This window comes from Rhinatrema bivittatum, chromosome 4, assembly GCF_901001135.1.
Source record: "Rhinatrema bivittatum chromosome 4, aRhiBiv1.1, whole genome shotgun sequence".
Lineage (NCBI taxonomy): Eukaryota > Metazoa > Chordata > Amphibia > Gymnophiona > Rhinatrematidae > Rhinatrema > Rhinatrema bivittatum.
Window position 1 is genome coordinate 118,425,144 of NC_042618.1, and position 72,089 is coordinate 118,497,232.

The 72,089-nt window shown below is 43.2% G+C and overlaps 1 protein-coding gene across 1 annotated transcript; it reads left to right on the forward strand.

The window, feature by feature from the left end:
• Positions 1 to 1,334: 1,334 nt before the first annotated feature.
• SYNJ2BP (synaptojanin 2 binding protein) lies at positions 1,335 to 30,287 on the forward strand. The gene is made up of 4 exons (XM_029598761.1): positions 1,335 to 1,529; positions 17,439 to 17,575; positions 23,591 to 23,686; positions 27,007 to 30,287. Exons 1-4 carry the CDS (start codon positions 1,466 to 1,468, stop codon positions 27,151 to 27,153), a joined length of 444 nt encoding a protein of 147 aa, XP_029454621.1. The 5' UTR covers positions 1,335 to 1,465; the 3' UTR covers positions 27,154 to 30,287.
• The last annotated feature ends 41,802 nt before the right edge of the window (positions 30,288 to 72,089 follow it).

Sequence of the window (72,089 nt, forward strand, 5' to 3'; positions counted from 1 at the left end):
CACTGTCTGGATGAATGGTGCCCCAGCAATATCACTGAAGAGCATCATTCCATGGGATGGTGTAATTTTTCACTGACAGACCTGCAAAATGCCTGATCCTAGATCTCAGGCCATGGTCTGGGCCTAGGCCTGGTCTCCTAAGACAGGATCCTGGCTCAGGGTTCGATGCTGAGATCCAGTATCGGGACCAGGCCCGGGCCTCTGCAGTGGAACCTGACCTTGGCCAGGCCTGGTGTCAGGCCTGGACCTAGGCTTCAGCAATGGGCTCTCCCCTCAGGTCAGGCCCCAGCATTAAGACTAGGCCTAATCCCAAGCCCTGTCATAGAATGGGATTTGGTCTTGAAGCCAGGCCTAGATTTTGGCAATAGGATCTGCTCTAGAGCTGGGCCCCAGTAACAGGCCCAGGCACAGCCTCCATGATGGGATCTGGCCACGGTTGGCTTGGTATGGGACCCAGCCTCGAATCAGGGCTTAGGCTGGGCCCTGGAGATGGAACATAGCTAAGCCCTGGTCCTGCTGGCTGCCCCCTCCCCCCTTTTTTTTTTAAACTCACAAACACAGTAAAATTTTCTGGTATTTTTATCTGAGGCTAATTTTTGGTTTATCATTTGTACAAACGGAAAATAGTCTCATTCGTTGCATTTTATTCATTTGTTTAAAATGAACGCACATCCCTAACAAAAGGTAAACATTTTGGAAGGGGACAGAGTAAACTCATTTGCTAACAGCACTTTTTTGTTCATGAATTGGTGTCTGCAAATTTAAATGCCACTTTAGTAAATTAGTCTTAGAAATTGACTCTGAAGAAAATACAGATTGATAGCAGCTCTCAGAGCTGTTGCTGAACAAAATGGTTCCTCAGTCATAGGTTGCTTTCAGTGATCCCCCTTCATTTTGTGAACACAAAGGGATATGGTGCATTCCCCACCCTACCCCCAATTTAGTGCCCAGCGATCCCCTTTCTTGTCTATTCCTTGCAATGGTTGTACATCTCTGAGAGTGCATGAAGAAAACTACAGAACTATGCATTTTATACAAATATTCAATAACTTTAAGTGCAGGAGTATAAAATGATATTGAGGTTTGTTTGTTTTTTTGCGCCCAGTCCTCATCATGGTGTCAAATAGGCAGCTACTTTGCCATCTAAACCTTTTTCCCTCCTTGTCCTTTATCAGGTTTATCCCTAAATTAGAAAAAAAAATGTTATTCCCTACCAAGTCTTAGGTTCTGAGTCCCCCACCAACCAATAACAATATTTGAGGCGCAATGACAGCACCCCCCAAAAAAAAAACCCCCAACAACAAAAAGCCAGAAATAAAACTAAGCAGAAAGACTCCAAATCCCAGGATGCCTTGCTCGCTGCTCCCACCTCGTGGGTGCCGAGGCTGACGAAACTGAAAGTGCGGAGACTGCTTCACCTTGAGCTGCGCCGGACCGAAGGGCTGCGCCTCAGGAGCCGGACGCGATGAACGGCAGCGTGGACTACCTGGCCTTCGACGAGGAGATCCAGCTGAAGAGAGGCCCCTCAGGTACTCGGGAGCTCACACAAGGCAGGGCCAGCAGGCTGCTGCCTCTCTCTCTGGTCTTTTTCAGCTTGCCCTGGGTGCTCGCCAGCCTTGGAAACTGCAGGCTCGGGCCTTTTAGATGCAGCGGCCCAGGAATGTGTGCCGTGAGTCCCCTGAGCAGAACAATCTGGAGGCAGGTTTATTTTGGTAATCTGCGTCTTTCAAACATAAAAACATTCCAGGCATGAGCTCGGAACAGTTTTCTCCAGCGGAGGGGGACTTGCAATTGGTTAAAGGGGGCGGAGGTTAAGTACAGTGAGGATTCATACTTGCGATGTAAAATGATTTATCTCTTCGTGGTGAAATAGAATGCTTTTTCAGAGGATTGCCTTAGATCTTGTTGGATAAATTATATGCACGTACCTGGAAAGTTCCGAGTTGTAGTCACCCTGAAATTGGAACGAAGCGTCGCTTAGTGGTTAGGAAAAATGGGTTGAGAACTAAAAGCTAGGGTTCAGATCCTGCTTCTTCTACTGATATTGCTTGTAACCTTGAGCAAGACATTTTATTTCCCATTTCTCATTTTCTCAGATACCCATTTAAGGAATGATGCTGATAGCGCCTATCACATATAAATTTCATGTAGATGAGGCTATTAGTTATTACCCCCCTCCCTTCCCGCCCCAGATACAGAAAATCACTGGGTGCCCAACGCAAACTTTTTAACACTGCAAATTTAACTCCAGCCCCGGAGGTGGCGAAAAGTCAATCTCTGAGTCAAGGGTTCATGAGAAATTAAAAAATATGCTCCCCTGTGGTTGTGACACTTAAATTATTGTTTGCAATGTTAAAAATAAAATAAAAGTATATTGGCTTGATCTAAAAAAAAAAAAAAAATTCTTCTGGACGCACAATTTAGATGGCCATAGCAAGGGATGCTGGGCTATGGGTGCTGTCAGAAACCTCAGCAAAATCGGCCAGAAGAAGCAGGAAAAAACGGACTCTTGTATTGAGTGTCCATTGCAATTGTGAGTTTTTGATGTATTGGAGTGCTAGGGAAGCACAATTCTCTCCAGCATGTCCTTTATTTTTATGCAGCCTCTCATTTAAATACTGCATCAGGCACACAGAGGATGTGGCTGTGTGCTCGTTTAGGAAAACAGGCACTTACTGCTAGTGCCTATTTTCAATGCGCATCTTATTGCATGGACCCCTTAGACTGTAAGCAGAGATTTGTCATAGGTAAATACTTATCACCATTGTAAAGTGCTGTGTAATAAAAATAAGTAAGAGGGGGGGAGGAGGAGGAAAGCATGTTCACTTTCTCTTTTACCTTCCCCTCAGAGATATTTCCTCTTTCTGTTCTCCAGAGATGACCCTGATTCTCTTTCCCTCCTCTGAAGAAGCAGCCCAGGCTGATACAGCCATCACTGCAGTCACTTCACAAGGCCCCTAAGGGGCTGATTTAGCCAGTTCCAACCCTGTTTCTTCTGGCCTGTGCAGACCGTTGTCACTACTGCCTTCTGGTTCCATGGCTGATTTGATGTAGGCTCCTTCCAGCCTAGTATGGGTGGCTGTGGTGGTACCTGGGAGTCTCTGGAGAATATGAGATTTCAGTGAAATCCAAAGAGTTCCCAGGTATGTCTATGCAAGTTTTCTCACCCAGTTGTGGGATTCCCGATGCAGTAAGCTAATGCTGTGCCAATGTACTGGGAGTTAAAAAAAAACAAAACAAAAACAAAAAAAGTGTGCTGACTGGAAAATGTGCTTTCAGCACAGACCGAGCTCTCATTTTAAATGGGGGGGGGGGGGGGGGGTCCCTTGAGACATGTATTGCTGGGTGAGAGGGACTACTAACCATGCCCAGATAAGTCCATAAGAACGTTCAAAGTACAGTTTTCGGAGGTAAAAATATCATAACAATATACATTATATTATACATGCCCTGCAATGGTGTCAACCAGAAACCCTGCAGAAAAGACACTTGGAATCCATATGGCATTAGGCCTATTATAATCCAAAAACGACAAATGGAGAACAAGTACTACTTTTGAAAAATCCACTGTTTTATAGGAAAAGTGCAGAGTAAAGTAATAATCCACACAATAATTTCAGTGTATTGTTAAAGTAGATTTTACTTGGAAACAGCAACTCCACAAGTTTTTACACAGCGTATTACAAAGTTCTAGCAGGTCCCCCGACACAGATCCCGTGTTTCGCCGCGAGGCTGCGTCGGGAGGGACAGAACAAAAAAAACAAACAAAATCAAGAAATAGTGTGATGCAAAAGAACGATGGGTAACCTCTATCAAAATAAAGCTTGGTAATGCATCAATATACTTCCATTAATTGTATTACACAATGTCCAAAGAATACAAAATGAAGAGAGGCAACGCTTAAGCCTCTCTTCATTTTGCCAGTTGTTTTCACACCAATTCTTTAGCATCTACAGTACCGTATTATTTAGTGATTTATGTATTCTTTGGACATTGTGTAATACAATTAATGGAAGTATATTGATGCATTACCAAGCTTTATTTTGATAGAGGATACCCATCGTTATTTTGTACCACACTATTTGTTGATTTTGTTTGTCTTTTAGAATTGAAATGCTTTGTTCTGTCCCTCCCGACGCAGCCTCGCGGCGAAACATGAGATCAGTGTCGGGGGACCTGCTAGAACTTTGTAGTACACTGTGTAAAAACTTGTGGAGTTGCTGTTTCCAAGTAAAATCTATTTTAACAATATATTGAAATCATTGGGTGGACACTTACTTTACTCTGCACTTTTCCTATAACTGTGGATTAGGCCTATTATAACACATGTTTGGTATGGGCTTGCCTTTCAGAAAGCCATTACAATTTAGGAAACCTCCAATATCAAAATAGCATTAACTCCCAACACTCAAAGCAGCAACAATCCTACCCAGGGCTTTTTTTCAAGGGGTATGTGCCGGTACTGAGTACTGGCATCTTCCACCTGCTTAAATTGCCTTGTGGTCTCCCCAAAGAATACTTTCATCTGGTGCTGCCTGCATTCCCCCCCTCCCTGTGAACCTGCAGAGAAGGGACTAGGGCAAGAGAGACTGCTGCCTGGACTGGGAAATGGGGAGAGAAGAGGATTGATGTGGGCCCCTGAGGAAAGAAAGAGGGACTTCAGCCTGGGTGTGGGAACTGAGCCCCTAACATTGTCCATTTGTGTGTGTGGGGGGTGAGAGGGAAGGGCAGGTTGGAGCTGCTGAGCCCTCATTGTTGTGAATGAGGGTTGTTATGTTAGGGTCAAAAATGTCCAGAAAACAAAGGGAGAAAAAAAAAAGCCATTTCCTTTTGGTTTAGTGATTCAAAAATTGTCAACTTTGGGAATATGAATGTGCTACATCCCTGATATGTTTGCATTTTGCACAGAACAAGAAGAAATGAATTTCTGTTTCTCCAGTGTTAGGCTGTATGCAAATTTTGGCTTCTTGGGTTTTTGCAGTTCAATTTTTGTCTGCATATTTCTGCATATTACTTGGTGAGTGTCTATCTGTGTTTCTGTATCATCAAGGTGAGGAATTATTAGTTTGTAGTTTCTGTGTAGTTTTCTGTAAAAGTCTGGCTTATTCTTTTTTCCCAGTAGGGGGGTGTATTGGTGTTCAGTGATCGGATGTAATATTTGCAGTACTGTCATTTCATAAGCTCTGTAGCCAGTTGCAGAGCCAGGCCCCGGGTGGATGCACTTCCCATCCCATGCCCAAGGAGGGCCATGCATGTGAATACCTGCACCTTTTTTTTCCAGAATAAAAAACACTGACTCTGCCTATGACAAGGCAACACTACAAATATTATACCAGGCTCTAAACATCAACACCCCTCCTATTAGGAAAACAGAACAAATCAGGCTACTATAGATCACTAGAGAAACTTCACGCCAGCAGAATCCTTCACTGCGATCACACTTGCAGAACACAAATAGACCCTCACCAAATACAGAATAAAGAGACCGTAAAGAATAAACAGAAACTGTCAGACCGAACTAGAAACCACAACAAGCCAGATTTCATAGGGAATGTTTTTAGCTCTGTTTAATTCTGTTATGAAGGCTTATTAGTTAAGGGTAGTAAAAAGCCGCATCAGCAAGTTACCCCCATGCTTATTTGTTTTCCCAGACCTTAAAATTTGATGTCCTTGTTGGTTGCTGTCTGAATCTAATTCCTCTCTTCCCCCTGCTGTTGAAGCAGAGAGCAATGATGGAGTTGCATGAACAGTATGAAGGCTTATTTATTAAGGGTAGTAACCGCCATACCAGCAAGTTACTCCCATGCACTCTCTTCTTCATTTCCATCCTCTAGTCTTTAGGGATCCACAGTATTTTATCCCATGCCCCTTTGAAATCATTCACTGTTTTTTATCTTCTCCTCCTCCAGAAGGGCATTCCAGCATCCACCACCCTTCGTGAAGAAATATTTCCTACTGTTGGTTCTGCATTGTCCTTCCTGAAGTTGAATTTCATGACCCCTAGTTCTACTGAGGCCTCACCAAGGACCTGTACAAGGGGACTATCACCTCCTCTTCTTACTGGTTATTTCTCTCTCTGTGCAGCCCAGCATTCTTCTGGCTTTAGCTGTCACCTTCTCACATTGCTTCTCTGTCTTCAGATCACTAGATACTATCACCCCAAGGTTCTCCTTTTGCTCCATGCACAACAGCCTTTTACCCCCACCCCCCCCCCCAATCACATACAGCTCTTTTGCATTACCACATCCCAGATGCATGAATCTGAACTTCTTGGCATTGAATCTCAGCTGCCCTACCTTTGACCACTGTTCAAGCTTCCTTAAATCACGTCTCATTCTCTTTATTCCTTCCAGTGTGCCCACTGTGCTGCAGATCTTAGTATCATCCGCAAATAGACAAACTTTACCTTCTATCCTTTCTGCAATATTGCTTTCAAAGATATTGAACAGAACCGGTCCCAACACCGATCCTTGTGGCACTCCGCTTAACACTGTTCTGTCTTCAGAGTAGTTTCCATTTACCATTACACGCTGTCTTCTTTCCGTCAACCAGTTTGTAATCCACGCCACCACCTTGGAGCTCACTTCCAAGCTTCTCATTTTATTCACAAGGCTCCTATGTGGGACCGTATCAAAAAGCCTTGCTGAAATCCAAGTAGATCACATCGCGTTCTGTTCCTTGATCCAATTCTTTAGTCATCCAATCAAAAAAATCAATCCGATTTGTCTGACAGGACCTTCCCCTGGTGAATCCATGCTGCCTCGAGTCCAGCAATCCTCCTAACTGTAGATAGTTCACTATCCTTTTCTTTAGCAGAGTCTCCATTAATTTTCTCACCACCGAGGTGAGGCTAACTGGTCTGTAGTTTCCATCCTCCTTTCTGCTACCACTCTTGTGAAGCAGGACCACCACTGCTCTTCTCCAATCTCATGGCACCACTCCCATTTCCAGGGATCTATTAAACAGGTCATGCAGTGGACCCCGCCAGCACATCTGTGAGCTCCCTCAGAGTCCTGGGATGAATGTCATTTGGCCCTATGGCCTTGTTCGCTTTGTTTTCCTAGCTCTTCTCATACATTCTCTTCTGTAAATGCAGTTTCATCTACTTCCATCTATGGTCTTGTCAACCAGCATTGGTCCTTCTCCAGGGTCTTTACTGAACATTGAACTGAAGTATTTGTTTAATATTTCCGCCATTTCTTCATATGCTCTCCATTCAGGTCATTGGTTCCCAGATGGATGACAATATTGATATCAGAGTTCTTACTTTATAATTGCACTGACCACCTGGTTTGTATTTCTATTAGCTGAGCATCCTAGAATGCGTTTAACCATTGTGTTCCCATCAAATTGAGTTCCCAGATTGGTTCCTCTGATGACCGCATCTTCCAGAAGGAGCAGATTTCTTTTATGACATTTGACTATGTTGAAGGGTTTCTGCGTGCATTGGGTGACTACTTCCCTTTCAGATATCACCTCCTGTTCTGTTGTTGGGGCTTCTTCATTTTCCAAAGCAGAAAAAGCATTATGTAACGGTAAAAGTTGAGAGAGTGGGTGTCTCTTCATCATCACAGGCCTTATTGTGCCAGAGCTGACTAATCCAGTTATTCTTGGGATTCTGAATCTTGGATGTCTGACTTCTCTGTGGAAATGAGGGTGGGTATTCAGGAAGCTGTTCAGTTGGGAAGATTGGCTATAAGACACCCACATGTCTTGTTCTACCCGATCCTACCGTAAACCATTCCCTGTAGGATCGGGAAGAAAGTGGTGATGAAGACAAAAACAATAAGGAATTCAAAGAGGCATGGGATAAGCACTGTGGATCCCTAAAGGCTAGAAGGGGTAACTGGGGGTAACTTGCTGGTGTGACAGTTGCTGCCCTTAACAAATAACAGTATCAAGGCTTAATGCAACTCCATCATTGCTCTCTGCTTCAACGGCAGTGGGAAAAGGGGAATTGGATTCAGACAGCAACCAACGAGGACCCTGACTTTTTTACGGTTTGGGGGACAAATAAACATGGGGGTAACTTGCTGATGCGGCTTTTACTACCCTTAATCATTAAGCCTGATACTTTTGATGCGGCTCCATCATTGCTCTCTGCATCCGCGGCAGGGGTTGTGGAAAATTGGATTCAGACGGCATCAGAGGGCCCTGAATTTTACGATCTGGAAAACTGATAAGCATGAGGGTAACCTGCACAGTGCGACACATACTGGCACAAGCTTGCTGGGCAGACCGGGTGGATCATTTGGTCCTTTTCTGCTCCTGCAGTAGTTGCCTTTGGTTCTATAAATTACAACACAGTTATTTCAATACAGACTAGCCAGGAGCCTAAAAACACTAGCTAGATTAAATAGAGATTTCTAAACATGCAACAACAGAGGAAATAAAGGAGAAAAGAGAACAATGTCAGCAAGAAATCAGTCTATACTATGGCTAGCAAATTATCTTCTCTGTTCACAAGCTCAGTTGATTCTCCAGGGAGGTGGATGGGTATTCCATGACTAATTCATTCTGCTATCTAGAGAAAACACTGTCTTACGGTAAGCAAATTTGATTTTTCCGTCAATAGGCAGGCTGAATTAGCCATTACATGTGGGAAGTCAGAATCTGAGGGCTGCAATGTAGCATGGCTGAGCAAGCAAACCATCCTCACAGTAGAGAGTGGAATGCTGTGAGACCATATTTTGCAAAACTGCTTGTCCAAATTCTTTGAGAAGTTATCAAGACAGTAGTGGAACATAAAACTGTGAATGGAAAACCAAGTCACAGCTTTGCAGGTATCTTTTATAGGCACTTCTTAACAGTGAGCAATAGAAGTAACCACTTGATGAATCTAGACAGTCTGTGACCTGCAGTCCTGGTAAGGCATAGCATTGTTGAATGCACTCAGCCAGCCAGTTAAAGTTTGCTTGGTGACCGTTATTCTTAGTCTATTGGTCATAGGAGACAAACAGTTGGGGGGGGGTTTTATGATATGGTTGAGTTTGTTTCTTGTAGTATGTTTAGGCCCTTTCGCAGTCTAGAGAATGTAGGGCTTTTTTACCTTCGTGCGCATGTAGCCTAAGAAAGAAGGTAAGCAATATGATGTATTGATTGGTATGGAAAGCCGAGACTACCTTTGGGAGAAACGTCGGATGGGTACGGGGAACAACCCTGTTGTGGAAGTTGCATGTACGGAAGATAGTGGACGAGAGCTTGGAGTTCACTGTCTTTTCCTAGCTGAAGTCACTGCTACGTGGAATACCACCTTCCATGTCAAGTACTTTAAGAGAAGCTGACTCCAATGGCTCAAAGAGAGGTTTCATTGAGGTCCCAAGGAACAGTTGGCTTTTGTACTGGAGGCTTGACATGCCATGGTCCTTTCATGAAATGACATATCACTGGATGCGAAGAGATCAATTTCCTAGCTACTTGAGTATGGTAAGCTGCCATAGCACTGAGGTGCAGTTGCACCAAAGTGGTGGTGAGATCTGAGTGAGAAAGGGGAGCAAGAATTTCAGCAGGTGCTTAGGGTCACAAGAAAATGGATCCAAAGTGTTGGCACTGTTTGGAGTACCTGTTCCATCTGAAGGCATGGTTTCTTCTAGTTGAAGGTTTTCTAGATGAGACTAGTATGTCCACAGTCTCTGCAGCTAAGTAGAAATCAGTGATCACTGAGCACTCAACATCCAGAGGTTGGGATGGTACAATGTCCTCTCTTCATCAGTTAACAGTACAGGGACTGTTCTTAGGTAAATGGGAGGACTACTGGAAAGTTGTATGAGATATGCATACTTTGGCCATACTAGGGCTATAAACACAGTCCTGAAGACCCTTCTGCATTGTTTTGGCAATAAGTGGTTACAGTGGAAAAGCATACATGAGAATTTGTTCCCAGTTGAAGAGGAAAGTGTCTTGAGCTAGTCTGTGATTGCTTGGCAGAACTGAGCAAAATTTGATTTGTTTTTCTTCTGTTGTGATGTGGCGAGGTCTAACAACTGTAGACCCCCATAAGCTGAAGAGTTCTTCAGACACTGATTGCTATAGAGACTACATGTGGTTGAAATACTCTGATTGGATCTGCCAACATGTTGGAGATGCCCGGCAGATAGGTGACCTGTAGAACAATTCGATTTTCTTTCTGCCCAATTCTAGATCTTTTAAGGCTTCTTAGTAGAGAGGTCATGATTCTGTTCCTCCTTGCTTGTTGATGTAAAAGGGTGCAATTTGGTTGTCTGTTTGAATCAGGATGCTGTTGTCTTGAAGAAGATGCGCAAAGGTTGCTAGACCATATCTGATTGTTCTTAAGTCAAGAAGATAGATTTGCTAGCAGCTGTCTTGTGGAGTCCAGATGTTTTGTGTTCGAAGGGTTCTGGTTTGCTCCCCTGCTTTTAGTGGAGGCATCTGTTGTTAGAACCACACTTGATACGGGAGCGAGCGAAGAAGGGCTTTTTGAGAATTTGCAGGTACAGTCACCAACATAAGTCCTGTTTCATGGTTGTTGTGAGTGTCATTGGAGACAGTAGTGGTTGAGGGAGTTGATCCCACTGGGCTTGTAGGCTCCTCTGGAGGTAGCAGATCTAAAGACCTGTCAATGGAAAAAATAGATGGCTGCTGCCATGTGGCCAAGGATTACAAGGAGCCATCTGGCGTACAAGCGCAGAGAAGAGAAAGAACTGTAGGTGAGCGTTGTCATGATGTTGGCTCAGTCAGGATGTAGGAACACTCTTTTCTATATTGAGGCTATCCAAGCCCCGATGAATTTGAGTCTGAGTGGGCTCCATACTCTATTTCTGAAATTAATTAGAAAACCTAAGTAGTGTAGGAGAGCTATGGTCGCGTTTAGAGAGCGGAGTGATTTGTTTATTGAGTTTGCTCTGATAAGCCAGTTGTCCAGGTATGGGAAGACTTGTATTCCTTGGCAATGGAGATAAGCTGTCACTACTGCAAGGCATTTTATAAAGACCCTCGAAGCTGATGAAAGGCCAAATGAGAATACTCTGTACAAGTAGTGGGACATAGCCACTTGAAAGCAGAAATAGTGCTAGTGCAAAGGGTGGCTGGGTATGTGAGCGTATGCATCCATTAGATCCAAGGCACACATCCATTCGTCCGTCAGTAAATAAGACAGGATTGTGCTGAGGGATTTCATTTTGAATTTCTCTTGTTCAGGTATCTCAAGTCAAGAAAGGGCCACAGTTCCCTGTTTTCCTGGATGAGGAAGTATTGGGAATAGAAACCCAGAGCATTTTGGAACACTGGGATTGGTTCTATTGCTCATTGCTGGAGAAGCAATTGAACTTCCAGTCAATGCTGTGGTAGATCACATGGATCCTGATGTAGCGCCGAACAATGTGGAAGGGAAAGAGGCCAGGAGAAATGCAGTCTGTATCCAGACTGTACAATTTAGGGGACCCAGGGGTCCCTGGAGATCTGATGCCACTTTTCCATGAAATGTTGGATTCTTCCCCTTCCTGGGAGAGTCGGAAATGGATTATTCGGAGTGTTCAAAAACTAGGCCCTAGTTTGGATTTGGCCTGTTGTGCAAGTTTCCCTTTGTCGAGGTTTGGCTGGAAGCAGCTGGTGATGCTGGGCTGGAAGGGGCAGTAGACAATATTGTTGAAAAGACAGGTAAGGCCACTTGTGGAAATATGGTTGTTTGTATGGATAGAAGAGGTGCTGGGCTGTTCAGAAGCCATCAAGCTTAACTACACTACCACATGCTGATCCTTAATCTGAGCGACCATCTCATGGAGCTTCTCCACAAAAAGATTGTCCCCTAAGCAGGGGAGATCTGCCAGTTTTTTTTGTTTGTTGTTTTTTTTTTTTTTTGTGGATATCCTCACGGATGCCACTTGTCCTGAAGCCAAGCCATGCATCTAGCTCCAATAGAGGCAGATGGGGGACGTGAAATGGAATCAAAGGATTCATAAACTGATCGGAGTAGATGAAAGATGCCCTCTTCACCACGCCGGAGTAGTTGTAGATAGTAATCGCCTTGTTCCATGGCAGGCAGGAAAGGCTTCAACATTTGAATGCAGTCGTGTATGTACTGCACCATGTAGAATTGGTGCATGATATAAGCAGATAGCATTGCACTCTGAAAACATTTTTGCCAGTTATCTAGAAGTTTGTGGTTTTTTGCAGGAGGAGAATTTGAGTGAATCTGATTTCATCATAGTAGAGTCAACCACTACAGACTGGTGAGGTAGTTGGATGGCATCAAAGCATGCTGATTGTTGGTCTCTGAATTTGAGGTCCAACTTTCTTGCTATAGGAGTGACTGAAATGGGAGTTTCTCACATTTTTATTAGCAAAATATTGAGTGTTATGAAGTGGAAGGGCTGCTAGTTTGGCTGGAGTGTACAATATTTGAAGAACCCAAGGAGCTTGGGAGCAAGGGTCTTTGACATTGACGCCCAGCGCAGTACCCATCTTTTCCACAAAGTAAGAATAGGTAAGATCTTCTGGTGATGAAGTGTGGATGGGTGGATCTGGAAGAAGATTGGAGTGTATGCCAGTAGATTCATCATCCAAATGCGAATACTAAAGGTATTGGGTCGCTTACTCAGGACTCTAGTGATGAAGAAGGTGAACCAGGAGGGATTTCTGGTTGACTCGGATGAGGGGCAACCTGATTTAAGACCCTCTGAGCTGTTAAAATCTGATGCAGTGGATGATGATGAACTGTGAGCAAGGGTTCTGATGATGAGTTCACTCCATAGGTGATATCAGAGCTCTGGTCTATGGTATCGCCATAGCGATAGTAGAAAGGAGAGGCTGGAATGTTCCTTTCGTCTCTTTTTGGTCAGAGAATTAAAGAAACCCCTTACCAAATCTGCAGTTTGGTCGAGCAACCAAAGTGTCCTCTGACCTGGTATAGGCAATGGGACATCCTCTTCCGAGACCAAGATAGGCTCCTACATGAGGATGGGCAGCCTGTTAGATGTAAGCGGTACTATAGAGGTCCCTGGTTCTGCAGTCTGCAAGGTGAGTGCCCTGGTTACTGGCAGCGGCAGGTGTAATCTGACCCCGCTCTCTCACAGATCTAGGTTGGGCTGTATGGAGCTATTTTGGTAAAACAGCTTGATAAATCAAAGTCTGCAGTGGATGCATCAATGACTTTGTTGGGGTAGAATGTTATGACACTTTGAATGCTTTGATATGCTTCAGTGGGTCTTTAGAGACGTGTTTTGAGGAATCCAGTGCAAGTTGATAATATTTCGGTAGTTGCACTGGAGCTGCGTCATGGGTCCTTGCACCATGCTTCACAGTGGAGGCCATGGGCTTTCTTTGTGTTGAAGCATTGTGTGTCGATGAGCTGTATGTTGAGTGTATCAGGGTGCCAGGCAAGTCGATGCACCTGATGCTGTTGGTGCCAACAGAACCAATGATGGCTGCTTCGATGTGGCCATTTCCAATGCTCTGCACTTAGAATGTTTGTGCTTCTGTGATGCAGGTTGCGATGGCTCCAGTCTTTATTGCAGGGTGACTGATAGAACTCAATCCCGTGGCTTCAGCCTGAGTGGATGGGAGAGTCTGAGGAGCTCCTTCTCAACTCCTTTCCCGGCGAGGCAGATGAGGCTGCACTGCGAGATGAACACCTACTACGACTCCAGAGAGATTTACTCAGTTCCTCGATGTAAAGTGCCTTGGATCTCTGTGAGTGTGGGGACAAACGTCCGCAGGCATAGTGGTTCTTTTGGTCATGTTCTGATCAGAGGCACCAATAACACAATTCATGGCCGTTGGTGAGGGACATAATCTTCCCACAAATCCATCTTTTGAAACTGCTCACTGATGTTGTTTTCTTTTTCTGACTGAATATGGTGGGAGAAAAGGCCATGTTTCCTCGATATGCTATTTTGGTTTGGGAGGGAGCGGGGGTTGTAGCACTGAAAAGTCTGTTGTGGGGTTGCAGTAAAACTGAAGTAAAAATATTGAATTGAGAAAGAGAAGCATTTTTTCAGAAAAAATACGGTAGACACATCTGTGCTGTGTTTGGACAAAAATGACCAAGAAGACTAATGGTGCTTTCTTTTAGACAGCAGGATTAATTAGCCATGGAATACCCATCTTCCTTCCTGGAGATTTGACTACATAGCTAGATTAGCTGTGGTATGGACTGAGAAGACCCCACACATGTTTAGTAGGGCTCAAAGCTGTACTAGCTTGGAGTGAGAAGTCCATTCAGTGCTTCCTGGATGACTGCACCCCACATGTAATGGCTAATTCAGCCTACTTATCAATGGAAACATTTATTTCTTATAAGCCAGATATAAAATTAGTTCCAAGACAGCCAGCAGAAGAGTTCAGTGGAGATGATACACTTTGCTGTGAAATATTCTTTATTGTAAGCTAAGGGGAGGTAATATGTGGTAAGTGATAGTATGGGAGGTAGAATCTGGGCAAGCCCTGGAAGTGAGCACCGCATTCTACTGCAGAGAAAATGGCAGTCTTTAAAGGTAGCTTTTGTGATAAGTCAGTGCAGCCAGTGATTTTTTTTTCTTTTTTTTTTTTTCAAATACTAAAATGAAAGTGTATCACATTTCCTCATCACATGATAGTCAAGTGGCAAGAATTGTTTCTCCCATGAGAAGAAAAGTGCAAATCGCTCCCATAGAATGTCATGGGAGCTAAGCGGCTGGAATAAGTGGTCTTCTGGAGAGATGCCAGCTGGAATAAGTATATTTGGGGTTGAGGGAGGAAAAGACGTCCTGTAAATTTGTGAGTAGATAGCCTTTGTGGCTGGAATTGAGGGCATTAATGGATTGACTGTGGGGACTCTGCCTTTTTCGTACCTTAAGTATAATCTTTTTTGAGCAGTATCAAATATTTTTTGAGCACCATGGTGATCTGCAAAACCTCAAATTACCCCAAAACAGCAGGCATGAATCGAGTTCTTATTTTACTCCCTATCTACCTACCCAAAGTGTCTTGCACGAAACTTGCACTTAAAAGAAAATGTATTGATATACTGAGCTTCCTCATTCTTGTAGGAGTGCACTGATTTGTAGGTCGGAATCATATTAACAGTAATGTTAATCATTTGAAAAATCTAAGGATGTAGTAAATAGTATCTATTTATTTATTTATTTATTTATGAACTTTTATTTACCGACATTCGTGAAGCACATCATGCCGGTTTTCAGTGAAAAGAAAGGAGGAAAATTACAATAAAACAAAGGAGAGGAGGGGGAAAAAGGCGAGAGGAGGAAGGGGGAGAGGGGAGGGGGAGGAGACAGGGAGGAGATGGGAAAGGCAGTAAAGATTGAGAAAATATAACAAATAGAGAAACTATATACAGTTGACAAATATGTACAGTTACAATCAACTTATGTAGTACTAAGATGGTACTATAAAAGACCGGCAATATTTTATCAATTCAATGGTTGTTCTCTTAAATATAAAGTATTTAGGGGGTGGCAAGGAGGAATTAGGGGGTGGCATAGAGGGGTGTAGAAGGGCAGAGGAGGGATTGGACAAAGGGGGGGCAAAGGGGATAGGAGGACGAGAAAGGGTGGAACTGAATAAGGGAGGTAGTTTATGTTTGGTTCACATCGGAGTAGGCCTGTCGGCAGAGCCATGTCTTGACTCCTTTCTTGAATTTGTGTATGGATGGCTCTAGGCGGAGGAAGGTGGGGAGGGAGTTCCAGAGGATGGGACCGGCGATAGAGAAGGCCCTCTCTCTGGTAATCGATAAATGCGCAGATTTGAGGGATGGGGTGTGGAGAGTGCCTGTATGGGCGGTTCTTGTGGGGCGGTCAGTGGAACGGTAATGTGGCATTTCATCTAGCCAGGTGTGATTGTGCTTATGTAAGGAGTTATGAAGGATGGTGAGAGTCTTGTATTGTGAGCGGAAGGAGATGGGCAGCCAATGTAGGTCCTTTAGGATGGGGGTGATGTGGTCCCTTTTTCGAGTACTGGTTATGATCCTGGCCATGGAGTTTTGTAGGATCTGAAGGGGCTTGATGGTGGTGGCAGGAAGGCCTAGTAGAAGGGAGTTGCAGTAGTCTAGTTTCGTGAGCATAGTGGTCTGTATGACTGTGCGGAAATCGTGGGTGTGGAGGAGGGGGTTTGAGTTTTTTAAGGATGTTTAGTTTATAGAAACCTCCCTTTTAGGAGAGCTTTGATGTGGGGTTTAAAGTTTAGGTGTTGGTCTATAATGACACCTAAGTCTCTTACAGAATGGAGCTGAGAGTGGGCCGTAGTTGTATTCTGGAGAGTGTTCTGTAGTGTGGGGAGCGCGAAACGGTCAGGCTGATTAGAGATGACGAGTAGTTCAGTTTTTGATGTATTTAGAGCTAGGTGGAGCTTAGATAGCAAGGAGTTTATAGTGGCGAGGCAAGAATCCCAGCGTTGCAAGGGTTCGTTTATGAATTTTTGAATCGGGATGAGAATCTGCATGTCATCTGCATATAGGAAGAATTTCAGGCCTAGGTCGGAAAGAAGGTGGCATAGTGGTAGGAGGTAAATATTAAAGAGGGTGGAGGATAATGAGGATCCTTGGGGGACACCTTGAGTGATAGGGATGTGTGAGGATTCGTGTTTGTCAATTTTTACTAGGTATTCTCTGTGTGTGAATACCATGTTAGTGGTATTTAGAGATGAGTAAGGGTAAATGTGTCTGATACTGTTGTTTCATATTTGATGCACCCCACCTGAGAAATAGTTTAATTTGGAGTTTAAGCAATGAGGTCTGTTAATATATTTTAGGTTGCCTATGTTATAAATACCATTTCCATGTTTGATTGTCACTGGATAGAAGCTGGCCTTTTGCATTGGCTGGTAACAACTAAACCATTTGTGATCCCTGCTTACATGAAAACAAAACTGCAACAACTAAACTAAACTTTGGCACTTATTATTGCGCTTAACATTTTTCCTTCTAAATATAGAAAAATTATAAGTCAGCAGATAAGTTGCAGGTGATACCTTTTTAAATTGGACAGACTATATATACACTTGTGACTAGTGTTTGAAAGCTATGCTCTCTTAATTGAGCTAGTGCAAAAATGAACAGGATGTCTAAACATACAGTTTTTGTACCGAACAATGAAAGAAGTCTAGTTCTCAAATATATTACATCTGTACAGTAAAAACCGATCACCTGTAGCTTGTTTGATCTTTATTTCTAAGTATCTTAGTGGACTAACATAGTAACCATACTACATATTTCCAAAATGAAATTGAGCAAGGGCAAATTGTTCCCTGAAATGTATTCTGTAGATTAGACAGCACTTGGCTTGACGGAGAGAGGATGAGTAGAAGGGCATCTGATATTACTTACATTAGATGGAATGAAAATCTTTTCATGCTATGGCATCTAGAATACTTGTGGCAGAGCCTGGCATAGTATCATTGTGCTTGTGCCAGATTAGACATACCCTTTCCCAACTGCTTGAGTGTTACTCATGCTCTCTGTCTCAACTTCTGTCTTGCCAATCTCTCAGGTCTGGGTTTTAATATTGTTGGCGGGACGGATCAGCAATACATATGTAATGACAGCGGCATCTACGTCAGCAGGATAAAAGAAGATGGAGCAGCTGCTGTCGATGGACGACTACAGGAAGGAGACCAGATCTTAGCGGTAAAGTATCTGGTTGGGCTTCCTGAAGATTGTTTGTTTGTTTGTCTTCCCTATCATTCTTATGGCAAGGAATGTGTGTTAAGTCATTTAAGATCCTTTCCCTCCTGCAAAGAATTTGCTGTATCTGAAGGCTAAGCTGAACTGAAATGATGATTTTTGTGGCTTTTGGTACAGATGGGCACTAAAAGCAAAAACTTAATTGTATCTAAATATTATGACATCATGTTCTGAAACAAGATTTGTCTGGCCTGTAACCTTCATAGTACCTGGGCTTGGTTTACCTGTTGCCACTGGAAACCCTCAAAATGAACAAATAAATAATGGGGGGATCCATACTCTGTTCCTTGTGTCCAGAAGTGGCAAAACTCAAGTCTACCTGCTGATGGCTGCTAAAGGACCTGTTCTTCAGAAATTTGTCCAAACTTTTTTTTTTAAACCAGCTATGCTTCTAGCTTTGATCACTTCCTCCAACAATGAATTCTGCAGCTTAATTGTGCGTTGACCGAAAAAATACTTTCTTAAATTTCTTGCTTTTGCATTTATTTATTTTGTATTTTGTAAATATGTTTACACTTTTAATACAGGTTTGACAATTTTTTTTCTGGATCTAGGAACCAACCCATAAAGTTAGCTGACGAGTAGGGAGGAATCCCCCCCATCTGAGAAATGCCATAGCTCCTTTAGGGCCTGATTTATTAAGGCTGTATTTCCCTTTTGTGTCTATGGGGGAAATAAAGCCTAGTAAATCAAGCCCTTAATTGCAATCTGAGTCTCCTTCAGTTCCCCTTCTCAACCCCCCCAACATTCTTTTCTCTTTCTCTCTCTCTCTCTCTCTCTCTCTCTCTCTCTTAAACCTCCTCCTTTCATTACCAGCCATACCTTACTCTATAGCCAGCCAAACCTCCATCCCCAAGCTAGCCAGCCACATGTTCTTCACACAGTCTTTCCCTAGCCAGCAGGTAGTCAGTCACCTCACAGCTAGCTAGCCAGCCACTCCTCCCTACCTTAGTCACTTCCTAATCTGCCATCTCTCTGCTTTCCCTAGCCAGTCAGTCACCCAGCTCCTTCCCAGTTATTTCCCTCTTCCCAAACAGCTGTCTATTCTCCAACTAGCAGCATTCCTGGTCCTCACCTTCTGGCTGCCTCTGCTGCTGTGGGAACAGCTCTTTTCTTTGGTCTGCATTACACAGCTCTTAGTGAATTCGAGCCATGCAATGCCTGATCTCCTGGACTGGTCTTGCAGTCTCAACTCTTGTGAAATCATCTTGGGGAGTTCAGGCATTGGGTGGTTATTAGTGAGTTTGAGCCATGTGATGCCAACCAAAGGGAACATTTATTCTGGACACAGCTCTTCATGTATCAGGGCACAGATTCTGGATTCCATGGTAAGATTTCTGGACACGATGGTGACCTTGTGCCTGGGATTTGTTGAGACCTGCCTTAATACTCATCAAAATAACTTGTCATGGGAAAAGAAAAACAGACATTAAAATTAATGTCTGTATAACAAGGCAAAACCCCCCCACCATGCATAAGATTAATTCTAGGCCTTTAAAAGGATGATCCAAGTCACAAAGAAACAAATTTTAGGAAGAAAAAAAATATACACACCATACCCTATAGCATCAATACAAAATATCAGTCTAAACCCTTATTCCTGTATTACTAAAGAATTCAGGAAGCAAAGGATTCTGTCACCTCAACCTTCCAACCTGTCATACATAAACATTTTCAATTGCTGGGGATAAACACCAAACAGATTTGTTTCCCTGATGTTTCATTAGGAACTTCCAGGGAAATTTTACAAAAATTCTGCTCCCAACGAGGAATCCTCCTGGCACATAGCTAAGAAAAGCATCCTCTTAGTCTGGTTGGTCTTTGAAACATCAGGGAAAACCTGAATTTTATACCCCAGAAAAAGTACATCCCCTTTTATTTCTGAAGAAAGGTCTTCAAATCTCGCTCAGGTTTTAAGATAAAGGGGTAGCCTTACTCGGTTGTTGCTCCAAGGGTGTCTCCAAAATGTGGATTAATGCCAAGTTGTCTGTAGATGGAACATCATTCACTTGTTCTTCTTCACTAGCTTTTCATAAGGATCTAACAAACCTTGGAAGATGGTGGAATAGCTTCTGTTGGAATCTTTAAAGTATCATGAAGGCATTATTAGAGTTGAAAAGAAAGTTTGAGCTCTGGTTCCTGAGGGACTTGGGTTTCAACATGGATAACCTGCCTGTTGGACTAACCCCAGAACAACTTTTAAATGTGCTATCAGTCAGTTTCATGGAGTTCCCTTAGTCTTAATGCCACTTGAAAGAGTAAATAAACATTTAGCAAAAATATACAAGGTAAGAAAAAAAAACTAAAACAAAAAATGAAGAAAGCCTCTCATGTGGAAATCTGTCGAACACCTTCTAAAAATCCAAATACATTACATCTACCTGTTCACCTTTGTCCACATGTTTATTCACCCATTCAAAAAAAATCCATTGAACCTGAAGACTGGAGGGTGGCCAATGTAACCCCAATATTTAAAAAAGGCTCCAGGGGTGATCCGGGTAACTATAGACCAGTGAGCCTGACTTCAGTGCCGGGAAAAATAGTGGAAACTATTCTCAAGAACAAAATCGTAGAGCATATAGAAAGACATGGTTTAATGGATCACAGTCAACATGGATTTACCCAAGGGAAGTCTTGCCTAACAAATCTACTTCATTTTTTTGAAGGGGTTAATAAACATGTGGATAAAGGTGAACCAGTAGATGTAGTGTATTTGGATTTTGAGAAGGCGTTTGACAAAGTCCCTCATGAGAGGCTTCTATGAAAATAAAAAGTCATGGGATAGGAGGTGATGTCCTTTCGTGGATTACAAATTGGTTAAAAGACAAGCAAGAGGTGCTGGTGAGGGACCATCGAGTTTCCAACATCGATGCTCTTGGGTACATAGGTAATCTGAGGAGAATAGTCGATGGTGTCAGCTGTTATCGGTTTCTTTGGGCACGGATGTGCCATGCCAGTGCCACAAAGCACCCGGTGGCAACTTAATGCTGCAGAGCCTCTGCCTTCTAGCACTGCAGGCTTTGTCAGTACTGCCGGACCATAGATGCCTGGTGCGCGAACAAAAGTACGCGATCGCGTATTTTTTTTTTTTTTTTTATTAAACAATTTTTTATTGAACATACGAAATAGACAACCATACCGCTAGGGGGGGGGGTTACACTTCGCCACCCCCAGCAGCAAATCTTTACAATATATTGAAACGTTCAAGTAATATCTCCTTTTCTCCCCCCACACCCCCACACCCCCCCTCCACCCAATGATTAGGCGATGGACAATTAAAGGGGGTCCATGGACATCTTATACATTCCGCCATCCCCATGTCCACCCCGATATAAAGATCTACCCCACTGTGAGCTTACTTCGGGATTCAGATAGACTACTTATTGAGTCTTTATTTTAGGAAGAGAGATGTATTATTTCATAATTTGAAAGTCTTTGTTCCCAGATGTGACCAAAACTACCCAACATAAGAGGAAAAGGTTTTTGTTTGAGGCCTGAGATTTTACATTTGGGGTGTTTTATTTTGGTTGCTTTTTTCTGTGCAAATGTATAGTTAAACTTTGTTGAAGTTAAGTATGGATTTTATGACCCAGCTCACTTAATACATGGAGGACAAGGTGGCTCTCTGCCTTCAATGTCACCTTTGCCACGTCTGTCTTCTCTCTGGTATCTTAATCTTCCACTCTTGCGCAGTTGGAAGATGGAGTCCATAACTATGTTCAATGCTTTTTTTGTGATTTATTTGATATTTCTTTGATTTATTCCTCTTTTTCTAGTGGACTGAAGATATGTAATGATTTTAATATTCTGTTGAATTAATGTTTTTCTTTTTTTTTTTTTATTTCCATTGTATTTATTTCCAACAAATATTGGCATGATTGTGCAGTTTTGAAATTTATGCAAATAAAAAAAAATATATGAAGAAAGAATAAGGCTGTTTAAAAGCCAGGTAAAAAGATAGGTAGCCAAGGTATATATGATTACTCCTCTAAAAGCCTGCTTGGAAAGCCATGTTTGACCTTGAGGCTGAAGGTCAAAAGATCTTCCCATAAGTGGATCTCTTTAGGAAGAGAGTTCTAGAGTTTGCGCAGCACTGGAAAATGTATACTTAGAATACCTGAGAGGAACATATATCTTGATTAAAAATATAAGCAGTTAGTTAAATAAGATGGGCCCTTATTTTCAAATATTTAAAAGTCAGAATTAAAACTTTGAATTGTGCCCTAAAATGAATAGGAAGCTAATGCAGGTTTATTAAAATGGACCTAATGTGATCACAGGATGTGGTATTTGTGAGTAGATGGGCTGCAGCGTTTTGCACAAACTGAAGTTTTTTTACACTTTTGTGAGACAGGCCACAGTACAGAGAGTTGCAGTAATTGAGCTGAATGTCGTCAGCATAAATGATGTAATTTATGCCGAAGGACTTAAATCTCATTGAGCGGTTGAACATAGATATTAAAAAGCATTGGTGAGAGTATAGAGCCTTGGGGGACACTATAAGAGAGAGAAGCAAAGGCTTAGTAGAAGAATCATTAAGAATAGCCTGTTGTATCATGGGTGTCTTCCCAACGTCCTCTGCAGTAAAAGAAATTCATTAGTTTTTTCTGCTATAACCTTATTTTCCCTGAGCACCTGTTCTATTCTGTGGTCTTCTAATGGTCCAACTGGATCTCTCACAGACTTCTTGCTTTTGATGTACTTAGTTTTTATTATTAGCTTTTGCCTCTTTGGTAAGTTTCTCTTGGTTATTCCATCTTTTCCCGCCTTATGAATGTGTTGTGTTTTTTTTTTTAATTTTACATCTGTTCTGCCCATTCTTATGCTTTGTCCTATTTTTCTGATTAATATCCACTTTCCATATTTTAAAAGATGCCTCTTTCACTGTACCATTTAGCTTTGCTGGCAGTCATCTAGTCTTCTTTCGATTGGTTTTTAACTTGTGAAATACATTTTATTTGGGCATACCCTGATGAAACGGTTGCCCAGTCAATACTGGGGTAATTGAAACATATTATTATTGTTTCCACTGTTTAGTCTGTTGTTTATTTATTAAAATTATTTGTACTAAAAATATTAGAATGTACTAAGCTAAATACAAAGTTCAGACTCTGCCCAATATTTCCTGCCACCCTAAAAAATCTAGCTAAGTACTGCCAAAGATCTCTTTAAATAAATGGCATTCAAAATGCTTACAAAACGTTGCAATATCATCCAGGAAGTGTAAAGATTCCAGAGCAAAAGGCCAATACAAAATAATGCTCTTTGTCTATTCCCAGTTAAGTGCACTTCCCGAACTGATGGTAGAGCCAGTAACATTTTGCTTGAAAGAACATGGTGTTTTATAGAAATGCAGAAGTTCGCAGGCAGAGTTTTGTAGCTTTTCCCAGTGTATTTCATTATCCTGGTCAGCTGGATGGTAGAATATATCAACTGCTATACTCTGTCCCATCACTATTGGAATTTCTATCCATAGAGATTTCAGAGTGCAGTTTTATATATTTGCAGAACTTTTATCTATCTTGACGCTGTTATTCTTAACATATAGTGCTACCCTGCCACCAATTTGATCTGTTCTGCCAGTTTGATATATTTTGTGCCTGGTATTACAGTGTCCCATTGGTTTTCCAATCCAATCCCACTATTCCAATTAAAAAAAAAATTTCACAGTGAGATGCAAACAATAAAAGGCATGACAGATCTAGTGAGATGCTTGTTATATCTATAAATAACTTAGTCCCTCATCTGCCAGTGCTCTGTATTCACCCAAGCTGGCACAATGATGTGTACTGAGAGATACCATGCCACGTTTCTTGATTTGCTGATGGGAGGCTGGCCTGTTTAAACTCTGTTAAATGTAGGGAAGGCCATTGGAAATTGCCTGCTGTTAGAGAAGTATTTTTTCTTCTTTTCCTGTGAGTAGAAGGCTGCTGTTTTTGACTTTGTTCTTTTTACTAGGTAAATGACCAGGCACTGAAGAACCTCCTGCACAAGGAAGTAGTGAACTTGTTCAGGAATGCGGGAGAGGATGTCAAGTTAAAAGTTCAGCACAAAGTGAGTAGCTGCTGCTTCTGAAGAGCTTTGCTCACCTTTGCCATCAGCGGCTGTGGTTCTTGTAGTTTGGATAAAGCTTTTGGACTTGATTTCTTCTAGAGGCTCCGGAATCCATTTTTTTTCATTGATACGGTTTTGTGTTCAAAGGTTTAGGCACTTCCTTTTCAAATGTATGTTTCAATGAAAATCTAAGTGAAATCAAGCTAACATAACCTTTTGTGTGGTACATAGTTATAACATGACATCTTTCTGCAATTTTTAATGCAAAATCACTGATTTTGCTGATTTTTTTTAAACAGATTGAAAATAATAAAATCAATGAATATGGTATGGGCACTGTTCCAGCTGATTCATTACTACTTTTTTATAAAATGTGTTAGAAGGCCCAAAAAGTTGATTGATTCATTAGGTCTTCAGTTAGTCAAGTGAAGACAGTTCCACGGTTGAACAAATACTCTGACCCTTCCACCCTCTGCGGTTGTGACCGTTGTTCTGGATTGCTTTAAGCAATCAGAGGCTCCTTCTAAGCACCGCTCTGCGCATTAAAAAAAAGAAGATATTTCACTCTTTAGAAAGCAGGGGAAGGCTATGGGAAAAAAAGTTTCTAAACCTGTTTAGCTAGCACTTTCAGCTGTCTAAAATATTGTTAAATTGATGTTACATGAAACTGAAGGCAAGATGTGGAAGATCAAGAGAACTATTTGATAGAATTGCCTGAAAACTGGTCACATCTGCAAAACAGAATCCACAGATCACTGCATATGATTTGTTGAAAGGTTTAGCTGCCAGTGAAGTAATTGTCCACAAATCCACAGTACAGCGTAGCTTTCACAACAGTGATCAGCAAGGGAGAATTGTCAGAAGGAAATCTTTTCTATGATCTTATCACAGAAATCATCATCCAAAGTATGGAAAATGAAAACTTGATGAACTTTTTTTTTATTTTTTTTAAATAAAACGCTTTGGACTGATGGAATGAAAATTGAACTGTACGGCCACAACCACACAAAATACATTTGGAGAAAAAAAAAAAGGAGGAAGCATTTGAAGAAAAGAACTCCTTTCTAGCCATTAAGCATGGGGATTGTGTAGAAGCCAGTGCCTCAAGAAATATTGTGCAAGTGGAAGGAAGAATGGATTTAACTAAATATCAACATATTCTAGGACAGGGTAGGCAACTCTGGTCCTAGAGTGTTACAGATAGGTCTGGTATTCAGGATATCCCACTGAATATGCTTGAGATATTTGCTTACAGCAGAGGTGCTGTAGGCAGATCTTTTATGCATATTCATTGTGGACATTGTAAAAATTAGACCTGTTTGTAGCCCTCAAGGACATGAGTTTTCTACCCCATCCTAGAAACTGTCTCACTCAGGCCGATACAGTAAAGTTCGCGGGAGAGCGGGTGAGCGCCCGCTCTCCCGGTGCATGCACAGGCCAGTGTCCTGTGCGCATGATACAGTAAAACAAAATATTTAAATTAGGGCCCGCGGTAAAAAAAAAAAAAAAGGCACTAGGGACACTAGCGCGTCCCTAGCGCCTCTTTTTGGACAGGAACGGTGGCTGTCAGCGGGTTTGACAGCAGACGCTCAATTTTGCTGGCATCTGTTCTTGAGCCCGCTGACAGCCACGGGTTCGGAAACCGGACGCCAGCAAAATTGAGCGTCCGGTTTTCAAGCCGTGGGCAGATTTAAAAATTTTTATTTTTTATTTTTAACTTTTTTAAACTTTTGGGACCTCTGACTTAATATCGCCATGATATTAAGTCGGAGGGTGCACAGAAAAGCAGTTTTTACTGCTTTTCTGTGCACTTCCCTGGCGCTGGCAGAAATTAACACCTACCTCTGGGTAGGCACTAATTTCTGAAAGTTAAATGTGCGGCTCAGCTGCACATTTTACTTACTGTATCGCGCAGGAATACCTAATAGGGCCATCAACATGCATTTGCGTGTTGTGGGCGCTATTAGTTTCGGGGGGGGGGGGGGGTTGGACGCGCGTTTTTGACACGCTATTACCCCTTACTGGCCTGACAGTCAGTGAGGAAATTGAAGCTGAAAAGGGATTGGCTGTTTCAGCAAGTCAACGATCCAAAATGCACCTCAAAATCAACCATGAAGTACTTTCAAGAAAGAAAGATGAAGATTTTGGAATGGTCTTCACAATACCCAGACATGAATATTTTTGAAAATCTGTGGGGAGTGCACGCAAGGAAACCTTAAGATTACTTCTGAGCTAGAAGAGTTCTGCAGGGAAGAGTGGAAAATAAATTCCAAAAGCAAGAATAGAAAAACTCTTAGCTGGCTACAGGAAATGTTTTGGAAGCTCTTATTTCTGCCAAAGGAGGTGTTACACAGTAGTGACTGAGAGGGTACAAGCTTTTGCACATGCCATATTCACTGTCTTTATTGTTCTCAATCTGTTAAAATCAGCAAACTAACTTTGCATAAAATTGCAGCAAGATGTTGTGCTTAACTTTGTCATCAGAAAAGATTATCCCACCGTTGAGTAAATGTACTTAATGTACTTCTATTTTCGTACTAGGCTTTAGCAGCTACTGTATATGACTTTCAGTTTGCCTAATGCATAAACATCCGTCCTGCTGACGATGATTATGCATAAGCCAGAACTTTTGTTTTTGGTGTTTAACTTTGTACCATGTAGAGGTTTGTGAGCTTTGCTAATCTTAGAGATTAATTGAAACATACAATTTGTGTACAGAACTGTAACTTTGAGATTGTGGTCTCCTACAAGGGTCCTTTTATTATGGAATGCCCCAAGTCTCTTGTCCTGTTTGTTTGTCTAATTAGATTGTAAGTTCTAGTGAGCAGGGACTGTCTCTCTCTTTTTTTTTTTTGTGTGTGTTCAGTGCTGCATATGTCATGTAGTGCTATAGAAATGTTTAGTAGTAGAGTCTCTTTCTAGTCCTTTGTGGTTATTTAATCTACATAACAAAATAAGCACTTTATCAGAGTTGTTGTATTTGTGTGTATGGTGTCTAATAGTGCTATCGGATTGATGCTGTTTCATGTGCCAGATTTCTGTGGAGAGTTGTAAGTGTACTGTGTTGATTAAGTACTTTAGTAAAAGAGGGCAAGTGCCCTTTAAAGCCCTTCCCTTGTCATTTGAAGTGAAAGGGAGCTGTAGCCACACCGGGGAGATGCTGTAATGTGTATGTCCCATTGTAGGAGCAAGTATGATTTTGGTAAGTTGTAATAATGGTGAATCATTTTAATTGTTAAATCATACCTGTCCCCACTTCTTTGCATCCTCTGTGGCGGTGGTAGCTGAGAGTAAGCCTAAATATCTTTCTTTACTTGCAGGCCCAGGTGCAGCCGAACGGCCCATCGGGTCACAGAGGAGATGGAGAATCCGGAGGCCTCTCACTTAGCACAGTTCTGGTGCCAGTGCTGTTAGCTTGCACAGCAGCTGCCATATGGCTGGCCATGAAATACCGGCATCGACACTGAAAAGGTTCAGGAAAGAGAGAGATTATATGCAACCTAGAAAAAAAAAAATCAACAGTTCTACCCTGGACCGAAACTTTTAAGGACTTCCATAAATTATAAAGGTGCCGCTGCTGTTTGTTTGTATTTTTTTCCCTCAAGCTGAGGATGGGATCAAGAAAGGGAGTGACGATCCTGCATACATCGCAGTGTTAATCAGTGCTGGTCCAAGGCTTGTATGCATCCTGCCTTGGTTTTGATACCTTTTATTCTCCCGGAAGCTCTTGGATGCTTTGCTATGTTCAATCACCTGTAGTGTTAAAAGTTCAATTTCAAGTTGGAGGGTAGGTTTTAATTTTTGGAAGCCAGGGGCCTGGATCTCAAAACTGACCAGTGGTTGGTATGGGAAGCAAATGGGCAAATACAGTAAACCCATGTGCAGTGTTATTGACAAGTTTGCTGGTCTACCTTCAGTTGGAAGGATATATTGGATGGGTCTGTGTCTGAAGGTTTCGTGGGCACTTCCCACTTAGGGCAGCGGAGAAAGGAGGTTCCTAAAATGTTAAGGAAATGAGAAGGAAAAACTGCCTTCTCAGTATAGAGTTTTTATATTGGAAGATGTGTTTCACATAATTGTCATCTATGTTCTGAGGATGAATTCTGCACGAGAACGACCTATGGATTTGGCATGTAGCAGATGGTAAAGGTTTGAATAGAAATGATTGGGCAGAACGCTGCTATCTTGCTCTTCTTCAGTGCAGTGCTTGATATGTGCGTGGCCCGTGGTCGATGCTTGTATAGGACAGGTGTTTATTGCAGGAATGCTTTGATCATATAGAATTTCTGACCCACCATGGTCTGTTATCTTTATTCACAATGATCTTCCTACTCCCTGGGCCAGATGTTTTATAGCAGCGGTTCTCAACCCCGTTCTTGGGACTCACCCAGCCAGTTTGGATTTCAGGATATCCATAATGAATTTACATGAAAAAGATTTGCATGTGCTGCCTCCTTTTGTTTGCAGGTCTGTTTGGTGTAGACATTCTGAAAACTAGGCTGGCTGCGTGAGTCTAGAGGACTGTGTTGAGAACTATTGTTTTAAATGATGTATCGCTTTTTTGTTTATGGTGGGGGGAAAATGCATGGAAATCTGGTGCTATTTTCTCTTGTGTCCCTCCCATTTTCTGGTCAGCCTTATTTTTATGCTCTTAGCATCTGGGTTTCTGCCATACTCCATCCTTCTATTACCAACGTATACTTCCCTAATCCCAGTGGGAGATGGGAGAAACTGAAAGAGCACAGGAGCAGCCTTCTTACTTTAACATTAGTGCTGTCAAGGAGCTGCTCCCTGTTTCGGTCTCTGTTCCTGTTCTTGCAGTGCATTTAGTGGTCGCACAGAGGAGCGCAATATTAAATACAGCCTAATGACGGGCTCACGGCAGCAGGCAAAAACTTATTTTAAGATAATTCAGTTTGTTAGATTAAACCAAATCATTAACCTCCTCCTTGCTCTGGATTTAATTCCTTTATGATCAGTTATTTGATGAGCTCCATAGAGAACTGTCCTGGCTGCTCTTTCAGCTCATTGTTACTATTATTTTAATTCTTTTATAAATGGTATTTGATTAACTTCTTAGCAGAGTGCTGTATCCTTGTAGTCCTGGTTCTAGCTTGAGCCATGCATTAAGATGATAGAAAATTAAGTCATTTGACTTTCTTCTTTTCTTAAAACACCAAAGACTTTTTTTTTTTTTTTTTAATGTGAAGGTGATTTGTACAGCCAAGTTTTGTGATGGATTGTCTCATTGAGGAATTTAAAAAAGAAAAAAACTCAGAATATGCATACTTGTATTATCAAGTAAACCAGTGAAAACTTAAAAAAATACTTTTCTTTCTTTTTTTTGTTTAATTTAGTTGTTTAGTTTTTATGACTGTAGCTTTGATTGTTCTTTTTTTTTGGCCCAATAATAAGTGCTTATGTTAGTCATTCGCCTTTCCTAACCAATTACAGTCACTCTGATAAGGAAGCCAGAGTGTATAACCCTGCAACAGAGATGTTTTGTTCACCACCACAAAAGCAACCTCTTAAAACATACTTGCTGCTTGTGTATCGTTGACTAAGTGGGAGAGCCTGTCTTTATCTCTGATCTTCAAACCCTCCCATAGGAGATGGCTGGCCCTGGAATGTCATTTATTATTGTTACGTACCTCATTCCTGAAATTTTAACCTTTAAGAAAAGTAAGAAAAATTATCTCAGTTTAAGAAATTTCTAGAGCTGTCATAGTGTGCAGTTCTCTAATTTCAGAGGACCTGCACAGTGAGATCGTGAAGCAAAGATTTTAGGCCAGTCCTGTTTGGTGCAAGAAGTCAGGACTGGGGTATAGTGATGGTGGATACTGGCACATCTGTAGCATATTTGGCCTTGTGCCGTCAACCACTTGAGCCATACTGTTTCCCTGCCTAGGCATACTATGTTGAGTTGATAACATGAGTTATATTACTTTAAAAGTTAATGTATAGTGTTTGGTTTTAATGCAAGACCTTTATGCTGTGATATGCTTATAGAGGCAAAATGTTTGGCAGCCAGTCAGGGATTCTTTCTCCTATTTTATGATTAAGCAATAAACACGGACACTGGAAATTTGTGCAATGTTCCCTTTAAATCATACAGAGTTTTTTTTTTTTTTTTTTTGGTGGAACTTGGTCAATGCTACTGAAAATTATTTTACAAATCCCAGCCTCGAAACTGCTGCTTTGACTCTTAGGACACTGGAAACCTTTTTTTTTAAAGCTTCTAACAGTGGCAGAAAATCTCCATTCCTTAGTTAGACAAAATTTATGGAGCTTTTTTTGTGATTTTTCTGGTTCTCTCAGAGTTGGAATTTATGGAGGAACTCACAAAACCCCAGGAGAAGAAAGAAGGACATGAAATGTTTGTACAAAATATTTAACCTGATTCACTAAAATTGTGCAGGTGAAATCATGCATTTCAGTTCAGCTTTCTTTTGATCATTGAAATGCTCATTTAAGAAGTTTGGTGAACATAATCTGAAATCTTTAAAATAAATCAAAATAAACTTGAAGCCCACTGAGGGATGATAGTGTTTTTCTATTTATGTTTTATCTCTTTATCTTTTTTTTTTTTTTATTCAAGTTTCAAAAAATGACACAAACTTGTTACAGAAATAGGAGATCATATCCAAATTGAAATAGGCAATAATACAGAGATTTCTGAAATACATATATTCTTACTCTCTCCCCTATATAGGTAAATTGGGGGCGAAATCAATGGCAATTTGAGCGAATATCAATGAAATAGTGTTACCTCTTTTTCCCTCTCTTTCCATTGTTATTCCCAAATTGTTTCCCCTGGATATCTCCCTGAACTGTCTTAATTCACGTTGCATACAACAGATTGTTGCAGTTGTCTATAAACCTGAAACCTGATCTAATAAACTTCCTAAACAAAGGAAATTGAAGTGAAAGAAGTTTTAGAAAAGCCAAAGAGCACTTTTTATTTTATTTTTTAATTAAAATCTCTTGTGAATTTTGGGGGTCAGTTTTCTAGTGTTCCTGGCAATAAGGCACTGTAGGGTAAAGGTATTAACCACATGCCTTCATTCACCCAAGACATGCTAATATGCCACTTGAGTGCCTTACTGCATTAACAAAATAATTTTTGTTAAACACCCTCTCTCCACAACAAAATTGTTTTAAATTGTTTGCACCCGCCCAGCACCATTATGCTATGTGATCATTACTGAGGTGGATCCATCACGTGCTGGTCCCATAACAAGGATTCTTCCTACCAGTTTAGAATTCATAATAGCATATGTTTAAAGTTTTAAGACGTGTGTGGTATTGTTGATAACCGAAAGAACTGGTGTATACTCTTGAAAAAAACCCCAATAATTAAATGCCCAGAAAATTGAATTGCTGACATTGCTGCAGTGCTACAAGTCTCTCTTAGGTCAATTTGATTTTGTAATTATTAGTTGTGCCTGGTCTACAGGGAACTGCAGATGGTTTCATACTTGTTGCTTTATTTGTGTTTTGTCCTGCATTGCACACTGTAATCGAGCAGAGCTTGTTTTATCTGAAAAACTATGAAGTTTCCTTCATTTGAAGGCATTTCTATGTTAAAGCAGCATTACTAGCAGTAAGATTTTTTTTTATATAGTATAGTTAACAGTTAAAAACAGCAAACTTTAAAGTGTCCCCTCTTTTTTTTTTTTTTTTTTTTTTTTTTTCAGTCAACAAGTAGGGCTGAATTAGATATGACATGTGGATGATGTCATCTGGTGCTGAACCAATACATCTCTCTAGCTCAGTAAAGTTTTACTGCTGAGCATGCCTAGGAGTTCATGCGCATGCCCCTCAGTCTCTTTTTGTTCATGCTATCAATTGGATGTGCACCCTCTTTCTCATTGAGAAATTTTTTCCATTGGCCTGTGGGCTTCTTGCTTTCTTTTTTACACTTTACTGCCTCAGCAACCCATCAAGAGCACTTTTCAGTGCTACCTTATAAAAAAAAACCAAAAAAACAAAATTAGAAATGTTGAAGAAAATGCATGATAAGAGAGCTATTCCCAGTGGCTTCAAAGATTGTGTGTGTGTGTGACTGGATATTGTCTATCACTGATTGCCATGCGGTCCTGGGCCAAGATCATGATTCTACAAGCTGCTATGATTGCCTCATAGCTGGACCCTCAGGGCCCAGCAGAACCAGGCATTCAAGATAACTGAGCTCCACAGGTCAGTAGGAGGCTGAAGCTGAGACAAGCAGGAGCTTCTCATTTAAAGCTCCCTGCCCATGGTGTTGGTTTCCAGATTCACTGTGGTCCCAGGATCGAGCAAAGGGCTGAAACATGGGGCACCAGAATCATCATGCTCCGTGTCATTTTCCCAAGCCCTATCCCCCCTGACAGGCTCAGAAGCGCTGAAGAAAAAGCACCATTTGCTGTTAAGCAGCTCCCAGTGCTTCTGAAGCACCTGGTGTCCTCGACGCAAAAGGCTCTGGATAAGTTTCTTTCAGGAGGGGAATTCTCATCTGATATGCCCCTAGAGGTGGGAGGAACAGGAGGAGATGCTTTCCAGGTTCCCTTTTGGCAGAGAAGACACTTTTTTATCCCCATCTCATCTTTTTTTCCAGATCCTAGACCTATCAGGCCTTTAGATTCTGAGGTTCAGACCAGGAATACGTCATTTACCTTGCAGATGGAAACCTCAGATCCTATCTATTCAGCAATACTTCTGATCTCTCTGTGGGCTTTGCAGGAAGAGACTGCATTGAATTCAGTGCAGGTAGCTCAGGAGGAGGATCCTATTCTGGTCTTTTGAGGAAGATATCAGCCAGAGGACACTGCAATCCATGAACTAAATGTCAGAACTGGTAAAGAATTTATTTACCTCTTTGGCCAGTGTCAAGAAGAGCACTCTTCAACTGTTCCTGTCAAAGGTGTCAGATTTACTCCCACAAGGCGGGGGTCCCACCCACTTCTACACCATAGGACATCTTATTGGTAACCCTAACAGATCAGGCATGCCTTCCCCCTTCCATGGAGGAGTTCAGCCACCATTTAGAAGTTGAAATGCAGGGCATGGCTTACCTGGACCATACCCCGGTATTTTTCCCTTCTGAGATGACTGAGCCATTGACCTGATCACCATGGTCTTCACTAGAGTCCTGGGCTAGGGTTCCTCTGGCTTAAGACTTGGAGGGAGGGGTCTTCAGAAATCCCATCTAACCCTTACCTGAACTGCTGGAGCATTAGTCTTCACTGGAAGAATTCTACTGCAATTTCCTTAAGTTGGGCAAGGCCATTGGCATCAGTGTCTGGAAGGATTAGGACTTTAATTTGGATGGTTTTGGCCTGGAGACCCCATATGGGACTTACAGAAAAGAATGTGAGATTATCCAGAATCGTGCCCTTCAGTTGTCAGAAGGTTAGACATCAAGTATGGAGTGTGTTGCGTCCGTCAGTTTCAGACGGTTTCGACCCTTGTGCCTCACCTTTTTCTCTGCTCTCCCCGCTAGCCTTGGGAAGATGGCTACTGCCGCGTCTGCAAGCCGCGTTCTCCGGCGTCCCCAGAATGGCTATGGCAAAGCCTCACGCCATGTTTCTCCTAAGGGCCTCCTAGGGTGCGCGCGCGCATGCCACCCACATCTTTAGCCACGTCATGGCGGGAATCTTGGGGGCATCCCCCTCGAGTGACGTCACGCCATCCGGGTAGTTAGCCTGCGCTTGTTTGCTAGCTCATTGAGTTAGCAAGGATTGGACTTGTCCAGTCTAAGCTACTCTGCCGCTTCCGTGCTGCCGCTGGAAGCTCTCTCTGCCCTTCGGGGTATTTCTCTAACTTGGGTATCCACTCCTCGGGGGCCCTTTGCTTTCTTTCAGCTGCCTTACTGGGATCAGGTACTTGCTCCTCGAGGGCCTGCTCTTCCTGCCTCTGTACCTGTAACCATCTACTTCTGCCTGGTGGAATCGTCAACCTTACAGCTACCATCTAGTGAGTAATCTAATTCTCAGTCTGTCTCATCTACAGCTCTCCTGTGCTGGGAACCTACACCTGGATTTCCCTATACCATCTTGGTGAGACGTGTCCCCTCTGCTGAGGGTCCCTGGACTGCTACCTCTGGATTACCTCACTACTGCCACCTCTGGTGGTATACATCAGCTGTACAATAAAAGACAAAACTCTGCGTTTGTGCATCTCGAGTCTAACCCAGTACTGTGGCTCCCCATGGGTTCCTCCCCGTGGGTGTGGTCATCCCCCACAGTACCCAGGAATCTACTCAAACACCGCAAAACCATAACTGAGTGCAACCAGCTTCTGGGATCAGGGTAGTTCAGTTACCCCCATCAGTCTGTGGTAGTGGAACTAGCCCTGAGGTGTGCTAAGAAGATTCATATCTTCTCCAGCACTCCTCCCTCCTAAGGACCTTGGCTTTTGGAAAAAGATCTTCTGAAGTTCCATGCTAAACACACACATTACAGCTTATCAATTTTTACATGGACCATACTTAACATGATTGCATTGAGAAGTTAAAATTCGTAAGGGAATCCTTGGAAGGGGGAGCAAGAGGGTTATCATCATGCCTTCTTGAATGCAGAAGAGTGCAGGCACCATGTTATCCGGTCAGAATGTCAGCAGCAACCATCAGAGCTTGCCAAATGGCCTGGTTCAGAGCTAGCGATGTACAGAAGGGCATTCATAACAAGTTGGCTGATATCTCTTGCACTGGGGACATCCTTTTTGGAGGGCTAGATCAGGGAGACAGTCCAGATTAAAAAACAGCATGAGCCTATACAGTCCCTCTCCAGAGCCACCAAGATGCTGTCTGGTTCAAGACACCAGCACTTCTCTTATAAGTTATCCTTCTTTCAGAGATGCCCCTTCTGACCTTTTTTCAGCATTTTTTAGTCTTGCCTCCACTACCACAATAACAGATTCCAGCACAAAGACATCTGTACAAAAGGCTGCAACTGAGAACGCTGCAATAAGCTCAACCAGAAACAGGGCTGAGTTTTTAACTGGCATCAGCCTTTGTGCCATGACTCCTCTTGTGGAGGGAAGGAGTTGGCTATTCTTTGAGGCATGAAAGAAAGTCACTAGGTCATCAAAATTGTGGAATCTGGGTACTGCATGCATTTTTCCTGTCCTCCAGTACCACTTCAATGTTTAGCCTTCAATCCGGATCCATCTCACATAGCTCAGCTCCTTTTCTAAGTGGAGCCATTTCTCAGTCTGTGGGCGATAGAGCCTTTTCTAGCCGAAGAATGTGGCAAAAGGTTCTACTCCTGTTATTTCCTTATCTCCAATAAATCAGGGCATCTGAGGCCTATCCTGGATAAAATATTCCGTTTTAGTTCAGGTTTGAGAAGGCACCAAAGAATCCACATGGGAGAGAAACCATTCACCTGTACAGAGTGTGATAAAAGCTTTGGGCTGAAATCTAGTCTGAAAAAACATCAAGTAATCCACATGAGAGAAACGATTCACATGTACTGAGTGTGATAAGTGCTTCCATTGGCGATCAGAACTGACAATGCATTAAGTAGTCCACACAGGAGAGAAAAAATTAACATGCACAGAGTGTGGTGAAAGCTTCCATTGGAGATCAGAACTGAAAATGCACCAAATAATCCACAGAGAAAGCATTCACATGCACTGAGTGATAAAAGTTGCAGGCATAAATCTAACCTGAAAATGCACCAAAGAATCCTCACAGGAGAGAAACGACACACATGTGTACTGGGTGTGATAAAAGCTTCAGGATGAAATCTTTTATGAAATGCATCAAATAATCCACACAAGACAGAAACCATTCACATTCAGTAAGAACATTAGAAGTTGCCATGCTGGGTCAGACTGAGGGTCCATTGATCCCGGGATCCTGTTTCTTTCGGTGGCCAATCTGGGTTACGGGTGCCTGGCAAGTACTCAAACATGGAATAGATCCTATGCTAGTAATGCCAATAGTGGCAGTAGGTATTCCCTGAGTCGGCTTGATTGGTGGCAGTTTGTGGACTTCTCTAGGAACTTGTCCAAACCTTATCCAGGCCTTTTTTGAACATAGCTACACTAACTGTCCTAACCACATCCTCTGGCAATGAATTCCAAATCTTGGTTGTGCGTTGAGTGGAAAGGAGTTTTCTCCGATTTGTTTTGGATGTGCTACTTGCTAACTTCATGGAGTACCCCCTTGTCCGCCTATTATCTGGGGGAGTGGGTAATAGATTCACATTTACCCTTTCAGGTCCTTTCATGATTTTGTGGATCTCTGTCGTGTCTTCCCTCTGCCTTCTCTTCTCCAGGCTGGGCAGCCCTGGCCTTTTTAGTCTTTCCTCGTGGGGGAGCTGTTCCATCCCCATTGTCATTTTGGTCACCCTTCTCAAGTGCAACTATCTCTTCTGAGATTCGGTGACCATAATTGTACACAGCCTGGTGTCTCGGTGCTTTCTTGCACCATGGAGGGCGCGGGATTTTGATCTGAAGGCGGCCATCTTGACAACGGCGGGCCTTCGGTCGGGGATCCCGCGCCTTCCGCGGTGCAGGAAAGTGTTGAGACACCATGCTGGCAGAGGGTGGAGGAAGGAGACTGCACCAGAACACAGGAGTGAATCCACAACCAGCAATAGAGGACCACATATGATCTGCGACTGCAGCGCCTATATCGGAGACAATTTCTCAGTTAAATATCAGAAGTACGAAGAAGAAGGAAAAATTGGATTGATGGATGTCCTATGAGAGAACAGACTTTCTCACGTTGATTAGAATAATTTGGATGCTGGTGGGGGGGATGGGTAGGGGTTGCATGGGCTAACAAGGAGTCGCGGTGGGGGGGGGGTGGGATGGATATCAGTGTGGGGGAGATCATCGTCCTCTTCTGCATAAGCAGATCAGCCATGACGACATGGCACTTGGATTGGGGGGGGGGGAGGGAAATACAGGAAGGTAGGAGGGGCAAAAGGTACAAGTGGTGCAAAGGTATTAATCATGGGGATCATTATAAAGGTGACCAACTGTATGGTAGTCAGGCAAGAGGGAGCTCTAACACAGGATATACTGTGGTACGAAGGTCACTAATAGTATGCATATTGAGCCCCGAGATCTATGTGTCAGATAAGACAATAATACTAGTGATATGTGAATGACAATGATGACACTTCGATATTTTTCCCTTAATGTTAAGGGCCTTAATACCCCCTGTAAACGACATCTCCTCAGGCAGGAAATTCTGGAACGAGGGGCAATGATAGTGTGCCTGCAGGAAACACATTTAAAATGGTACGAGCACCTTCTCTCTTGGCCTATATTTGCAAATAGATTTTATCTTAGCAGTGGGTAAAGCAACTAAATATGCTGGAGTGAGCATATTGTTTAAACAGGGTTTTGACTGTAAAATACATAACCATGTTGGAAGATAACGGAAGATTTTTGTTGGTAAAATTTGAATATCAAGGGGACATGTACACCTTATTGAACGTTTATGCCCGAATCTGAACAGAGGATCTTCTTTGAACAGGTTGACCAGCTACTAGACAGAGAAGAGGAGGGTTTTATAATTATCACTGGAGACTTCAATTTAACCTTATGACCACAATTAGACAATTCAGGAGGAAATAGCATGGGAACAGGTCCCTCTAGGAAGAGGCTAAAGTCTTTAATAACAAAATGGGATCTCATTGATATTTGGCGTTATCGAAACCCACAAGCCAGAAACTACACATTTTTCTCTTCCCCACATCATTCTTATTCACACATTGATTTTTTTTCTGGTGGATAAGATGTTACTGGGGAGAGTTACTAGAATTAGCATGGACCCCATTACTTGGTCTGACCATGCCCAGCTCTGTATAGAGATATGCAGCCACACAGATATGTCAGGGTTCCGCCCATGGAAATTAAACGACTCCCTAATAGCTGATGAGGATTTCTGTAAGCAACTGCACAAAGACATATCAGAGTACCTAGCACAAACGAAGGGGACCCCACTGTAGTGTGGGACTGCCTGAAGGCGGTGGTGAGAGGCAGGCTAATATCAAGATGGGCCCTTATCAAAAAACAAAAGCTGGGTTCAAAGCAGAAATTGATAAGTGAAATAGCAGATCTGACAGTGACCCATAACCAGACACTGGCCAAGGCGATTTATACGAAATTACAGAATACTCACTGGAACCAAAAAACATGATCACATTAGTCCAACACTTTATATCACTCCACTGGCTCCCAATAAAATTCCGAATAGACTACAAAATTCTATCCATATTACACAAAATAATATACGAAAAGCAAACAATCTGGCTAAGTAGATCAATAAAACTCCACTCACCAAACCGAAACCTCCGCTCAACTAACAAGGGTCTCTTAAAAATTCCTCCGACTCGAGCCAAACAACTTACCTCAACTCGGAAAAGAGCCATTTCCCTAGGAAGTCCCAAACTGTGGAACACCCTCCCAACCGAACTTAGAACACAACCAAACTTAAAAACCTTCAAAAAAGAACTAAAAACATGTTCACCAAAGCCTACCAAAACACCCAATGACTCTTTCACTACTGCCCCCCGGAAAAAAAATCAATTTGTGGAACCAATGTAAGCACGTAATATAACATGTATAGCTCGACATCCGAACTACTTTTATAATGCCAATAATAACTATGTTAAATTCTAGCACGAATCTTTTGAACACTCTGTTAACATCGAAACTTTGTAAACCATTGTGATGGCATAACCGAACGATGGTATATAAAACTTGATAAATAAATAAATACATTTATGAAAGCTGATCCGAAATCTGCTATGGGGGAAGTTAAAAATGAATGTTGTCCACACCATTCTTCCCTAGCCAACTGGCACATAAGGTCCACTTGGTCCACCCAGTCTGCCGATTGGACTGGATGTGGGCTCTGGATGTGGGCTCTGGATCTGAAGGATGCATGCACTCACATTTCCATCCACCCCCCTCACTGGAAATTCACGGTAGACAGACACATTTCCAATACAAGGTCCTCCGTTTGGCCTCTCAGCAGCCCTGAGAGTTTTTATGAAATGCTTAGCGGTAGTGGTGGTTCATCTGCATCTTCCCATATCTAGATGACTAGTTCGTGGCAGGGCCTTCAAGGAATGAAGTTCTAGACTCCATAGAAAATGATTCAGCCAGTCCCTGGGCTCCATAGTTATTTATGTCAAATTGAATTTTGTTCCTACCCAGAGGATAAAATTCACTGGAGGAGAGATTTTTCCTTCCATTGGAAAGGGTTCTTTGTCTCTGAGCTTTGGTTCAGGAACCGTGGCAGCAAAATTAGGCTCAATCTTGAGACATCCTAGTAGTTCTTGGCCACATAGCAGCAGCAGCAGCAGTACATGTGGTTTCCCTGACCCATCTCAACATGAGATCCCTCCAGTGGGACCAGATGACTGAACCCTTATATCACTCTGTGACAATCACTGGAGAAATGAAGTCGTCTCTTCAATGGTGGCTCAATCCTGCTGTTCTGGAAGTAGGATTTCCTTTGCGAGCTTTGCCACATCAAGGGACCTTGATCATCGATTCATCTACCAAGGAGTGATGTGCACATACAAGTCTCTCCCGGACTTATGGAACCTATAACTTTAGCAAGTGTCGTCTCCAAATAAACCTTCTAGAGCTCCGCACCATCCAGCATGCACTGAGTATATTGTATACATCTTCAAGGGATGAGAATTCTGATCCAAATCAATCAACACTCAATTAGCAGCAATGTTCTATATGCACAAACAATGAGACACAGGATCCTGGTCACTTTGCCGAGTGTCTCAAAGGATCTAAAATGGGTGATCAGTCATGGAGCCTCACTACAAGCAGTCTATTTGTCCAGAATCACCAACACATTAGAATGCATCAGCAGAATCTTCCTTCCTCACAAGTGGTCACTGGATCAGTTAATGGTGGACAAAACTACTACTCAAGTTGTCAATCTACCCTCCAGTTCCATTGGGAAGCAACCCATCATTACTAGTGCAGGAAGGAGAAAGTCTGTCCAAACCTTTCCTCGCTCAACTTGATGGCATGGATGTTGAAGATCTCGTTAATTTCCTCACTGACTGTGCCTGAAGAGGTTGAGGGTGTTGTGGTCTCAGCTCAAAAGCTGTCTCCAGGAAGGCATAAGGTTTTGGTTTGTTTTTTTTTTAATTGAAACATTTTTGCTTTTGGTGTTTGATGGGATCCTTGGACTCATTTGCCTGTGGCCCTAGAGATCTGCTTCAGTACTTATGCTGCTTGTCCTTCTTGGACCTTAGCATGTCATCAGTGAAAGTGCATCTTAGTGCTAGAGCTGTGCATCAACCTTAGGTGGAGGGTAAGTTTATCTTGGTTCATCCTTTAGTGTCCAAGTTCATGAAAGTTTCAAAACTGCCTGTGCCTTGGGAACTCAATGTCATCTTGGCTCAGCTAATCAATCCTTCTTCTAAACTGCTGGAGTCAGCATCACTGAGATTTCTTACATTGGAAGGTGGTCTTTCTGGTGGCTATCACTTCAGCCAAGCGAATCGGCAAACATCAGGCTTTGGTCTTGTACTCACTGTATCTTAAGCTTTTTCACAAAAATTTATTCCCAAAGTGGTTTCTGCTTTTCATTTGAATCAAACGATTGTTTTGCCCATATTTTCTTTTTCCAAAACATCATGGGGTAGATTTTAAGAGAAGCGTGCATGGGGTACATTTGTGCGTGCTACCCGATGCGCACAAATATGCACCCGATTTTATAACATGCGCGCATGTTATAAAATCCGGGGTCAGTGCACGCAGAGCCCTAGGGGAGGCCCGATGGCTTTCCCCGTTCCCTTCAAGGCCGCTCCGAAATCTCATATATATACCTAAGCAGGAAAGAGACCTGAGGGTTATCAAAAGCAGTGCCAGAATTGAAAGCATGCTTGGGAGGGAGGGAGGCGACAGATCAAGTAAAACTTGTCAGTACAGTAGGCAGGTACAAATCAGCAGACTGGGTGGACCAAGTGGACCTTATGTGCCAGTTTCTTATGTTTCTATTTAAAATCTATTCAATTTCCCTCTCTGTCTGCATTTTAGTATTGTTAACATGTTGAATATATAGTACATAGCAGTTGTTTCAAGTATCCTAAATAGTAAATTAATCTGCTGCTTTAGTAGGAAGGATTCTGCCATGAGACAAATCCCATACTGAAAGTTGTCATTGTCCAAGGTTGTCATGGGGCATTTCATATTATGAAGCTTAATCTTAACAGCATTACTGTGGAGGGTTTTTTTAGGTACTTTTTTTTTTTTAATTTGAGGCCTTTACCATAAGGAAAACTCCAGCATGGACTGTAGTGTACAGTACAAATTTAATCTGAAGTCCACCTTTCACTTTATAACTCAAATGTTTTCCTTTCTATTTCTGCATCTGCTCCCGAGGGCTCGTTTGTATATTTGTTTCTTTGTTTTTTTTTTTTCCAAAATAGTTTTTTATTGGCAAGGAAACACAACCAGGCCACCATGGGCCCAAAAAATAGTCATCACAGAACAACAATAAATAACCGTAGAACGGTGTAAGATAAAACCATGACATCCGAATATATGCTGCATGACAGTTGTAGTATCTCCATCCCATTTCTTTTTTACCAGTTAAATAGTTCCCAACCCTATAGAACCGAACATCCAACCCATACACCCAGCATTCATACCACATTCTCACCATTCAACAACCTTTCCCCAAACTCCCTGTACCCCCCCCCTGCCAACCCCCCACCCCCAGAGACCTGAGAATCTATCCAGTCAGAAATATATCCACTCTCCTGAAGCTCCAATTGAACACTGGCTGGCAATAGAGACACACAGTCCAACAAGCACCATACAGTTTGTCAGGCTTCCGATGTCCTTTTAGAAAGTCCAGGTGCTCCATTTGCAGAAGGGACGCCATATGTTGATACCATGCCATCGTAGAGGGAGATGTATGTGGGTCCGCCCGTACAGATAAGACAGTACGGCAGGCCAGCAGTACTGCCAACCTACTAAATTTGTCTTTAGACTGATCAGGATCTGTAGAGCAGATTTAAAGTACTAACACTAACCTTCGCCATGTCGCTCTTTAACAAAAGCAGTTTCTAGGAGAGCCCAAGAGAGGGCCTCCATTTCCACATCACACACCTCGTGGCCCCCCAGCCTAGGCCACAAAAGTGCACAACTATAGGCTGAATAAATCTTGGTCCCTGGTCCCCAATCCCACTGCCCCATCCTAATCCCCTGCCTGCCCTCCCTCCCCTACCCCCAGCCATACACCACATCCATACCCAACCACTCATTACCATCCACACCACACTCGCCCCAAGAGGCTCAGAGTTATCCCCCCCCCCCCCCATCGCACTCACTGATGGGTAGAGGAAACCCCCCCCCCCCTCCGACCCACTCCCCAAATCGGCTCCCCAACCCCCAACACACAGGCACAATCTACGTGACCCACTCAGATACCAGTGATTCTTAATCCAGCAGCATTAGTTCACTATCGGGCCGATTCAGTAAAGTCCGCGGGAGAGGCGCGCGCACAGGCCACTCAATGTGCGAGCGATTCAATATTTAAATTAGGCCCAGCGGTAGAAACGGGCAAAAGGAGGCGCTAGGGATACTAGCGCGTCCCTAGCGCCTCCTTTTGGCCCGGAGCGGCGGCTATCAGCGGGTTTGACAGCCGACGCTCAATTTTGCCAACGTCAGTTCTTGAGCCCGCTGACAGCCACGGGCTTGGAAACCGGACGCTGGCAAAATTGAGTGTCCGGTTTTTGACCCGACAGCCGCTGGCCCATTTTACATTTTTTTTCTTTCTTTTTTTTCTTTCTTTTTTTTTAGTTTTTTTTACCCTTCGGGACCTCCGACTTAATATCGCCATGATATTAAGTCGGAGGGTGCACAGAAAAGCAAAATGTGCGGCTTGGCGGCACATTTTACTTACTGAATCACGTGGGAATACCTAATAGGGCCATCAACATGCATTTGCATGTTGAGGGCGCTATTAGGTTCAGCGGATTGGACGCACGTTTTCCACCCCTTACTGAATAAGGGGTAAGAGAAAATGCGCATCCAATGGCAGGTTAACAGTGTGCTCCATCCCGTATGAAAGGCAAGTGTCCTTGAGCAGATAGAGGAGAGGCCACACCAAAACAGGGTTGCATGCCACCAGCAGCAAAAAAAAAAAGCAAACGAAAGCATCCATCAGCCCCGCTGACCCCCTTCGCCAGAAACAAAAGTAAGGCACAGGGCTCCAAGGTCACAAACCAATCCCATGAAAAGTCAAAAGTGATCTGATCAATCCCTCTCCCTCTCAGGTCCCAGCAGTATCAGGGAGGGAGGCCAAAAAACCATCCGCCTCCTCCTTGGTATGGAAGAACAGGATTTTGTTCCCGTGGAAGACTCTGAGTTTAGCTGGATATAGTAATCCAAATTTGATCCCTCTCCTGTGTAGTTCGGAGCAGGCTGGCGTCATAAACTTTCTCTTTGCGGCAGTACTGGCCGAAAAGTCATTAAAGACCAAAAGCTTGGTACCATGATACGCCACCAGCTCTTTCTGCCTGAAGGCCCTCAACAACTTTGTTTTATGATCCCAATTGAGGATTTTTGCCATCACTGGCCGGTGCCTATTGGCTCCCTCCCGTAGCTCCCCCGACCCGGTGGGCCCGTTCACATTTTAGAGTATCCGGGATCAGGTCCAGGCCTACCTGAGTGGGTAGCTATTTTTCAACAAATTCAAGTAGCTCACTCTCCTTCATAGTCTCAGGCAATCCAATTATTTTAATGTTTCGTTGCTCCCGATCTTCCAAATCCTCAATTTTTATCAAGGAGCTCTCGCTGTTGCGCCTGCAGTGTGGCCTCATGGCGTTCCGCCTCCACCATCCGGTCACCGTGGTCAGAGAATATGCTCCGCTTTGTCCAGTCTCCTGGACTGACCTTCCACCGCAGCCTTAATTTCCTCCATTGAGGATTGAATTTTAATCAGCCGCAGCTCAAGGGCCGCGGTGACACTCTGGGATATTTGCAGCAGGGCATCCTCGGAGATCACCTCCAGCACTTTCGCGCCAGAGGGAGGAGGGGGGGGCCGCCGCCATCTTTGCCGAGCAGGGCTGTCGAGACACTGTCCTCCGGGTGCTCCTCTGGCGCATTCCCCACGCCCCGTTCGCGCGGCTAAGGGCTTCCAGGCACCGGCAAGAGCTCTGATGATGGCACGGCAGCTCTCGGCGCGATGACTTTCGGGGGTTTTTTTTCGCCGATCCGGGGAGCAGGACTCCGAAGCTCCGGTGTCGTGCTGCCGGCGCATATACGTCATCGCAGGAATTCTCTTGTTTCTTTGTTTTAAGCAGGACGCTCAATCCTCTTTTTTTTTTAGCCATGGTCGTGGTCATAATCAATGCTCACTCTAATTTTTTCCAAAGTGCGTGCAGGTGTGCCCTGCTGTTCGCATAACGTTTGTGACCTGTTCTACTATAGTGCTGCCACTTTCCATTGCCACCACCAGAGACTCAAGAATCGTCTTTCTATCCTTGACCTCGCCATCTTTCTCTTATTAGCTTCAATCTCTTCCCTTCATTGCAATTTCTTCTCTCCACTCCTCTTTAGCTTTTCTTACATCTTTCAGCTCTTACCTACCCCAGCACTCTTATTGTCCTTTCTCCTACACTTCCATTCTTTTTCTTTGTTTTCAATCCCACTTCCACACTATCTCTCATCTCTATAATGCGTCCGTGAGGGAGTGTACAGGAAAGTCCCTCAAAACACCTTAAGGGGACCAGCCACAGCTATCTGGCCTGGACCTCCTTAAGGACCAGGCCTGCAAGAGATTCTGGGTAAAGGGAGACTCCCATCACCATACTATAAGGAGTCAGGGCCCAGAAGGTTAGGGAGGCCTCCGGAAACAGGCAGGAAGCCAGTGTTTGCCAAGACCTGTTACATTTGAGTTTGTACCTAGCACTGCAAGGTGAGCAGTTTTCTTTGTTTTATTTTACTCTGTAAATAAAATGATATATAAGGAAACCAGCTAGAGTCTGCCTCCTTTTATCCTGCTGGCTGTTTCCCAAGCTGCAACTGCCTCAAGTTACCCCTTGCCACCACCAACCTTCCATTTCTCTCTTACCCAGCATGGTAAGTGGCGGCTTCTTTCCTTCTCTTGTTCTCTAGGTCCATCCCTAGCATTCATTCCCCTGCCTCCCTCACTTAGCCTGAGTGGCGAAAGCCTTGCCTACAGCTGCTGACCACTCTGTTCTTTGCCAGCATAGCTTGCAGGCTGGTACTTCCTACTTGCTAATCTGTCAGTGAATGAGATCAGCAGGCAGGAAGCGTTGTGTTGAACGTGCTTGTGGTGCTGGGGCAAACGGAACAAAGTAGTTGGCAGCCACTAGACAGGCTCCTACCGCTGCTCCTGCCGAGTACTGTATGGGTAGAAGAATGCTGCACAGCCATATACACCCACTCTGAAGAGGGAATATTGATGCATGTCCCAGTGGCAAGGCATTAACCACTCCTCTCCCAATATGTTACAGGTTCTCATTCTCAGCCAGAAGATCAGAGAGGGCCCATCCACAGCTCATAGCTTGGACCCTGAACTTTGATCTTAGCCAAAAAGTTGAGAACCTACCCAGAATGGGCCCAATGCTGTGAACTGCAGAAGGTAATGGCAAATACTGTAGTAATTAGTTACAGGATGTGACTCATTCTATGACTGGATTGCCAGCACAGCTCTCAAGTGTCCTCTGAAAAAATACAAAATCTGGGACAGTCTTTGAGAAGTTGGGGATGGAGACCTTAAATTGTCAATTGAATGTTCTTGTTTTCTCTTGAAATAAAGGAAGTGAGATGAACCTGTCACTCACTTATAATTTTGGGGGCCAAATATCAGTTTTCTGAATTAAAATTTTAATGGAAAGTTGGGGACAGTTGAACCCTTGTAACCCTGTTATCCCTTTGTTGGTTATTAACTCCCATGGCTATTTAAAAAGAAAAAAAGGAAAAAAAAAAGCACAATTCAAAAATTGCAGTGGTTCACTTCTAGAATTTATTTTATATATTTAGGGCTTTTTTTATACCGACACTCATGATAACAATCATATCGTATCGGTTTACAGTAAACAGTGGTGCAATAACATTAACATCAACGAGAACAATAGGCGAAGAGAGAAAAAGTGAATGAAAGTTACAATAAACAGGGGCACTTGAACTGGGAGGAGGAAAAGCCAGAGTAATGGCTAACATAGAAATAAATAATATTTAGATATATACTTAGGACTATAATAATCACTTGTACTCAGGACTGAATATTATCAAATATATACATGATATACCTAGGGCTGTGGAATATCGTATGATTCCTGGCTAAATAGTATTAGTTCATAAAACTCAGGACTGATTAATATAACGTCAGAAGCCATGTCGGGGATGGGGAATGTCGACTGGCGGACCAAGGTGAGTTGTAGCATTAGGGGATGTCATAGATCAGGGAAGGCTTGTAGAAATAGCCAAGTCTTGAGTTTCTTTCTGAATGTCTGCGTGCAAGGTTCTTGTCTAATGTCTGGGGGCATGTTATTCCAGATGGCGCTGCTGCCGAGAAGGCTCGATCTTTAGTGGATGAGAGGTGTGTGAATTTGGCTGGGGGGGGGGGAGTATGTAGCGTACCTTTGTATGCTTCTCTGATGGGTCTGGTAGAGAAGTGTAGCATGAGAATGTATTGCTCAGAACTCCTGAATCCAATTTTGAGTTAAGTCCTGGCATGTTTTTATTTTATTTTTTAATTTACTAATTTGCAATTACAGAACTATTTTTGAAAGAAACAGTTACAGAGGAGAATTAAGAAAATAGCAAAAGAAAAACCAAACACATTTAAACTTCTCCCTCTTCTCTTAATTTAGACCACAAACTGAGGAGCCCGAGAGCATATAACACTAAAAACGGAAAGAAACATGAATGTCTTGCTTGAATAACCATTGACACATCTGGACACAGTTATTTTCTGATCCAGAAACAAGATTTCCTTAAGACAAAAAAAAAATTATCTGGCTCAAGGGCAAATACTCGCAATAGAGTAGCCCTAGCCTAGAGGAAATATTTAATTGGGAATCCTGCAAAAGAGCTATAAGATTAAGGCTATCTATTGATGATTCCACTGCAGGAACACCAGATGATGCCAAGTTACTACCAGGAGGAACAGGCGAATAATACTTTCACAACTAGAAGAATAGATTCCAGGGATGCTTTCAAAAGCTGATAAAATCTCACAAGCATATCCAAAAGAGCTGCTATTGGAGATGTAGGGAAATTCAAGGGTGTGTTTTATTAATTACTTTGTGAAATGACATGTAATCTGGCTTCTTATCAGCCTAATTAGAGGTATTGTGAATGACAGCAGTGGCCTAGCTAGAACTGAGTTTTTGGGTGGCCCAAGATTAACAAGGGTGGGCAGATGTAGTAAGATTTTTTTTATTATTAAGAATTCTATGTATTATGATTTTATGATAATTTTGTAATTCAAAGTATTTTAACTGTGCATCTGACATTTACTGTAAACCGATGTGATGTTTCCTACGGACATCGGTATATAAAAATGAATAAATAAATAAATACAGATCTGAACCCTACTAGTTGTACTCTTATTGATAAATAATGCCTTAGCATACATTTTACAAAGGGTTTCTAAGTAGTATACGACAGCCCTTATGCATCATGAATGAAGATTTTTAGAATATTTTAACTCTTATTTCAAGCACAACACCAACATTAAAAAATGTCCTTATTAATCTATTAATTTATTTTATATTTATTGCAATTAAATAAGAATAGGTAAAAGCAAAGAACACAAACATCAGATCCAATCATTTATGTCATAAAAAAATATCAATGTATTATTTCTAAAATTGTCTTTCCAGAAAGGCAGAGATCACCATAACTACAATAAAATAGCAATAATCATGAGAATGGGTGCAGTGCAAAACTATGACAGTTCACATTACAACACAACATAAAAAAAAAGCTATATTCAAATTCTGGAGTCACCTCAGCAAAAAAAAAAAAAAAAAAGACTCCCTCCATTGTTAAACATTTTGGGGTAGATTTTTCACTGTGTACACATCCATGTGTGTGCGCCGATTTTCTAACATGCGTGTGCATGGAAGAAAATCCATGGCCAAGCGCACCAGATTTTATAATCCGCATGTGTATTTGCAGGCAGTGTGCGCAAGGGGGAGGGACTTCTGCAATTTGTGCGTGGCGACATATTCTGGCCTTCCTCAGTTCCCTAGCCCCCCCCTACCTAAATTGGCCCCCTCTTCCCCACCCCCTAAACCATACCTTTCTGGCTTTTTTTTGTTTCACAATTTATTTCAGCTCCCATGCTGAAGTAAGTTGCGTGTGTGAGTCTTCGGGACAGTGAACAATGGCTCTGTCCCAGCCCGCCCCTTCGAAGAGGCACGGCACTTATTCGCGTACTGGCATTTACACGCGTGGCTGGGCCTCTTTGAAAATTCGCCTGGTGCACTCAAGGCCTGGTCACGCACGTAAACACTGGATTTTATGTGTGTAGGACTGAAAATCTGGGTGCTTGTGAACTAACACAAACCCCTGCAAAAAAAAAAAAGGGCGCCTAGAACCTTGCCATACCATATCATAACAGCAATGACTCTCAGGACTCAAATATCAGCAACCTTATGAAAAAGAATCTATGTAAATACTACACCAGGCCCTAGAAAAACAATACACCACCTACTGGGATAACAGAACAAGCCAGACTGCTACAAATCCCTATAGAGAAACTGCATGCTAGCAGCCATACTGCATCTCAGACACACAAAAGCAGAACAGAGACTGACTCTTACCTAATACAGAAATAAGGGACTACATTTTAGAAATAGAAACATGCAAACAAAACCGAAATAGCCTGAGAAACCAGACTCTGAACAGTGGAAAATTAAAAAGCAAAATACAGTTGGCCTTTATGATTAAAGGAACTACAACACAGGTGAGAAATATGTAGGAGGCTATACCAGCCCTCCAGGCTGTGGGAATCGACGTCTCTACCCTGGAACAGCCACCGGTCAAGATATCAGCCCCGGTGCAGAATCAGCCCCAGTGGCAGCGTATGGGGAAAGGTGGAAGGTGCCTCACTCGGAATACGGTGGTCTCGGACGACGTAGACAAGGGGGAGACCCACCTGAGCTCTGGCCGGGAGGCCTTACCGACATGTAGGGATGTTTCTCCACACTCTCTGTGGGTCCAGGCTGCCTGTACTGTACGGGTGGGGACCCAGCTGAGGGGAGTACCTGATCCTGATAAGAGACTATCACTTGTGTGAGATGACGAACACAGGACTCTCTGGGGCGGATTTTAAAAGGTCCGCGCGCGTAAATCCTTCCGGATTTACGCGCGCAGGGCCCTCGCGCACTGGCGCGCGTAAAGCCCCAGGACGCGCTTAAGTCCTGGGGCTTTCAAAAAGGGGCGGGAGGGGGCATGTCCGGGGGCGTTCCTGAAACAATGCGGCGTTTCAGGGGCGGGCCCGGGGGCGTGGCGCCGGCCCAGGGGTGTGGTCGAGGCCTCCGGACCAGCCCCCGGGACCGGAGGACGGAGCGGGGCTGCCGGCCGGCGCACGCAAAGTTAGGGGGGGTTATATAGGGCCGGGGGGGGGGTGGATTAGGTATGGGAAGGTGGGGGAAGGGTGAAGGAAAGTTCCCTCCGAGGCCGCTCCGAAATTGGAGCGGCCTCTGAGGGAACAGGCAGCGCGCGCTGGGCTCGGCACGCGCAGGTTGCACAAATGTGCAGCGCGCGCTGACCCCGGATTTTATAAGATACGCACGGCTACGCGCGTATCTTATAAAATCCAGCGTACTTTTGTTCACGCCTGGTGCGTGAACAAAAGTACGCGATCACGTATTTTTTTAAAGATCTACTCCTCTGTGTTATCTGTGTTCCCTGATTGCTGAAAAGTTGGGTTTTGTGCGGTTTTAGGGGCGGAGGGGGGTCTGCTTTTCATACTATTGCATTAAGGTTGCGAGTTTAAATTGTTCAATGTTCACTAATGTTCTAAGTAGAAGGCACAGTGGGGGAGGTCGAGGGGGATTGTCTTTCATGACAGGTTCACACTGGGTGTGGAAGAGTTGGTATGGGGAGGGGTGAGGGAAGGGTGGGTGGGGCAGGGGGGGAAAGGGTATTTGGGGAGCGATGTCGGTCACAAGGGAGGTATTTCATTGCCAGAAAGGGTCTACTGGCCTTTTTTGTTTGCTGTCTTGGCCAAAGTAGGATTGGGGGGGACCTTTTCCACCTGGGTACAGGAATTATATCACGAACCCCTAGCCTGCCTAAAAATGAAGCATGGCTACACCTATCAGAAGGGGAACCAGGCAGGGGGTGTCCCTTGTCCCCACTTCTTTTTGTGCTTAGTTTAGAGCCCCTGGCCAAAGCAATACGAAGGGCTCCAAACATCTTAGGAGTCAGTTGTGGTGGGCAACAATATAAGATGATGTTTTATCACTCCAACAGCCTACGGTATCGGTCCCAGCTGCAATGTCCCTGGTAGAGAGCTCTGGGAGACTATCTGGCCTCCATGTTAACCCAGATAAATCAGAAATTCTCCTGGCTCATTTTTCTCCCGAGCTCTTGCGATCTGCCAAACAGGTTTTTCTCTATAAATGGACACAGGGTCCTATCCAATTCCTTGGTATTAATCTGGGGTTAGAGCCTGATCGTCTTGTGCGATTAAACTATGACCCTCTGCTTCACTCTCTAAAGGGGGAGTTAGATAATTGGGAACGGCTGAACCTTTCATGGTTTGGTCAGATGGCTGCGATCAAAATGACCTTGTTACCTAAAATCAGCTACCTGTTTCAGGCGCTTCCATGTCTACTCCCAACAGGGCTACTGCGACCACTTCAGCATAAGATATTTGCCTTTGTGTGGTGTAAACGCCCTCCCCAGGTAGTGAGACAGACTCTATACCAATCATGTAAAGAGGGAGGCCTAGGATTACGTTCATTAATGCATTATTATGTGGCCTCTCAATTAAAATATATACTTGACGGTCATGAATTAACCTCTCCTACGCAGTGGGTCCTGATAGAACAGGCATTGATTGGGGTAGTCCCCTTGCAAGCTATTTTCTGGCCTATGAGTTATAACATTAGAGAATTGGCCTTCTTACCTCCAAGCCTTCAAACTACCCTTGCTATTTGGGAAAAAGTGGAAATCAACATTAATAGGGGTAAAGAAATATTCTGTGTTGTCACATATACGACATATCCGTGAATTCCCCATGGGCCAGGAGAATTTAGTTTTCCAACAATGGGAGGTCTGTGGCCAGATTAATTTGGGCCAATTCTGGAATAAAGGGATAGTCCCTCTTTCTGATTTACAATCAGTGTATGAGCTACCACATACGGATTTCTTAGCTTATGCGCAAATTAGGCATTTTTTTTGTCCTTGGTGAGCCTTAGATAGGACCTACAGAGTCCTCGCTCGTCTTTTGAGGGGTACTGTATCTTGACAGGCAGGATACCAAAAGGTACTTAAAAAATTTACCAATTGCTTATTAACAAGACCCGGCAGAAAACTGCTCACATGTTGGCTTGGGAGAGAGAGACCTTGGGACACAGTAGAGCATGGATAAATGGGAGGAGTGCTTTCAAACGCTGGGACAGTATTCAATGTCCGTGTCCATGATGGAAAATCGTTATAAGTTATTGTATAGGTGGCACTATCCTCCGGCAAAAGTGGTACGCTGGTTGCCTGGCAGGTCCCCCCCTTTGTTGGAGGCAATGTTCATAAACAGGTACTTTTTGGCACATGTGGTGGCAGTGTCCCAGGATTCAACAGTTTTGGGTGCAGTGTCAATTTTTGTTGGGCTCGGTCTTGGGGGTCCAGATACCATTGCAGGCTGATTATTGGCTACTGGGAATTCCATATCCGGCCTTGGAGGAAGAACCACACCAAATGTTTACTTATATTGCGACTGCCACCTGTTTGTTGGTCACAGTGCAGTGGAAGGCTGTGTACCCACCGGGTTTAGCCCAACTATACACTAAATTGAGACAGATAAGCTACCATATTTTTTGCTCCATTAGACGCACTTTTTTCCCCCCCAAAAGTGGGGGGGGGGGGGGAGATGTCTGTGCCACTTATGGAGCGAATATTAAAAAAAAAAAAAAAAAAAAATCTCCTGCACTCAGGCTGTCGGCTGCCAGTATTCAAAATGGCGCCAATAGCCTTTGCCCTTACTATGTCACAGGGGCTACCGGTGCCATTTTGAATACTGGCAGCCGACGGCCTGAGTGCAGGAGATTGCTCCCAGACCCCTGCTGGACCACCAGGGACTTTTGACAAGTCTTGGGGGGGTCAGGAGGGTGAGGGGGTTGTAGCTAATTAAATTTAAAGGGTTGGGATAGGGAATGGGGACAAAAAAAACATTTTATGCCCTCCCCTAATTTGCTCCATAAGATGCACAGATGCCTGGGATCAGAGCCAGTTTAGCACACCATTTATTTATTTTTTTTATTTTCCCGCTCTGAATCCTAGGTGTGTCTTATGATCAGGTGTGTCTTATGGAGCGAAAAATACGGTATATGGGACAGCTCATGGCACTTAGGCTCTCTCTAAGTATTTTAGAATTTGGTCTCCTTTGCACAGATACCTTGACCGGGTTCAGCGGAGTTAGGGGAGAAACTAAGTAGGCTAGGGACACACAGCTGATGAGCACTGACACACAATCTGATTCCCCCAACCTTGTTTGGACGTTTGCAGGAGATACTATATATTGGTCTGGAATAGCTTTGGGGTACCAAGAAATGAGAACTTTGAAATATCAATTCATGACTGATGTTCTTTCGGGCTGGGACTGGGGGAGAAACTAAGGGGATAAACTAAAACAACGGGGGGAGTTGGTGGATAAAGCGAAGAAGATGGATGTCTAGCTGGTTCTCGAAGGCCCCGTTAAAATTCTTGATTAATGTTTTCACGATTAGATGTTGGGCCATTTGTGTATGTCTAGATATGTTATTGTTTAATATTTTATTTATAAATTGTCTGTGTTCTCAATAAACAACAAATTAAAAAAAAGAAAGCAAAATACAAAATGATAAGAAATGCACATACACAAAGATGGCATATTCCAATTGCTAAAATCTCAAAATAATTTTTTTTCACACAATATTCAGGCTCCCATTTTCATGCACAAATGCCTATACTTGAGCTCACAGTCAAACCCCCTTCTTCCACTGCCATGAGGATGGGCTTCCGCCGAGGCTTTACTCCCAAAGGGCCTTCTTTGCCGGCATGGGCTCCCGTGGCAGCCTTGCTTTGGCGGGACGACTTCCTCGCCAGCACAAGGATGGGATCCTGAGGCGTGGGCTCTCTCCTTCTTCTGCCACCGAGATGAATGAGTCAGTGGTGGCCATTCTTCATGCTTTGATTGATTGAGTGGTTCTAAGCACAAAGTGGCCACAGCCCACCCAGGCCCACCTGTGGCTACGCCACTGGATGACAGTGACAGCGAACAAATGACTGTGTCATCCTTGGAAGTGTTTCCTTCTGAACTAGCTGCTCCAAGCAAGTGTTTAGGCACCTGTTGTGTTGTTGCTTGGATTCAAACTTTGAATAGGGATTACCCCCACCCATCCTTGCCCCCAAGAGCATGATATATAGAATACATAACTGAAAGACACCGAGGAGTCTTTTTTGTGAACATACGAATCAAATTCTAAAACTAAATGTTTCATTTCTGTTATTTCCCCTTATGCAAAAGTTTCTGGATTGAATGACTTGGCAGGTGTTGTGGCCTTTGAAAGAGACATGAAAAGAGGTTTCACTGTAGTTGCATTAAATTATAATGGTGATCCTGTTACCAGCATATGTTGGTGTTATGGGCATGTACCTTGCCCCGATGTGCCAGGTGATTTTACCTATTCTGTGGATAAATGAGGTTTTTCACCTGACATGGGTTTGCCTCCTTCTAGGCTTCAAATCACTATGCAGGTTTAAAACAGCACTTCTAGCCACAGGTATGAAAGGCTTGAGATTTTCTTGGCCTTATCAACAATGACATTAATATTCACAAAGTGCAACTTAATAATACTGCTTTCTCTCTTATATGCGCATGTGGAGCTGTAATATTGCAGGGGGTAGAGGAAAGGAATGAAAAATGTGATTTAGGGAACAATAACGCTGTATCCACCTGGAACCATAATGCATAAATGTAGTCTCCCTCCCCTCTAAGCATCGATCGCTAGCTGAGCTTGCTAGTCTCAGTAAATGTTTCATTGTTCTTTTTTATTTTTTGACTTGTGTTAAACCAGCTGGTGTGCACTTTTGCTTTTCATCAAAATCTAAACTGAGGCTCAAAGGGCATCAAGAAAACGAAATACCCAGACAGATGGGCTGTGCAAGGCTGCTGTGCTCTCTGAAAGTCAGGGGTTTACAGGGGAGCTGCATTTTCCCCAGGGAGTCCAATAACGTGCTTTGAATTAGCAAGATGGGAGTTGAGCTTTTAAAGGGATTTTCTTGAGTCCTCTCTCTTCTTGAACATGGTATAGTCCACAGCTGATTTATCCATTTCCACTGTCAGCAAATCCCTTGCCTTACTTACAGCTGCTAAAACTTCCAGTGGCGAAGCCATGTTAGTCTGTAATTACAAATGCACAGAGGCTGTGGTGGCACTTTTAGAGACTAAGATTTATTAAGCCATAAGCTTTCAAGGGCAAGGGTCCACTTCAGCAGATGCATAGGACAAAGTGAGTCCCTGTCATCGAAACCTCATGCCTCAATAAATCTGTTAGTCTATAAGGTGCCATTAGCCATAGTGGTCGTGTTTCCCTACTGGAGTAAAATTTTAGTAGCGCATCTACCTGCAAAGTTACATGTGTAATTATTGAGCGTGCACAAAACTTGATTTTCAAATGGTCCCTGCATAAATGTGGCTTGAATATATAGTGGTTTATGTAACTAACCTGGGGGTCTATTTCAGAGCTTCCCAAACTGTGGTTCAGGTTCCCAAATGGAATCACAAGCAGATTGTGATACATTACAGGAGGACCTTGCAAGACTGGAAGATTGGGTATCCAAATGGCAGTTGAAATTTAATGTGGACAAGTGCAAGTTGATGCATATAGGGAAAAATAACCCTTGCTGTCGTTACACGATGTTAGGTTCCATATTAGGAGCTACCACCCAGGAAAAAGATCTAGGCATCATAGAGGATAATACTTTGAAATCGTCTGCCCAGACCAAGATGGCTGCCGTGCTGTGAGGTGCGGAACGCAGTAGCTCCTGGTTTTTGCTGCTTTTTCGAGCTTTTTCTTCGATATTTTCTTTGCAAATTGCTTCAAACATGCCCCATACCAAAAGGAAAGCTCGTCTAAGAGAAATTTCCTCAAAGCCTGTTATGGACTCTCAACAACCGAGGATAGAAACTATGTTTGCAAGAACGCCGACGACACAGCCTGGAGGCAAGGTCACTGGGGTCGGTAAGGAGCAGTTACCGAGTCCTTTGACTTTTGAAACATCTCTAAGCCCGGGCGCCCCAACGATTCCGGATCCCCCGACGGGGTTGAGAGAAGATAGTATTTTCTCTGAAAAATTTACTATGGACATTACCCATTAAGCCCTGGCGTCCAGAGAAGAGCGGAGGGATTATCTGACTCTTTGGAGAACCCGGAAGTACTGGGTTCCAGGAGCCAAGGGGAAAAGGCACAACAATGCCTGGACCATCGTGGAGAAGGCCTCATGGAGGTAGGAATAGAGGATGATAATATATCTGTAGTATGTTCCACCCCTACTGTTGCACCATCTTTGGAGGAAATAAGTATTTTGATTTCTATGCAACAATCAATAAATGTATTGTCTATGACAGTACAAGAGGCGATTACAAAGACACAAATTACAGAGGAGAAGATGGAAAACATAGAAAAACATCTGAATGCAATGGAAGGGAAAATAAGATATCGAGAAGGTTCGACAGAAGATAGGATAAAGGATGAGCTTTCTAGATGCCATGCTGTTCTCTTTGATGGTGGCCCCATGATGAAGCAGAAAAAGACCGCATGGCCTATCTAGTCTGCCCATCCTTCTGGGGCTCTTCAAAATAAGGCTAGGCCTTAAGTCTAGACCTGAGTGCTAGGTATACACCCTTCATAGCAAAAAATATGTGTTGCCTCCACTAGTTTGTGCCCCAAGGTCTTAAACAACAGCAGAGAAAAACTGGAAACACAAAGCTGAAAGGAGAGAAGTGCCTGCCACTTACTCCAAGTCTCATGCTTTTTACTTTCCTGTGACATTACCAACTCTTAAAGGCACAGTTTTCATTTTCCATGTTTTCACTAAAATGCTTACAACCCATAGATAGAGGTTGAGTGACATTCAAGGAAAAACACTAGTGGCACATAGACCAGAACTAGAACCAAAGGGGCAGATTTTAAAACGTACGCGCGCGGCTTACATTTGTGCGCGCAAATGTATGCCCGATTTTATAACACTCGTGCATGTTGTAAAATCAGGGGTCTATGCGCGCAAGGGGGTGCACCGAGCCCTCGGGGAGACCAGTTGGCTTTCCCCGTTCCCTTCCCCCCCCCCCCCCCTCCCCACCTTCCCCTACCTGTCCCGCTCCCAGCCCGAACAAAAAAACATCCCTACCTTTATTTCAGAAGTTACGCCTGCCGGCCAAGTGCTGTGCCAGCGCACGATCCCCCTACTGCTGTGCCAGAGTCCTCGGCCACACCTCCTGTCCCACCACTGGACCGTCTGCCCGCCCATTCAGAAAAGCCCCGGGACATATGTGCGTCCCGGGGCTTTACGCGCCGCCGGGCCTTTTGAAAATAGGCCCGGCGGCGCGTAATCCCCCATGCGCGTAAATCCTTTAAAATCGGCCCCAAAATTAGGGCCAAGGTCACACTAGTAATCCTTTGGCTTAGTTGCTCAAATGCTCTTCTTTCTCAGCCTCTTCCATCAGCTTCTCCCCATTTATTGGATGAAAGACTAAGAGTGCTGCCTAACGCCAGCTTACATTTCAGAATAATATGCGATTAAACATAACCAAGCTAACGCTCTACAAGTAATTGTATCACAAATTTGATTTCTAAGATGATTGCTTTATATTTGGATCCTTATGTGAAAATGTAGCATATATCCTTCAGAAAGCTATTAAATCATCCTGCTCCAAGATATTGTATGTGCCAGCATATAGGGTATCCCTATTTCAAAACAGCTATTCCTGAAGTGAAGCTTTATTTCTGAAGCTGAAAGCTTCCTGAAAGTATATAGTTCTTGGTATGATTCATTGGACAAACAGATATCTAGCAAATAACTCAGGCTTCATGGCTTTATTAGCACATTGGGACTTTTTACAAAATTCTACAGAGACTATGAGTGAAAGCCTCCTGCAAGGGATCTTCTGATCTGGTGCTTCCCTGGGGACATACTCCTTTCAGAAAACAATGGAAGAGCTAGGGCAGGAACATTTAAGAGGCAGCTTTCATCTCCAGGACTTGTCTTTTGGTTAGGTTTGTTACCAAACAATCATTCCAACATTTAAAAAAGTATTGTTTGAGGATCCTATGTGCACATCAGGTGTTTTTCTAACCATTTCAGTGACATTATTCTGCATTTCTTGAGAAGATGGGTTAGGGCATAAAAGCTCTCACTCATACTTGGTTTTCCCCTTCCTAACACATGCCAAGAAACAGTGAGGCAACTTAGTACTTTAGACTGTAAGCAATAAAATTATAAAAAAAAAAAAAAAGAAAGGGTTACATCCAGGCTAATGGAAAGACAAGAATGTGAATAAGAGATTTATTGCAAAGCTATAATTCACACCCGAGTTGCTGCTGATATTATAAGCAGGGAGAGTCAAGAATGAGCTGCTCCTGTTATCATAAGATTGAATTAGAGCTCGAAGAATCAATAATACTCTTCCTTTCTCATTACTAATCTCATTATTGTTTGTAGTAGTAAATGTATGATACAGCAGAGCAATTAACATTTTCAGCAATTAGTAAAATGTGCAGATAGAATTCATCTCTATCAATGTTTGGGCCTTGCTGAATTGTGGTTTAGTACAAGAAAGGGAAAATATAATCCCCCCCCCCCCCCTGCTACACTGTCAAATTAAATTATATATAGGGAGGGTAATTTTATAACAACCCGCGTCAAGCTATATTCTGCATGTAGAAAATCCACACAGACTTTAGTTCACTTTGGAAATTCTTAGGTGTGGGTGGAACCTTGCTCAGCATAGATGCACACATTTACGCCTGCTCTTTAGCAGATAGCTCGTGCATGTTCATCACTAAGACATAATAATGTAATATTTTGGTCTCAGCAATTGCAGGCATGAGATGAAGCCAGGTGACAAAAATACTTTATCTGCAAACCTATCTCAATTTGCTACCACACCCAACATACTTAAAAAAAAATAATTTTTAAACTTTTTATTTATTGAATTTTTATAATTATACATAGCTTTAACACCTTGCATTAGAAACACGAGTGTCTAAATGAATTGTCACAAAAAGAAAAGAAAAATATATAAAATAAGTTACCACTCATATCAGAATATCAATAATAAGGAGAAAGTGGGGAACAGAAATAAATGGAACAAAACAAACAAACAAATAAACTAAATAATAAAGAAACCTAGCATAACAGGATTGCTATTCTATAATGGATCACTACACCAGATTCAACTATTATCGGAAGGTGATATCCACAAAGGATTTTAACACTTCTGGAGAGAAAAAAAATAAAACAGTCATCCTGATACTTGATAATACATTTACATGGATAGCTGAGTAGAAAGAAACAGCTCAAAGCAATAGTGGCCTGACTCAAGGCCAAGAACCCCTGTCTTCTGTACTGTGCTATTGGGGCTGAATCAGAAAATATTCTAACTCCTTGACCATGAAATAATGATGACGCAGATCTAAAGTGTTTCTGCATAACAACTCAAATGTTGTTCAGTAATAAAAGAAATAAGCAGTGTAGTCCATTCTCCCCCAGCTTCTTATCTCTGTAATGCCTCTCCAATATGCAGAGGAATGTTGGCTGGGCAATTTTATAAGACAGTATTTATGCGGATAAAGCATTGCCATACCTGTGTACATGATTTTTAAAATGACATTCCCTATGTATAATAACCTGAACCTGGGAAAGTGCAAATCAGAAAATCAATTGAGTTTGGAAATGATTTGGCCAAAGGAAATTGCCAATTATTATATGCCAATTGCTATGTCAAAGGTACTCGAGTGGGTCATTCAGGTTAATGCTCTCATTCTCCACAAATGTGTTTGGAACCACAGAAGCCTCTCACACTTTTATAGTATGTCACTACGAAACTCCTTTTAATGACATTTATTAGGCTGGAAATATATCTTACACATAAAGCTCAATGTAATCAATGCTAACATAGTTATAAAATCACAGGAATCTTTTTAAGCATATGACAAAACTAATTTCCTGTAGCTGGCTGCCTTATCTAGCCTCCAGTTCTGCTTACAAAGTCGTGCCTGCCCTGGGCAAAGGCCATCAGCACATTTGCTGGAAAGAAGATGATAAACTGAGAAAAGTACCTGAAGCAATAGCAGATCGAGTTCAGGAAACACATGCAGTGTCATGTCTAGGTAAAGGTCAGAACCAAGTAGTCAATTCAAAGGTAGGGTGCAGGAACATGAGGAATCAGGAATAGGGCAGGAATAAGATGCAGGCAGACGCAAGAACATATGGCTCAGGTATAAATAGGAATGGGAGCTGGGTCCAGAATCTCAGGCAGCAGGTTGCAAATTGTTATACCAGTAGGAAACAGAGGCTGAGGAGAAAGCAACACACTACAGTCCATCCTAGCTGACTCCTGGCAATAGACAGATCTCAAGCAACTCCAAGAAGAAAGGGTGAGATTGCTGGAAGGACACCCAGCATCATGTGGATGAACAGGATATCACTTGAATCCAGACTGAGAAGCTGCAGGGGACTAGTTGAAGACTTGCAGAAGGTATACCAGTTATTACCTTCAAACACAAACGTATAAAATACCTGCAATATTTATTTGAGTTTTATATTCTGCTTTTCAGCACTTCAAAGTGGATTACATTCAGGTACTGTAGTTATTCATTTTACACAAGGACATTCTGTTTGTGTTATGCAGGCTTTCTAAGCTAGGCCACTGCTGTTTTAATAGATAAGTGCAGGATCCCCGATGCAAAAATGTTATGGTTTGAGGTGTTTGAGTGGATTCCTGGGTACTGTGGCAGATGACCACGCCCATGGGGAGGAGCCCCGCGGGGAGCCACAGTGCTGGGCTAGACTCAGGACGCACAAACACAGAATTTGTCTTTTATTGTACAGCTGATGTATACCACCAGAGGTGGCAGTAGTGAGGTGATCCAGAGGTAACAGTCCAGGAACCCTTGGCAGAGGGAACCCATCTCACCAAGATGGTATGGGGATATCCAGGTGAAGGTTTCCCAGCACGGCAGAGCTGTAGATGAGACAGACTGAGAGTTAGAATTACTCACTAGATGGTAGCTGTAAGGTTGATGATTCGACCAGGCAGAAGTAGATGGTGGCAGGCACAGAGGCAGGGAGCGCAGGTCCTCGAGGAGCGAGTACCTGATCCCAGGAAGGCACCTGAAAGAAAGCAGAGAGCCCCCGAGGAGCGGGTACCCAGGTTAGAGAATACCCCGAAGGGCAGACAGAGCTTCCAGTGGCAGCAAGGAAGCGGCAGAGTAGCTTAGACTGGATGAGTCCAATTCAATCACAATCCAATCCAATCCTTGCTAACTCAATGAGCTAGCAAACAAGCATAGGCTAAACACCCGGATGGCGAGATGTCACTCGAGGGGGACGCCCCGAGGTTCCCGCCATGACGTGGATAAAGACGTGGGTGGCGTGCGCGCACCCTAGGAAGCCCTTAGGAGAATCATGGCGTGAGGCTTTGCCATAGCCGTTCCGGGGACGCCGGAGAGCGCGGCTTGCAGACGCGGCGGTAGCCATCTTTCCAAGGCTAGCGGGGAGAGCAGAGAAAAAGGTGAGGCACAATGGTCGAAGCCATCTGAGACTGGACGCAACAAAAAAGCAACACAGATTGTTTAAAAGTGGCTTTTGCATGGGAAACTTTGGTCAGACTTTTAAAATAGGGGCAAGTTGTTAAGATATTTTTGGGGTGTTTATCTGATAAAGCAAAAAAAGGTTTCTTGTAGCTAGTTTTCCTATTTTTCCCCAAGCATAAATACATTTTAAATGTCTCTAAATCAATCCATTAAGAGTACGAGGAGCTATTTGACTGCAGCAGTGCTCCAGCCTGGTCTTACACCAGCCTTGCGCAGGAATAAATATATTTGGATGGAAGTGAAGAAAAGGCATAAATGTGGAAATAGGTGCTTATGGTTATATTTGTAAATGGTGATGGCTCCTTCTCCTGTATGTTATTAATATCTTTTGTTCAGGCAGTTAAGAACATCCTTTTCTTGTCAAATATTTCCTATCTACTTTTACAACAGTTACTATTGAGGTTTTTCCTTTATTTGACCCCAGAAGTAAAATAACCCCCCCCCCCCCCAAAAAAAAACAACCCAAAAACTTTGCATGAATGGAGGCCATAGGAATTCACTTCCCAGCAAATTCCTTGATAGATTTCTAAACCTGTTTTTCTCCAATTAAACAGTTTAGGCAGGAATAAAGTGCTTCAGGATAGTATATTTTTCTGATGCTTTATGCACTTTCTGGGGATAGGTTAAAGCACTTGACCTTCAGCTTTCAACAATAGAACTCCACTCAAAGCATGCAATAGTATTTTCTTAATACACCATCTTATGTATTATTGCATCAGTAACACACATGTAAAAAGTCTACTAGTATTTTTTGCATTTAACAACTGAAAATGAAACTAATGCTTAAGGATTTTTGGTGGATAATGTAATGATGAAATTGCCTTGTTTATAAAGTCCTCATAGACTTTCAGATTACCCGTTTCCTTTCCATTTTTGATACACACATTTACTTAGGACTTTCTAGATGCAACACAGTTCTCCATTATACTTGAATACAAAGGGTTTTATTTATAGGGCACAGGTTTATTAACACATAGTAATGACCTAATTACATTACTTACTGTGAATATTTAGTCCAGGACTGATCAAACTTCAAGCTTGGACAGCTACAGTATCTTCATCCTTTAAGACATAGCAGCCAAAGGTTTGGTTTCATCATTAGCCTGCTACCACCTTTGTCTATACCCACATACTGGCCGATACAGTAAATCCCGCGGGAGAGTCGATCAAGTATTTAAATGAGGGCCCACGGTAAAAAGAGGTGCTAGGGACTCTAGCGCGTCCCTAGCGCCTCCTTTCTGACAGGAGCGGCGGCTGTCAACGGGTTTGACAGCCGACGCTCAATTTTTCCGGCGTCTGTTCTTGAGCCCGCTGACAGCCACAGGTTCGGAAAATGGATGCCGGCATAATTGAGCATCCGTCTTCCGGGCCATGGGCACATTTAAATTTTTTTTTTTATTTTTGGGGCCTCAGACTTAATATCGCTATGATATTAAGTCGGAGGGTGTATAGAAAAGCAGTTTTTTCTGCTTTTCTGTACACTTTCCCGGTGCCGGCAGAAATTAACGCTTGGCTGCACATTTTACTTTCTGTATCACGCGGGAATAACTAATAGGGCCATCAACATGCTATTAGTTTCGGGGGTAAAAATAGCGCCTGACAGTCAGTTTTGTTCTCCGGTCCTAGGCTATATAAGCATGCCATGTAAATAAGTCTTTGTGTCAGTAGTACATGACTGCAAGGGTTTGACAATCCTAAAGCAGGTGACTTCTCTCTAAAGCTACTTTTTTTTTTTTTGCAACCAGGTTTGCCTTGTCTCCCCTCCCAGTTTTTGGACTGTATCATGCTAGCAAATAGAGTTCTGACTGTCAAAGACACAGCCAGGGCACTACAAAACCAACATTCCAGATCAGAGTCCAGTTCCACTGTGCAGCCCTCAGTCATTAAGTTGCCTGATCACTGGGCCTTTCCCAGCAAACCCCTTTCATTAGCCTACTGAGGTCCAATTTAGATCCATGGGGCGGGGGAGACAGGGTAGACAATGTCCTGAACTAATAGTGGTCTGAGGTTTCCTCAATTTAAGTTACTAATGACTTCATTAGCAGGCTACCATCCTTCGACTGGACAGACACCATATGTGATTGGGAGATTTCAAACTGATTTTCAGAGAATTGTTGGATATACTTACCAGAGTCGTAGCATGTATATGGCCACGGCCATAAGGTGCTGCTACCAAAAGGCGCCATAGCACTACCATTTTCCAACAAGAGCAGTGCGGCCGGTGGGTCCTCAACAAGAGAAAAAGCAGCGTGGCCCCATCAAAATTGACATTATGGTCAGCTCAGCCCTGTCAAAATTGACAGTGTGGTTGGTGCAGCCCCGCTGGCAGTGCTGCTGATTCTGGTGGGCCACACTGCTTTTCTACTTAATAAGGCCGCGCTTACCATGCCATCAATTTTGGCAGGGCCGCACCGAAAGTAGTCCAGTGCTAGAGTTGGCTCAGACCTGTGGCTGGAAGTCGTTCCCTTGATTATGGGCTGAAGAAGGAGACTGCTGCTGCCTGCTACATCAAGGAGGAGGTGTGTGCATGTGTGTGGGAGAGAGAGAGCGTGTGTACATGTGTGTGAGAGACAGAGCATGTGTGCTTGTATATGGGAGAGTGAGAGCATGTGTGCATATATGCGGGAGAGCATGTGTGCTTGTGTATGGAAGAGAGATCATGTGTGCATGTATGTGGCAGAGCATGTGTGCTTGTGTATGGGAGAGTGAGAGCATGTGTGCATGTGTATGAGAGAGTGAGAGCAAGTGTGCATGTGTGTAGGAGAGAGAGCATGTGTGCAAGTATGTGGGGCAGTGACAGAGAGCATATGTGTGTATGAGAAGGAGCATGTATGTGCACAACTACCACAGTTACTCTCTGCCTGCTAATCCATGACAATTTCAAGGCATCTGGAAATCAAAAGTTCCAAGATATGGATAACAGGGAATTATTAAAAATCCTTATTTTAATTGCTGGTTGTTATTTGATGTAAAATATCTGTTTGGAAATATTTTATTGATGTTTGGAAGATTTTTATAAGAGTTTTTACATTTAAATGTTATTCTATTCATTAATTGTTTTGAATTATTCTTTTATTGGTATGGTTTTACTAATTTTGTTTTATGAGGAATGGTAATGTTTCTGTTTTTTACATTGTTGCAGTGCATACAGAATTTGGCTTGTTGCAGTTTCCAGTTCAGTTTTTGTCTGTACATTTCTGTTTATATTGTATGGTCTCTTTATTCTGTATTTCAGAGTATATCTGTGTTTTGCTTGTGTGACTGAAATGAATTATTCGATTAGTGTGTAGTTTCTATGTAGGGATCTATAGCAGCTTGTCTTGTTCTGTTTTCCTAACAGGGGGTGTATTACTGTTTTAAGCCTGGTGTAATATTTGTAGTATTAACTTTCATAGGTAGAGTTGTTGCTGTTTGAGTGCTGGCAATTTTGTATGGATATAGAAATTCTTTTTTCTTGTGGCCGTCTAAGGGTCATGCCTGTGCCCAAGATGCATTACAGTAGGCCTAATACCATACAGGTTCCAAGTGTCTCTTGCTTTTTTGGCACCACAGCAGTGCAAGTAAATATAATATACATATTGTTAGTGATATTTTTACCTCAGAAGACTGTGCTTTGAATGTTCTTTTTCATGTAAAATCTGTTATAAATGCATAATTTTTAATTGAGGGTGGGATGGGGTGGGAGGTGCAAGGCTGTAGTTTTCCTAGGGCATCTAATACCCTTGCACTGGCCATGGACACTGCTGTACAAATATTGAACAGAGTCTCCCAGCTCGTGGTGTCATGTGTTTTGTAATGGGTGAGGACACAGTTTTTCACTTGGCCATAGGTACCAAATTGCCTGGCTACGGCTCAGGTATTTACTGAAAAAAGATACTGTAGTAACATACATTGGTAGTAACAGATACCATCTATTCAAGGGAACAGAGCTGGACTGTGTGGAATACAAAATGAACTATGTTTAAGCTCTGGAATTCAAAACTGCCTTCGATATTTTCGAGAAAACCTACAGATTTACTCATCATTGCAGATGATTTATTTGTAAAGAAATTATATTGGCATTACATATACAACACTGTATGTCACTCCTACATGCTGGAATTAATTCATTATATCTTAAATAAAATCTGGTTTGGAAGAGACTTAAAATGATATTGGCTTCAAAACACAAGCTGAATTGCCAAGAAATGAGGATAATATGTCCAACAGATGAGATGGAGGCATAGACTATGAAGTGTACAGACATTTATACATGAAAAAATTCACTTAGCAAACCCAAATATGAAGGGCCAGCAATGTTTAAACACCATATTCATAGGTGGCTCACTCAGAAGGCTGAATGCATTTGCCACTCACACTGAAAATTAATAGCTTATCCCAAAAGACAAAGTGTTGCCAATTACTATCAGGGTTAGCCTTCCAAAAACTCAAAGAGTAGGCAACAATGTTCTAAGTAAAATATAATCTTTAATGAAAACTTCAGCGCATAAACACTGTAAAGTGCTTAGAGTCAGTTACAGCTTTCTTATGGCTGTAGGTTTAGATCGAGCCATTGTTTTAAAAAAAGCAATTACATCGGTAGCATCAATATTATAGAACAGTCCTTGCAGTGTTGACTCGATATGAGTCTAATTCTTTGAAATTTGGGAAGATGGTGATGGCTCCTTTATTTCCTTACAAAAACGAGAGCAATATACTCCATGTTAGTAGCAGTAATTTTTATTTGGTATTCTTAAGTGTAATGTTTTAATTAACTTTTTTTTTCAAGTTTTAATAGAATGTATTTTTTATGTAACTGTGTAAAGTTATGTGAACCACTTTTATTGTTGTTGGACATATATGTGTTTTTAAATAAAATAAATACTGTTTACCTGCAGACTTTAAACTAATTTTCAAAGCAAAAATATATGTATACTTTTGCTTTAAAAATTATCCTGGGAAAACTACCCATACACATTTACACGTTCTGAAATGTGGGGGTGGTTTCCTTAGTGGAATTTAAGCGTGCACTGTTTAATATTAAAGTTATTTGTGTAAGTTGAGTCTCGCCCAAACAGGTTAACTCAGGGGTCCCCAAACTCAGTCCTTGAGGACTGCAACCCAGTTTTGTTTACAGCATTTCCACAATGAAAACCCAACTGGACCCGAGTTTGGGGAGCGCTGTGTTAGTACTGTGTCAGTAATAGGCAAAGTGGTCAGGTTTTCAAGATATCCAAATGAATATGTACGAGATGCATTTGCATGCAATGGATGCAGTGGAATGGAGGAGGTTAGAGCTGTGGGCTGAGAACTAGGGATGTTCAGACCCTGCTGCTGCTCCTTATGACCTGAAGCAAGTCACTCGGTGCAAACTTGGGTGCTCATTTACTAAGCTGTAATAGGGCTTTACTGCACAATAAATAGCCTTATGATACATTAAATGCCTGATTTCACATTGCAAAATAAAATATCACACTACACGATAAAAACACTTTATGCAAATAATGAAAACATGCAACTTATTCAGATAAGAGAGTTCTTCAGCTTCTCACAGTATCATATCACATCACACACACAGTAGCACAGGAAATATCACAGACTTTAAGGAAAAATAACAACCCGAGAGTTGGGAAAAGAGAGAAAATATGTGAAAATTGCTTTTTTTCTCAATATATATTTTTTGTCCACATCCTCCTAACCCAGCTACCAAGCTCTACACCAAAACAAATTCCTTCCCAGCTGGCCTAGTTCTTCCAGGCAAAATATTTAGCCATGAAGGTCTGCTTTTGGCTACATTGCGACTCTGAGTGGTACCAGTGAGAGGGCAGGGAGGCTGTGCTGCAGCCAAGGCCGGAAGCAGATGAGGATCTGTGGAAAGTGGTGCTGCTGGGCTTCTTTCACTATCTAAGAGGCAACAATGTGGCCAGCAGGAGCAAATATATCATGCCTATACCATGCCACATTCTGTGAGGAGCTGAACGATGAACTGGATCCTGTCACAGCTCCCATGCCATTCCAGGCCCTGCGAAACTGTTGCGATCACTGTGTTTCATGGCTTCTTGCTCCTTCCAAACAACTGTCAGCATTGCAGGGGGTATGTAACACGCAAGCTTTTTCTAGATTTTCCACCAACTGCTCTGAGCCTTGTGCTTCCATGTTTGTGATCACATCAGGTTTTCCTCACAAGAGGCATGAACTTGCAGGCCTTAAAGACTGATTTCTCTGCTATCGTACCTTTTTTTTTTTCTAATGTTCTGGGTGCCATAGACTGCACACATATGGCTCTCGTTCCACCGTGTGAGAGGGAAGAGTCCTACAGCGACCACAAGCTCCTCCACTCTCTCAGTGTGCCAGTTGTGTGTGATGCACACATGCACATCCTCCATATGATGGCAAGGTCCCTGGGGGCCACACACACTCCTACGTCCTGTGGCACTTGGCTATTTGTCAGCACTTTGAGGATGTGAGGTATGGGTAAGGCCCTTTAACACTTTTCCTTGTATGTTCTGTTTTAAGGCTTTCTGCCATATGGCTGGAAGAAAAGTTAAAATTAGGATCTGATCAGCTATCTATCTGCATCCCTTCACTGCCTAACCTAGCTACAGATTAAAACTCGTTGTGAATGGGGTTGTTAGAGGCAACAGACAAAGCTTGGGTTGCCAGCAGTTTCAGCATGACAACTAAGCGTCCCTCTGCCTGTGATTGATATCACGCATGTGCCTCCATAATCTAATTGTTAAAATCTGTAGTGCACTATAGCTGGAGAATCAGTTCCACAGTAAGCTCTTTGGGGATGGAAAAATTGAGACAATTGGCAAAGAAGGAGTTGAAAAGTTAATAGAAAGTATAGGAACACAACCCATGCAAGGCATTGCTGTTAAGCAATACATGTAATGTTTGGTTCCAGTCTATGATACTCTCATTGCAACCTTTTTGTTGAAGCAAGAATTCCACAAGTAGCACGTGTAACGCTACTTTCAAGATGCACTCTATGATGCTCCTTCTCTGTCACCCGTAACTCTTGAAGGGGATGTATTTGGTTTACTCTGTCACCCCCTCTTCACCATTCTAGGCATTTCAACTCCAGGTTTGGCTCTTTGCATGTCAGCAGTAGCTGTTTTCTTAGTGCTCTGGCTGTATCTTTGACAATCAGAACTCTGTCTGCTGGCATGATACAGTCTAAAAACCAGATGTGGACTTACCTGCAATAACCAAGAGGGGGAAACAAGGCAACCTTGGTGTGCAAAAAACAGGTTGCCTTAGAGCAGCGGTTCTCAACCTGTGGGTCGCGACCCCGGCGGGGGTCGAACGACCAAAATGCAGGGGTCGCCTAAAGCAGGTCCCCAACCACCGGTCCGCGGACCAGTACCGGGCCGTTGGGGTTTTTTGCCAGTCCGCGGCACCGCGGCTGCTGCGGGGAGGCGGGGCGAAGCTGGCGACCTGCCTCCTCCAACCCCAAAAGGGAAGAGACATGGCCCAAAAAGCTAGCACGTCGCAGTGACGTATGTTGCTGGAGCCGCGCAGGCAGGAAGGAGGTGTATCAGCCACTGCAGGTGCTCCTCCTACTTCCTTCCTGCCCGCCCTGCCCCGGAAGACAAATGTTGCCGGAGCCGCAGGGGGAGGAAGGAGGAGGCGCGTCAGCCGCATGGGTAGAAGAGGCGCTTCAGCCGCGTGCAGAAGAGGAGCAGCGGGGCCGGGAAGACTAGGGCCACTGCAGAGCCCATCCTGTGGCAACCCGTAAAGAAGAGGCCCAGAGGTGAGAGAGAGGTGTGTGCGAGTATGAGATGAGTTGAGAGACTGTGTGTGTTTGCAGAGACAGCATGTGAGAGCCTCTGTGTATGTGAAAGAGACAGCATGTAAGAGTGAGAGCCTGTGCTTGAGCAAGGCAGCATGTGGGGGTGTGAGAGAGCCTGTGTGTGAGACTCAGACAGCCTGTGCCAGTGAGAGCCTGTGTATGTGTGTGTGAGAGAGAAATGCATGTGAGAATGAGAACCTGACTGTGTGTTTGAGGGAAGAAGACAGGTGGAGAGAAAAGAAATAGAAAAAAAGGCAATATAAAAGGAAATGGCAAAAAATTAGAAAGGGAAGCAGATGTAAAAAATAAATAAATTACTTTTTACTGATTGGCACATGTAATCTTTGGGAATGTGCAAGAGTAGTACTGTCTCTATGGCAGATCTCACAATGTACGAGATCAACATGGAGGAAGTGGAAACCCACGGGGCCTGCACAGAGGAGGCAGCAGAATGGGCTTCAGTGCCAATAGCAGCAATCAGTGCCTCCCCAATAGCCACGTGGCAGCAGTGGCAGAAATTAGATTAATTGTTTGACTCAGCTGGAGGTGACAAAGTATGAAGTGGGATGTGAAATCAGCTTGATCTGGTGGAGAATTAGGATTGCTGTTACACATGAACTGTATTTGGCAAACATAAAGGGAGCCAGGATAATCAATTGATGCCTGCAGTTGAGGACTGATTCATTATGACTCATGTAGAAATTAGTGCATTTTCCAGATTAGTCTGCATAACACAATTCTCAACATTCAGCATTATTTCTGCTGCATAGAGTTTTATCTGAGAGGCTCTGAGGTTGTGAGGGAGCCAGTAAGAGTGAGAGCATGAGTGTGTATGAGAAAATCCAGGGGAGTAAGAGTGTGTGTGTGTGAGTGGGGGGGGGGGGGGGGGGGGAGAGAGTGTCTTACACCCTGAGAGTGTATCAGTGTCTGTGAGAGTGAGAGGTTATGGTGGGTATAAGAGCATGAATGTGTAAGTATGTGACAGTGTATGTGTGAGAGAGAATGGACATGTGAGAGTATGTGTGAGAGAGAGAGGATAACCTCCTAATCCTCGACAATATCAGGGTGACTGGAAATCAAGAGCTCCCATGTATGGACAGCAGGGGCTTTTTAAAATCCTTATTAGTTTTAATTATTGGGTGTTATTTGATATATGTGCTGTTTTGAAATATTATTGGTTTTTGGGAAATTATAAAAATGTATATGATTTTAATTAATAGAAATTCTATTTATCAGTAGTTTTAAAATATTCTTTTATTAGTATGGTTTTACTATTATAACTGATGCTTTATGTTTCTTAATTTTATTGTTTTATGAGGAATGGTGGTTCTGTTTATAAATGTCATAATAAATAAGTATGCACTAAAATCCAACCCCATCCATAACCCCGCCCCCATATGACCAAAGCCCCGCCCTCGCCCCACCCTCGCGGGGCGAGGGCGGGGCGAGGGGTCACCGCAACATGAGGAACTGTATTTCGGGGTCACGGCATTAGAAAGGTTGAGAACCACTGCCTTAGAGAGAGGTAGCCTGCTTTAGGATTGTCTAATGCCAAACCCTTGCAGTCATGTACTACTGATACAACAATTTCTCTAAGGACAAGCAGAGGGGCAGGATGGCAGACATCTGATGGAGCTCATCATAGAACTTTGATCTCAAAGAATCTAGAGCTTTCAGCATGTTCTACTGAGCATGTGCAGCTGAGGCCATCTCCCTGTCTCTCAGGCAGTGTCCCTCTGTCCTTTTCCCACAGAGCCATATGGTCGCAGATTCAGCTTTGCTATCTTCACAGCTAAGGCTGTGTGACAGTTCTGGAGATACAAGCAGCTGTTTTGTTTTTTTTTCAGGCAGAGCCTTGATGGTTTTTTTTATTTTCCCTCAATTCCCTTGCAGTTGTTTTGATCTAATTTATTTTTCTCTCTCTTCCTAGCACCTCTCTGTCGACCTCATGACGGGCCTAGTGCCCTGTGTGGCCGACGGAGGTTTTCCCCTTAATAAATAATACTGCAGCTGTCCTTTCCTTAACTTGTCTGCTTTTTTCTTTTGTCTGGTACCTGTTCAGACCGTCAGGGTGCAGTCCGTGTGTGGTCTGTGTAGGCATGGGCATAGCTTCCATAGTGAACAGTGGTGCACAGGCACCATCAACTTTAAAATGGAGTGTGCTGGGCAACACCAACTGTCTGCAGGGCCTAAGAAGAGAGGCCCTGTTGCAGAGCTGCAGAGTGCACATCCAGGGGAGTTGGAGACTGAAAAGAGGAAGAGGCCTGTGAGGTGGATCCCATCCCGCTGGTGGCCGAGAAGAGAAGCAGGCCTGGGAGGACACCAGCAGCCGATAAGAGGAAGGAGCCCGTTCTCCCACTCCTTTAAGCATGCCTGCCCTCTGGCATTCAAATCATGTGTGGCCAGAAGTTGCTTTATACTGATCTCGTGTATCACGTGTATCACAAGATCAGCATAGAGGAAGTGCTAGCCCCACGAGTTTTGAATAGAGCAGGGCAGCCACAAGAGGAGGAGCAGCAGCAGAACAGGCTCCCCCTTCTGCTCCCAATGGGGAGCCTGTCTGTGTTTTGTCTTTGTGTGTATGTGTGACTGGTAGTCTGCCCTAGGTGTGCGTGTGCATGTGAATGATAGCCTGCCTACCTGAGTGTGGGGGAGTGTGTGAATAGCACCCTGCCAGGATTTGTGTGTGGATGTGAATGATAACCTGCTTGGATAGGTGTGAATGGTAACCCATCCTGAATGTGTGTGGGTGTGAATGGTAACCTACCTGGATGGCTGGGTGTGAATGGTAACCTGCCTGCTTGTGTGTGTATGAATGGTTAGCTTCCTGGGAGTAGGTGAGTGTGTATGTGAATGGGGGCCTGCTTGCAGAAGGGGGGGGGGAAGGGATGTAAATGGGAGCCTGCCTGGGTGAGTGTGTGTGTTTGTGTGTGTGTGTGTGTGAGAGAGAGCATGTGGGTGGGGGGGGGGAGTGGGAGCCTATATATATGTGTGGGTGTGTGTGCATGTGTGTGGGAGATACAGTGGCATCTTGCATGTAGGAATAGCCTGTGTGTGTGTGTGTGTACATATGGGAGTGGGAGTCTTCATGAGAGAGCCTGTGTGTGTATGGAAAATTAAGTGTGAGAGAGCATGTAAACGTAAGAGCCTGTGTGTGTCTGTAGGGGGGGGATGGGAGCCTGCATGTGAGAGACAGCATATGAGTGTGAGAGCATGTATGTGTACATATGTATGGGAGTGGGAACCCCACGAGTGAGAGAGCCTGTGTGTGTGTAAGAATTGAAGCCTGCATGTTAGAGTATGTGAGAGAGTCTGCATGTGAGACAGAGCATATGCGAGTGGAAGTCTGTGTGTGGGAATGGGAGCCTCTGTGTATGTGAGAGAACATGCAAGAGTGTGATTCTGTGTGACAGAAAGCTTATGTGTGAGAACACGCATGTGAGAACCTGTGTGTATGTATGAAGGAGGAAGGAAAGAAGATAGGAGGAGAGAGAATAAGCAGAATAAAAGAGACCCTGAAAAAGGAATAAGAAAAAAGGGAAAAAAATACTGGGAGCAACCAATTAGAAAAATAAGATCAGGC

Bases quoted from the DNA above. Each gene is read 5' to 3' on its own strand.
- SYNJ2BP (XM_029598761.1), top strand. From the start codon at position 1,466: ATGAACGGCAGCGTGGACTACCTGGCCTTCGACGAGGAGATCCAGCTG. The intron at 1,530-17,438 runs GTACTCGGGAGC...CCAATCTCTCAG, and splicing joins GCTGAAGAGAGGCCCCTCAG to GTCTGGGTTTTAATATTGTT. The intron at 17,576-23,590 runs GTAAAGTATCTG...TCTTTTTACTAG, and splicing joins AAGGAGACCAGATCTTAGCG to GTAAATGACCAGGCACTGAA.